The following is a 66,299-nucleotide window of genomic DNA, read 5'->3' as shown; positions in this document are numbered from 1 at the left end:
TGTCTGCCTCTTGAAGCCACCTTCCACGCTCTCGTTGCCGGCCACTACAAGGTAGCCTATATCTCCTTTATAAGCGTCGCCTCCCTCGCTCTGCCCATCCTTGCCGGCGGTGTCTTCATGGCGCGCTTCTACGCCGAGCTTGAGCAGGTGCGCATCTCCTCTTACTTCCCGGCTTATTATACCCTCATTGGGTTTGCCATCCTATATGCCTTTTCCTTCTTAGCTATCTGGCCCAGGCGCAAACGCTACCTCCCTCATCCTCTGTACACCTACGCCGACACTGTCAGCTTCCTTTATCAAAGCCCCTTGCTCGTTGATAAGATCTTCCGCACCCCCCAAACAAAGACGGATCTTATCACTCGAACTATCGTCGCGCCGCCTGGTGAGAGCCACAAGGCACTGTATGCCTTCGGTCTCTTCTATGGCCAAGACGGTAAAAGCCATCTTGGCATTGACCGCCTGAGAAGACTTGAGGGAGACGTTTAGAAACCGACTTTTTCCTGCTCTTCCATTTCCCAGTTTAGACTTTTCCCCCATTTCGGATGGACAACAGCACGGAGTTACTGGTGTATAATGGTTTATAATGTTTTAATGAGCGTTCTCGCTATGAGACTATTCTAATGATTTTAAAGACAAAAGTGAACGAGAAAATGACGAGATATGTATTTTAGACAAACTTGATACCAAAATTATGAACCCTTTTTTCTGACGAGACAGGCGCCTGCATCAGTTTCATCTAAGTAGATATTTTCCTCCCGGTTTCAAACTCATGACTCCGTATTTAAATCATAATTAAATCCAACATTCATCCATATAACAAAAGGTAAGGAGGTAACGATAGGAAGGGTAATTGAATGATCAATGATCTTCGCCAGGCATAAGCGGCTGCTTGTGAACAGCAGTATAGGATGTGTCGGCGGAAGACAAGGGGAGCGAGTCAACAAATTTAGTAGCCACAAAATCGCTTCTCATCTGGGGAAAGCAGTCCCCTGCATGAAAGACGGTCATGAGCAGAGCAGCGATTAGACATAGGCTATTTACCGGATTAGACATGCCACAACCAGTACGTGGTATTTATAAAGGGGGCACAACTTACAAGGACTCAAGGACAACGAAGGAGACTTCGTCTTGCATAATCTCGTTTCTCCACCCACCAACCATTTCGGCAATTCTAGTAAAATCAGAGTCAGCCGTCATCTACATAGGTGCTTAAACCAGTCTGACGTTAGAAAGAAACATACCTGTAAACACATCGGATGAATATAAATAGGAAGGCAACGGTTGTACTTCCAAGAAATAGCTTGAACTTCCTGCTACCCCAGAGCTGTTTGGCCGTTGGATTGGCACCGTGCCTCCTCTCACTCCTGAGTCTCCAGAAGAAATGTGCGACAAGGAAACCAAAGAAAGTTAGCGTAAAGACCTGCCAGACAATACCGGCAATCATAACATTAGTACCGGCATCCTGCTGAGCCTTGTTCTGCTTTGCAGTAGCCGCCAGACCACCGCCGATACCTTGGAGCGTGAGCGAGAGCAGATCGACACCGATGAAGATCCAGGTATAAAAACGGGGTTTGAGGAGAGACAAGTTCGGTCCCAGCGCCAGACAGAGATGTTTAAGAGTAAGGTAGATGGCTGCACTAAAGAATGCGGGAGCCATGATGAGGGTGGTGATTTGCATCTGGAAGCCGGTCGCTGAGAATGGGTTGTCATGCAGTATTATTCGACCGACGTAACCTGCCAGTATCTGGTTAACGCGAAGATTTTGACTGATGAATAGAACCTAGACAAACCAATTGCTTCACCCAGACAGCCAACAGTCATGGCAAAGCTGTAGGTGTAGGTCTTGTACTTGAAAGTCTGCCATCCTTGGACGAGCATGAGAATGCCAAAGACAATGACCAGAGCAGCGTTGATCGGCCGGTTAGGATAGTATCCGTAGATCGAGGCCTCGACGGGACACTGGGCCGTCACCTCAGTGCAAGTTAGGGGGCTTCCGCCTTCCATCGTAATATTGACTAGCTATCAGTAACTGATAAATTTTCTGGTACGGAGTATGGGACACGATTCTATGTGCAAGGGTATCAAAGTATAGCCCTAGATATGAAAGAGAGTCGGGCTGCGAGAAGGGATAGTATTTAAATATCTCTAGGCCAAACTGATCCTTCAGGTTAGTAAGTCAAAAAGGCCGTAACCAGTTTATGTCAACTTCCAGGCTGAGCTGCACTGGTGGCAGCCAGGTAATACAACGGGACCCCTGGCTGAACCCTGCGGCTTGGAAGGGGGAGCATGGCAGCCATGCATTGGAAATCCAGTGTCATGCCGCTCGCACGGGTAACGGAATGCATTTAAATATCAGTTGGACACGGGCTGATCAGGCTTGACAGCCGATTCCCCAGGGATATATACGCACAGAGGTCACGCAAGACCACCCACCATATGCCTGAGAAGTGACCAACACACGGCAGAGACTCTCCGTTTCATCCTCCTGAGCAATCTAATGTCTAACATTCCTTCAGGCTAGGGTTAATCGTTAACTCGTCACTCAGGCTGGCGGCCAAGCTGCAGGGTGATTAACTCATGGGGCGGGATGACGCAAAGCGTTCGTTTACGTCCGTACAAAACGGAGATATATTTGAAGCCGCCCGTAAGGCGTCAGACACGGCGGCCATTTATTGAAATATGGTATAACAATACGGAGTGAGCTTTATCCAACGTTTCATCGCAAGAATATTGGTTGTTAGCTAGCCAAGCCATGCAGTCAAGCTACTTATGTTAAGAATGAGCTTGGGTATTTGGCGGTCGGCGATTTGGATTTAGCCATGGCACTTCTTTCTGCTTTTCGTAGCGGACGCTTTGTACCGGTAGTTCCTCTACTCTGTACTCCGTACTCCCTACTCATCCGAAGACAAATGAATCCTGGTACCGGTTCATAACGCCAGTTGAGAGCGCGTCTTGAATCGTTTTCCCTCCCCGATATGGCCGTCGCGTCAAGCGATTAGTTACCATCTTTCTCTCGGCAGGTGAGCTTACATCGACCGGCCCGTCGTTGTCACTCCCGTAGAAGCCATGCTCTTTGAAGCGAGCCCCGAGGCCTTGCTGCCTTGCCTCGCGGCCCTTGCTTGGTGAGGGTGGCTGTCGTTGTTCTGCTCCCATAGGTTGGCATTCGGGTGCAAACTAGGTTTATCCGCGTGCGGGAGCTCCCTGCCGCCAGCTAATCCTCTTTAGGTTAGTCAGCTCACGAGATGGGTCTTGGCAAAATTCTCGTGATGACTTCAGCCTCAACTTCGACCTCAACGCGTCAAACACCACAACTTCGTCCTTTTCGAGCAGTCAAATCGCCGGCTTAACATGGAGCTCTGCTGTTTAAAGGAGTTACACAACATTAACGATACCATCTTATTCCTTTGTCCGTGGGCTAAGCAGAGGCTTGCTGCGGTTCGGTAGATCTGGCCACCGCTATGTTTTGCTCGATCCGCTCATTCCATGCCCTGGGCAGCTGCAACAGATATATGGCCTTGGGCTACGGGGGTACTCCGTAAGTTTTTCTGTTGCTGGCTAACTAGTTACTATAATAGGCCATGTCAATAAAAGTTATCCAGTACCTCCACCTCCACGTTTCAATCACCCTGGAATGTTTGACTCTTTTAAGGTCGATGGGCCTTAACTGAAAAGAAGGATACGATCTAGGCGGCTATAGCGCAAGAGTTTTGGCCTCCACACGTTGAGAATTATAACGCATACCTAAGCTCTTGGCAAATACTGCTAGAGAAGATGAAACAAGGACCAAGCTTGATTATTAAGTAATAAAACTGATCGAAAAGAATATACCCAAAAAGGATATAGAGGCCGTCTATACCACACTCGGTCCTGTTCCAGAGATATACCTAGTGCACTTGAGCTTCTGGAATATGGCTATATCTAGGCTACTGCTAGCTTAGGATGTCATTAACCATGCAATAAACGGACAGTAATTACAAATGATATCTCCAAAATGATACCTGTCATCCCGGAAATCTAAACCCAGTCGGCCATAGTGTATAGTTAGTTACAAAAATACTTTTTACCGACAGACTTTCTAGCTACAAAGCGAACGCCAAACCACACGCAATCAAACAAAAACCTGGAATGCCTCCGCTGTTTCCGTGCCACTCTTATCACAACTTCATTCTGCAATGTGGGGAATACATCATCTTTTCGACTATCTGCTGTACTTAACCGGCTTATCTCTCTAAATGCATGGAGAAAGTAAGTTCCTCAGTTCTTCGGCTAGTTACAATGGTATTTCCGTTGCACCCTCAAACTGTCAACTATCCAATATCCTTTGAGAGATCTCTCTGACACGACCTCCGACCTCCAACAAATGCCTTCTGCTGGTCCTCGAGTACAATAGGAAATACCCTATAAACCCTGTTCCCCCTACTGGTGATACGACTTTTGTCCAAGTAATGCGCTCCGCCCGAGACATGTGCGGAGTAATTTCTGGAAGATGTTCAATTACTCTTTCGCAAAGGTCATCCGGTACTATGATGTTTGGGCGGTGGATAGGAATCATTACTATTGCGCACCAGTACTGAGCGTGGCAGGAGAAAGGTTTGGACAAAGCCCTAAAACGCTCACGATCCTCGAGTGCCCGAAGAAACTGAAGCCCATAGAAGTCCACACCATATGTATAGGTGGTAGCGAACACACATTGCAGCCCGGGTGGCCGAGCATTGACTTCAATCAGAAACACATCTGGCTGGTCTTTCGCTGCTGCTGAATGAACGACGTCAGCAAGGTCCAAGATACCATCAGTTTGGATATAGCCCATGGAAGAATTTCGCACCCGGGCCTCAACATGGAAGACTCCAGAGCGGAACTCTAGCTTGAGAAGACTCTGATGAAGGGACGATTGAATAAGCTGTGTTTCTGTGGGATCCAGCCTGCTTGGTAGCAACATGATGGTTTCCGCGAAATTGTCCGAAATAGTCGCATCCATTGCATCTGCCTGACAGGGCAATTCATCAGATATCTCACAGAAAAGGACCTCGCCCTCCCAAAGCACAAAGTTGGCATCTACCTCTGGACCATCGATATACGTCTCGAGGAGAATTCCGTACTTCGAGAGGCCACTTTCTTCTAGTTGCTGCACTGCTTGGCGCATGCCCGCATAGTTGTTGACTTTCCTGACGCCACGGGATGCGCCATCCCGACATGGCTTGACAATCAACGGATATTGCATATATGCCACCTTCATAGCTACAGGAGGGTCGTCCAGCTGCGCCGCATTATCTAGTCGCAATGTTTGTGTCTGGGTATTATCAGAGTCTAGCACTTTGCGTGTCTCATATTTGTTGTGGGCACGTAAAATCGCTTGTGCGGACTCGGTTGGAAGGCCCAATATCTCTGCTGCTTTCGCCGTGGCGACCACAACTTCATCCGAGAATGTAACGATAGCATCGATTCCCCTTCCTTTGAGTGCTTCAGCAATCCTCGAGGGAAGCTCCGCGTCGTTGGTCATATCAACGGCCACGAATTCATTTCTTAGATGTGAATACGTTTCTCCTTCAAGCCAATGCCCCGGTCGATCGACGACGTCTACCAATATACCTAGGGCTAAAGCTGCCTCGAATGTTCCTTGATGGCCATATGATCCTTTATGTATGTCGAACATGGGACGCCCTCCGATCAGGGCTACTTTGCGTACGGTCGGTTTAGTCGGAAGCACCCAGTTGAAAGACAACCGAACTCTCAACTCTTCTTCTAATACCGCGAATGCTTCAGAATGAGATGTTAAGGACTGCTTCGCAAGTAACGCCCCAGGAGCCGAAGATAACAGAGTTAGGAAGCTGCATTTGCCGTAATCGGCTACTGCAATCGATGACAAATGGCCATCAGGAGAAGGTGGAAACCGAATAACTGAGCCAACAAATGCAGAATTTCGCATTCTCAATTCAAGGACATCAGTCCTGCAGAGATATCCATTGTTGGGGACAAGTATCACCTTTACTGCCTGTTCAACCTTGATGCCTGACGCTTCATGAACCTTGTAGCACTCATGGACGAGATTCTCAAGGACGGTGCCAGTGGCATACGGAATAACGCTCCCATTTTCGTTGTTTTCGCAAGCAACAATCTCTATCTGCAGGAGCAGATCAAGGGAGTAGAAATATCTCTGTGCATTCACGTCTCCAGCGGGCTCAGGAAGCCTCCAATGGCACGAAATCTTTGCCCCAGCTATCCGCAGTATCCAAATTAATTCAACTAGGACACCTCATAAGGTATATCAAAATAAGCTTACCTTTGTTACCGGGCATGTTGACCAAGAAGGCTTCATACGAAAATGACGTATCACCAATGCTATTCTTACTCATGGTCTCTGGTTTCACAAAATTAATCTTCAAACGATAAATCTGAGTATAAATTCCGTTGGCAGTTTAGTGTTCTTCTGGAGTCTGAGAAATTGCTACTGCTTTGTTAAGGAGCTTAGCAGTCCGTGCTTATTTATATATGAGATATGGAACGCTGACCCAGGCTATTATATCCTCAAACGTGGAGTATCCATATAGCATCCTTGCGCTCTCCACGGAAAAGCATTCCACTTTACGAACATAGTGTATATACGTAAGTATACGCATACGTGTGTGTGTGGTCAGCATCTAACCCACTTGTTAGCTACATGCATCATGTTACGGCGTACACTAAGTTAACCCTTGGATGTTACACATTCGTTCTCGTCAGCTCAACCTTAAACGACCCGCCAGACCGGTTGACTTTTGCCCAGCTTTAAATGGCGAAACCAATTGGCCATAACCCGAACAGGGGGTAGCGAACGTATCCCGCGAGCACAAAGAGTCATCTAAGACATTGTCTTTACCGGGATAAACGTTGCCTACCCGAGAGCACATGGCCTCGAATATACCCGAATTGTGTCAGATCCCCAGTGTCTTTTCCTTACCAGCTTTCCCAAGTCAAATGCAGGCCGGAGGTGAATTTCAAAGAAATATGATAATGGGCTTCCAGCCGGGCATACCCCGCAAAGCGATCTTGAGCTCAGACTGACTTTTCGGATAACCAAGTTATGCGACTACTTAGGAACCCGGAGTATTTCGAGTCATCTACGGAGTAATAAGGTTAACAACACAGTAGAGGCACCTCTTTGTCTGTACATGACTTGTGCTATGTTGTTAAAGTTGGACAGGGTAAACCAACAGGCTGGGCAACAGTGGTACGTAACCTACCCGGAGTAGGCTTAATGCGGGTCTATGCAGATCGTTTTACTCTAGTTGTTGAGCGCAGGCTTGCGTTCTCTGGATATTTCTTTGGGGCCTGGCCACGTCTCTTAGTATGCGTCGTGGAAAGAGGGGTGGTGTACGGAGGACCAAGTAGCTAAGTCTTTTATAGTTTGACTACTCCGCGTGGTTCAGGGTAGTTAACTAGGGCTGTAGACAAATGTACATGAGCGTATGGAGTAAGTTTGCCAATTGCAGCCTTCTATCATGGGCGGACACTATGTACTGTGTCCCCTGTATGGCCGTTGTTAGCAGGCTGAGCTGACTCTATACAGTTGAGCTCCTCGTCAATTTTGTCATAGCCCCGGAATATCAGCCAGAATACGGGGGCAGTAACTATCATCACCACCGCTAAACCCGTATATAGGTACAATATTCTTGGGTTTACCGCGAGTGGTGAGGTAGCTATTCCCAGCGCAGATCCAATTCCTGCTGTAACCTGTCGCAATGCCTGGACTAGACTGCGCATATCCTGTGGTGACTTGGAGTAACTATACTCGGATAATGTTGCAAACCCTAGTATCTCTGCGCCTGCCAGCAAGAAATAAACAGGTGTTTGCGTCCAGACGCTGATGTCATTGGGTATGCGGCCGTCCTTCGAGTCTGGACAAGAGAGCGGTTGATCGTAGCATGGCCCTCTCGTATAAATCAATTTCTGCAGCCCGGCGGTAAAAGCCATCGCGGTGCTCATAATGACAAACGCGGAGGTCATCCGTGCAATTGGTTTGAATGCGATTCCATACCTTTGAAGCGCCGGATAAAGTATCTTTTGTATAAGCGGGCCTAACAGAACGCAAGCGATGGAATTGAGTGCCTGAATCGTGTCATTTGGAATCCCGCCCAGCCTCGTCTGACCAGCTTGAGAGATCAAGTTGTTCGTGAGCTGACTAGTACACAAGTAAAATGGTACAAAGCAAGCCCTGCCACAAGATCTTAGCAAGTAACCAGCTGAATAGATAAGGTCTGTGAAATAACGCACATTACTTTACAGGCTATGAGGCCCTTTTTCATCTCAGAGACGAACTGATCGGTCCACTCAACTTCCCTACCATACGTTGCCGCCTGGTATGCTGGTTTTGCTGCATCTAATCGAAAGCGTCCCCGAATTGCACACGCAATGACTTTTGCCGCCTGCGGTAAAACATTCCCCTGCGGCGAGAGCTTGACTTTCCATTATCAACGGGATGCTAGGCAGGGGGTAACTATACTCACAACGTACCGAATTCTTTCTGCCAAAATAGCATCAGTGGAATTAACATCCAAACCGTACTCAATGGAAGGAGGTAAGCAGCCCAGAAGCCAACTTCTTTCTCCAAATAGGTAGAAGCAATCAGTGAGAGGCTAGCAATATTGGTGAACCTTATAATAATAATCATTAGCAAGATATATGTTCCTGCAGCCTAGATTGTCTCTCACCAGTAGAAAACATTGTATATATACTGAAGAGTCAATGTTCTATCCGTGACAAAACTTTTACCCAGTTTTGTGACTACCAGTTGCGGAGTCAAAACAGTGTATTGATCACCTGTTTGAAGAGAGGTTAGCTTTCATGAACTCTCAAGAAGACATATCAAATTATATACCTATAAATGGAGACACCGTGGCTCTCACACCGCCTGTCCCAAGTCCCAGAAAAACCATGGATATTACTAATCCGGCAATTTTGATGGAATCTTTTGTCACATATGGAAGAGAAGTAACAAAAAGCGCTAAGCACCCGCAAATATTAAGGCTATACAACCAGTTAGCCTTAATCAGTATATGGGGTATAAGGGGCACCGACGAGAAGCTTAGACATAACGTCTTGTAACGCCCTAGCCATACATCTGAGAGAATGGCAAATGGCAAAGGCGACAAAAACGAGAAGAAAAAAAATGCATTGGAAATATTTGTCGCGGTTGCTTGACCAAGTCCTAAAGAACCCGGGACAGCAAGATTGCCGCGGCCATTTTGTATATAGTTTTCTACATAGGGTTAGGTTAGGAACTAGCTGAATTTACAGCTTGACAGCTATCTTGACACTTACGCCATGGAGTTGTTGCAGCGTAGAATGTAAATCGTTCTGCTGCACCCGCTACGAGGGCTACCCAAACAGCAGCTGGTACCGAGTCAGCCACATGCTGTAGATTAGCAACTTCGTCCTGAGTTGCTTCACGCTTTTCGTGTTGTGCTTGCGGAGTATCCATCTTTCAACCAAAGAGGCTTATGTATAATTAGACACTCAAGTGGTGTCACAGTTGGGCAAATGGTCAATAGTTACGGAGTACTGTTGCAATTATAGAGGAATATGAGCGCATTTAGTATGGATGCTTTTTGAAATTAGTCAATAGAGGGGGTGCCTGGCTCATACTTAGAGGAGATAACATTGATGATCCTTGTAATACTTTCACCTTGGGCCACGTAAGAACATAGATCCGTGTAGAGTGGCTTTTGCAAGGGTTACAAGAAATATGCAATTCAAAGTACATTCTGGGGCCGGGCTTCCTGTGGAGACAAACATGCATAGCACAAAGAACTGAGGACACAGCGTAGAGCACATGAGCTCGCGTTGTCAATACGAGGCAACAGAGCGGACAGTTTATCTGATTGGCACGCCAAGCCTCATCCCGGGAGCTAACGGCGAAACTCGTGCTATTATTGGATAATTTGATATTAAACTCTCAGACACGGGAAGCCAAAGTCTCTAGCCGCTAGAGTTCAGCAAATCACAGTTAACACTTGGATGCCCGAAAACGAGACATCTGCTCCCGCAACATGGCGATTTCATTCTGATCCTCCCCAGCTTAGCCAAAAAATCTGTCAGAAGTTTGTGGGATATGGAGCCGATCTTCCCTCTCGCAGATACTTGAAATACGGCGGACGCTTCTCGTCGCTATCGAAATACGGATCAATATTAACAGCATCTAAATTTGGTATGACTAAAAAAGAACTCGCACAAATTTATCTGCTTGTATATTTTTGAAGATATCATAGTTAATGTGTATGTGCAATATCTGAAACGGGAGGGATTCGAACTCCGGTTGAGGAGGCTGCCCAGAAAGCTCGTGGTCTGCTGCTTTCTAGACATCAGTTCTGGAAATTTTAGTGTTAGTGAAGACGGGCGTCTCGCCGTAATCGACTTGTATGGAGCCGTCTATCTTGGGTGGAGTATCGGCTATTAGCAACGTGTATAGCCCCGAGTACAAAATTGCATCGTGGATAAATCTACCTGGGGTGATCGACTTGACAACACCTATGCACTCTCTATTGGTCATGGGTGGGAGCCACTTTTCGTGATATGGTGACCAGCCGCCCCTTCGACCAACCAGTTCTGGCTAGGCAGCATACTCAGGTATCCCTGTCCTTATTCCTAGTATTCAGCAAAAGTGAAAATTGAACTAACTGAATAGCAATCTGCACCCCAAGTTCTCTTCGGTTGAGTAGACAAACAAGGTGTTATGTAGGTGACGTTGGTGCTGGATAAGGCTGGAGAAATGCCTATCTCCATACTGTCTCTTATCCTAGACATCTCGATCCCTTAGTTGCGATACCAAGTCTAAGAGGTTCAGCTTCCTCTCCACCTTATTCTCATCTGTGTCATTGACAAACTCTGCGAGGGGGCGTGCGCTGCCAGGGGGTAATCCATAAGCAACTGGGGTCTGGCCGGCTGATATTGGATAAGGTTCTTCGGGTCTTTCAGCAGTCCCAGGATTATCGTGACGAGTGGCACTTGTACTGGATATCTGTGTGTTGTCTCGGTTGTGTTGCTTTCCAAAGGCTAATAACGTAAGAAATATTAGTATCTTGTTTCCTAAGCCACCCAGGGTAAAAAAGGACTCAATTTTACTTACGGTGACTTCGCGATCGTTCGATGCTGAACGTTCTAGAACCTTCGAATGTCCGTAGCCCATCTTCGTCCCTAGTTATTGCCTCCTTTTGTCTCCATTTGGAGTCGTTTCGCACTGAGCCTACCTGGGCCTGGGAAAGCCAGTCTTGGCGCGGATGACGGTACTCGAGAGAAGATCTGCCTTTGAAATCATACCTGGCACTCCTTTGACTCGCATCTTTTGAGCTTTCTGGTTGGGCCATTCCACTGGTATATCTATCGCTGGAGGAAATCGAGGGCAATGGGCTTGACCGCGCCTTGTGGATACATAGGGGATCAGGGCGGAGAGAAGAGTGGAAAGATTCTCCTTCACCCGACCGTGGTGGACTCCGTGACTCTCTTCGCTCATAACTAGGGTGGGTATATTTTGACCGCTCTGGAGAGCTACGCATATGTTCCTCCCTTAACTGGCGGGTGCTACCGGTATAGCTAAAATCCCGAGAGCTACTCTCAGTTTCACGTACCGTATCTGACCCCACCGTTCCAAAAGGGCCCGTCGGTGTAGAGTTGTTTCGATAAAATTCATCTTGACGGCAGGCATACCTTCCATAGGGATTATTTTGTTGATAGGACTCCCCTTTGTGGCCGTAGTATGGATGTGGATTGTTCAATTCTAGAGGGACGCGGTGATTCAGTACTTTTGTTTACGATTATTCGAAAAAGATCGTTTCTTTGTCTCAACAGGCTAAATAAAGGAGATAAAGAACTTACTATGAGTCTGGTCTCTAGTCAGCTCCCGTAAGGGTATTGATTGCTGTGTCCTATAGTCATTGCCACTACGACCACCAGAGCTTGACGGAAACAACGTTGAAGTGCCAGATGGAACGGAATTTGAAGCTCCAAAATCTTGTAGTTCATCTTGAGACACTACAGGCGAATCAGGAAACTTATGCATAGTTTCACAGCTCTGCCTACGATATCCTATGTCCTGGCTAAAACTGGTCGAGGACGGTGCTAAGCTTGACCCTGGTTTGTTTTTTCGGATCAAACGCTGTATTCGCAATTCTGTAGTTGATGTACCAGCAGTATTACCCGGAGATGATGGGATTGGTTCTTGTTGGGGGGTTTGCGGCTGGGGATTGAAGGGGGATTCTTCCTCAGTATTAATAAGAGGGCCACGACTCGCAGATATCTTATATAAATGCTTGAACCAGAGGAGAGCGATAAGGATAATCACAATAACCAGAGAAGATATAAGAAAGGGAGGCAGGAGTTCGGACTTGTTGTTCGCCTCTCTCATGTTCAGAGACTCGCAAGAGGGCCAGAACCTTGCCTCCTAGTAGATGGGGTCTCTGGCAGGCAAACTAACGCTCAATAAGACTAGAATAGATCAATCTAGTATAAAAGAAATAGGACAGTATAGCCAAAGCTGTGATGCACTGGTATACTCTCTGTGCTATGATGCTGACAAGGTATACTCCCTTATTGATGCTGTGAGCGCCGGGCTTTAAAACATAAAATGGCCAAATAGAGTGATTAGGCTTGTCAGATTGTTGTAATGTGGGAGATCCGGGTCTATCCAGGTATATTAAGGTGTCTAGAAAGGATTCATTGTGAAGATAGGTGGTTCAAGAAGGCCTCCCCATTCACTGTTTTTAGACCATAGTCGCACATCCCTGCAATGAATGCTCACTTGTACTAGAAAGTATCAAGTATTTGATTTTTCATAGGAAGAGTTGCATTGGGATTTTACCTCCTCCTCTAAGGTAAATAGTAGAGCTTCAAATAGCCACCTAGCTTCGTTTCGGTCCCCTGTAAGAGGGCTTTTAGCGCCGACCCAACTCCATTTTTCTCTGAAGCCAAGGGCCGGCGGCTTCTCTAATAGACGGCGAGCCCTTTCCGCATTGGATAATTCCGCATCTGTGGGAGGTATCTGGGAAAAAGGGCAGCATCCCTCAGCGCGCCCTATAAGACCGAGGAAATAGCACCATTCGTCATGAGAGTAATGTTTTGGCGGATCACATGAGAGATCATTGTAAATCTTCCCAAGTTCATGTACTATTGCACACCATCTTTGAGAAGACAGACCTACATCCTGATATTCCGGGTGTTGTGGAGTCAGGTTCTCCATCGAAGCTGAGTGGTATGTGTGAGGATGATCACTGATAGGCTGCCCGCTAATATACTCTGTGTGACGTCCACGATGGCGCAGCGATTCAACCATGCCATGTATGAAGGAGAACAGCCTATTTTTGATACCAGTCTCGTGAGGGAACAGAGTTAAATCTCCTGCAAAAATTGTGGCATCGTGGAATAGTTTTGCAACAGTATCACCCATACTTGAGATTAAGATGGTGGTGGTCGGGACAGCGAGAAGTGACCATAGAACAAAGAATGGCTTTCCCCATGACTGGCCAAGGACAACATCACCATAACCAATTGTAAGGAGATTCACGTAGGCGAAGTATAGAGAGGTGAAATACGTCCAGCCAGCATCTCGTTCTGCCAGCCAGAATGCAACCGACCCAACCAGCCAAAGAATTGCCCATGCGAAAGCTGAAATTAGGAGAGAAAGCCACCGCAGCTGCCAGGCACAGGTCTTGTGTATACGGTGCATCAACTGGAACTCTTCTTGTTGCAGTTCTTTGTCTGACAATGAGTTATCTTGATTCGCCAGCGGCTGAAGCATTCGCTTCTTTATATCTCCAGATTGCAGTTGCTCGGTAACCAGTTTCCTCGTCTTTTCTGTTGTTCTTGCAGTAAGCTGTGTCCTCGCTCTTTCGATCATCATCGACCGGATAGACATAACAACAAGACCAAGAGTTAGAATTCCTCCAACGGCAAATGGGAACAGAAGGCTTCGACCAAGGTGTGTGGCTGGAGCGAGATCTCCAATTCCATTGGTAAGAAGGGTAAAATCGGCCCAGTATAGAGCATCCAGGTAGCTCCAGTTCTCAACGCGAGAAAATATGGCCGCCCCGATCAGGAGGTACATCATGTAGAGAATAGTCTGCAACATCAGCGACCGCTGGCTGGTGGTGAGGTGGAAGTGTTTGCTGTAGCGTCCAGTGTTCGCGCCATAGACGGTAACCAGTAGGAGAGAGGAGACAAAGAAGTAGATGGCAGCTGCCATGATGGCATAGTAGTAGGCCTGGGTCAGCTGTCTACCGTGCAAGTCCGTCACCCGAGGCACCGCGACGGTGAGGCCCACTAAAAGGGCCGAGGCAATATACCAGCCGCCAATAGTTATGGGCTGGCTGACGGAGAACCGGACTCTTCGAGCCATATTCAGCAGAAGAGACAGATTTGATATCAAGGCAAAACCGAGGGAGACGGAGTTAATCGTGATCGCCCTAGAGCAGGAGCTTTAGCATGAGAACAACTCTCTGTTCAAGGATCCTGACTCAGATTAAGCGAGTGATGAACAACCATGACGGGTCTTTGACGGTCTTTGGAAGGTTTCCGGTTCCAACGGTTCCCAGCTCTGCCCTCCAGTCCTGGGAGAGTGAGCAGATGCTGAATGCATTTGCCATAGGGCCCAGAGTTCCCTAGCCACAGTCATCTTCAGCTAAGCGAGAGCCATCAAGGCAACGGAAATGATACGGACTCACGGCTAGCAGGGGAAATGCCGTGCTGGCAAACCACCATCTCGTCGGCAGAAGACAGGGCACGTCGTCGACGCTGGGGTTGGGCGCCTTGCCCTTACCGCGCTCATCCATGTCTTCAGCCGCAGCCGCAGGTTCGTTCGTTGCACAGCAGGGCACTCTGCATACGCAGGACTTCCTCTGGCTAACTTAGTTACGAATAGTGGACAGGCTAGGGGCCTCCAGCTGTCCCGAGCAAAGCGTGAACGGCGGATGTCTGCGTGTTTATATGAAGTGAGGTGCAATTTAACATATCCTTAGCGGTGGAGCAAACACGGGATCTTTTAAGCTTGTTTAGCCTTTCTGGGAAACTCACTAACGAGTTAACTAAGCGATTGACGAGTCGGCTAACTTAAGACAGCAGGTAACAAAATAACTAGCAAGTTAAACGCCGTGACGACGTCAGGCGAAAGGAAAAAGACAGCATCAGGTTCATCCGCAATTTCATCCTCCACTCCATCGTCTATCGAACTATACCTAGATGTGTGTATACAGAGCCTAGCACTTCAGGCGGAAAAAGAGCTTCTCGTTGTCGACAATCTCCTCCTCGTTCGACATGAGCTCTGGCATGTCCCAGATCATGTTCACGTATCGACCACCGAGCCACTCGCGCTTCTCTGACGTTATGTAGGTGAGGGCATCGCCGCTGAGCTCGGGGGTTTCGGTGAATACTACGCGATGACAGCCGAGTCAGCTAGTTGTCTAATTATGCATAGGCCTCAGGGTGGACGAGGGGCTTACCGTGCTTAAGCTCAGGCGGCATTTTGTCGAATATCCCACGGACCAGCTTGGTGAAGACGTTTCCAGGGTGGATGCCGATACAAGTGATGCCCTCCTCTGCGTATTCAGCATTGATGCACTCCGCCAACCGAATGACGCCCAGCTTCGAAATATGGTAGGAACTGACGCCGGGGATGGCAAAGTGGGCGCAGAAGCTGCCAACCAAGATGAGATATCGAGAATCGCCGCCTTTTGCCAGCAGCGGAAGAAACGACCGAGCGACGAGATAGGACCCATAAAGGTTTATCTGGAACATGTCCCACCACTCAGCCGTATCTGTGTCTGCTACCTTGCCGAGGATGCCAGCTACTCCAGCGTAGTTGATGACCACATCACAGAATTTGAATTCCTCCTCTACTCGGGCGGCTGCTGCTGCCACGCTCTTTTCATCCTTCACGTCTATGTACAGGGTCAGGACCGTTGGTTTGTTTCGACCGGCAGATTCTGCTGCAGCTTCAACGTCCTTGCATACCTGGGTCAGGTCGGCACGGGCGGCAAGGGCAATTTTAGATGCACCGGCTTTGGCAAAAGACAAGGCTGCGGCTCGGCCAAGAGCCCCCGAAGCGCCAGTAATGAAAATTACTCTGCCTGTAAAATCTTGCTTTTTCGGGTCGATTTCGGGGTATGTGTCGCTATGTACGTCGCTGGTTATGGTATAGTCCCCTGCGCATTATTATTATTATTATTAGGAGACAAGAGCCAACACGGAACTGAGGGCGCTAGCGCTAGTTATGTGGGATGCTAGAGCTTACCGGGATCCTCAGCAGGGTTCGGGATATCCTTTGGAGGCGGCATGATGGTATATATATATATTCCTGAAGCAAGTATGCTCTATATAATTAATGAGTATAGAGTATAGGGCATACGGAGTATATAGCTTTCCGATTGTGAATTTCATTCCTTCCCCCTGGCACCAGGGCGAAGAAGGACTGGCTATTTATGTCGTTCCAGTCCAGCTAACTCTTCTCTATAGAGTTCCCCGGCAGGCTTTATAAGGCCCTTTTTTCTTGTTTACCAAGCCACAAGGACACAGCGGAGATGAGGACCCTTGTATATTTTACTAACTGGTTACAGTTAGAATGAATAGCGAACAACTGTTTATATCTTGTTTACATCAACTGGATTGGGGCTTCCGGTGTATTTTCCTATTTGACCATCGCAGTAACTAAGGCACAAGGAGGCCCACAGTTTGACATCGAGGGGGCTCTTCAAAGAGAAGTCCTTAAAGGAGGGTATAGCAGTTGCAGTAATTAAGTAGAGCGAACAATGATGGATTGTCACTCCATTAGTTAACTAACTAGTTAATTAGTTAGACAAAAGCTCGCATATTGTGGCGCTTTCGTCTTGAGATTGATCATGATATGGAGTAACAAAGTCCGACGTTACAAGTCCGACCCCCTGTACCTATTCTGTATGGAGTATTCCGTACGGTATCAATCAAATATCATTTTTTTTTTTTTGTCCCCAGCTAAGGACGGCGGATATGGCCTGTTTCCACCGCTACCGAGGCTTGATAGTGGGTTGCCATGGCGTTCATGGGCGCATCACTAATTAGTTCGGTTATACGGAGAAAGCGAAAACCAGTTAACTACTCCGTAATATGGGAGAAATAACCCCAAGGACGTACAATCTGCCATCGAACAGTTATCCGAGGAGATTCGATAGAAGTTAATACGTCAAGGTATAATAAAAGGGTGTGACCTGGGTAGAAAGATAGTATATACAACAAAGGAACTAGTTAACGACAGCAAGGTAATAATAGTTACCCAGATGGATTTGACGGAAAAATGGACAATGAAAAAACAAATATACAATGCTGACAGCTTGAAGCGAGGAGAAAGAAAAAGAAAGAAACACATCCGAAGCCAATGACATACATGCCCTCCGTACTCGTGCTCATTCAGCGCGAGGGGTCCTCTTGGATCCGCTTACTCCGTACGGGTCCGTCCGCTGACCCAATCCGTCGCGATGTTAGCTCAAATATGCCTGGGTTCATTTCAGTATCCGGAATGATAACCGGCGTATGACATGCGAACAACGCGGGAGTTCCCTGCACTCAAAGCGCCCTTTACTGCCGAAGTGAAGTTGCCATTGGCCCAAGCCTGGCTGGCGTCCCACATCATGACTCCGCCAAAGCTGGAGAAGGTTTTACTCCAGTTGATGACGCTGACGAGGGTTTGAGCATCGATATATCCGGAGCTCGCGGCCCCCTTGTTTGCAGGAGCGCCAACCATGATTTTGACATCTGGGTTTGCAGACACCTTTTTAGCAAAGTTGTCCCATTCCGCGAAGTTAAACTTGTCTTGTGACTGGGAGCCGAGGACGAAGTTATTGAGGCCACAGAAATTGTTGTAGAACTGTATGAAGAGCGCATCGAATTTGACGCCTCCTTCTAGCATCTCCTTATTATAGAGATCTGGGTAAGGGCATTGAGGAGCAGCAGTCAGGTAGAAGGTCTTGGATTTCTCAGCATCATACAAAGTGCGAAGCTGCTTGGCAAAAGGGACCATGTTCAACACGGTGGCTTCAAAGTCGAGATCAAATCCATCGATCACTGCATCGTCAAACGGGCGAAGAACTGAAGAGTTCGACGACTTTACCGGTCCAAACGTATCCCACAACAGGTTGGCGCCAGCGACGGCATCCTCGGCAGAACGGAAGCCGCCTTCACTGTATGTCGCTCCGCCAATAGATAGAAGAATGGTCTTTCCCTTCTTCTGGCAGGTCTTGATATCCTCGCTATTTTTCTTATTAGCCTGCATACCCCTTAATGATATTTGTCAAATGTATAGAGGTGGTCCTATACCCAATTTGTGGACAGTGCAGGAGGTCTGTTCCTGGGAATGGCTTGCAGGGGTCACCCTGGTTGGAGAAGTTGATTTGTGGGACTCCTCCCGGACCTTTGATCGATACGGCAAAGGCAAGCGGAATTACCTTTAGTTCATTATTAGTTAGCAAAACAAGCACAAAGTATGGAGTCGTTGGTCGCAGCCGCATCAATAGGGTACGGCCGGCAAACATACGTCAACATCCGCGCCTGTTATTGTCTGTTAGCGAGTGTTTAACTTTAATAAAAATGACAGTAACTAAAAGTAAGAGGATAACTTGCTTTCGCAGTAGTAGCTCAATCGCTGCTGTGCTTGTGTTCCATTTCCTTGATTTAAGGAATTCTGTCCTAACCATGAACACTCGCATCAGTATGTTGCTGTGCAAATGAAATGGAGGCCTGGAAAAAAGTAACTCTATGTTTCCGGCGATAGAAGGTACAAACCCCAGTATATAGCGACATTGTTATGGCCTGGAGAATTCAGACCGGCATATGCCGTCTTGACACCTGCGAACAGGGCCACGAAGGAGAGGATATTCTTCACGGAAGACATTGAAAAAGGAGTGTTAATAAAGAAAACCTAACCAGCAGGTAGGACGATGAGTGTCAAGACGATGTAGTAAGAAAAGCAGTTGGATTTATAGTACGAAATTGAGAACGCTGAGATGAAGATGTGTTATATATTTCAATCATATCCATAATGGCTACGGCAAACGCAAGGCCATGTGCCATGGGAACAAACCAGAGTTTTGTCCATCGAGTTGGGGGTGTATGAACGGCGAACCATGCACTAAAGATGACCCCTGAGGATGATATTATTTTTACTCAGGTCATCGAAGCCAGAGTAACTCTATTGGCGGTAAGGTGACGTGGGAGGAAAGAGGACGGCTTTTGCCATGAGCTGGGACAAGAATAGGTAAACAGCCATTAGAAACAAGTCCACTGACCGTCAAACGGTGAAGTGGTTGGAGGGGTATCACATTTCGGAAATTTCTGTGGAGACGAGGAATGCTCTTTGAGCGGGAAACAAACGACGATGGCATATGTGGATGGTATGTCTGATGAGACCTTCAACATCCATTCCTTCAACTACCCAAGAGGTGAAGACGTCTGGTCATCTAGGGGAGTTATACACCCTCATGGATCGGTGTATGCCTTGCAAAGGGCAGAAGAAGACGGGGGGGGATCTCATCGATCTGCCATCACGAAGAAGCCAGGGTCTACGGATGACACCATTCTCGGACTTAAGAGGCAACTTCTTATACCAGAAAGGGGCCTCATGGAGGACGCTTGATATAGCGTGAGCGGGAGTAACATGATAGCGAAAGCATCAGCCCTCGATATGTCGTATCATGCGAATAGGCCGGGTATACGTGGGAGGGCTGTTGCTGGGCCAATTCGAAGCCGAGGAAACATCTGCCTCCAAAACGGTGTAACCACAGCCACCATCAGATGTGCACACGGCAGCCGCAGTGACATACTAGAAGCACACCCGGACCTGGTGTCAGGTTCTGCGGCGCTGCTGGATCCCGGTGTGGCGTGCGGACAGGCGGGATCCCACCCTGCGTCAACCCCAGAATCTCACGTTTCATCTCTCCTCGTCATCCAGAAGTTCATCTTTCTCTGCTCCTGGCGTGTTATTGGTTCATCCTCCACGGCTTGATCTTTTTCTCCTGTTGTTGGTGTCACTTTTTTCTTGATGTTTTTTTTTTTTTTTTTTTTTTCCTTTCGCTGCTTTTTAAGGTTTTGCTTTTTAGTCTTTTGACCGAGTCATGTGTTGATGACTAATATAACATCACGTGTTCACTCTTTTTCCAACGTCATTTTTACTTCTTGATAGAAACAACAGTCGAAGACGAAGTGAAAGAAGAAGAAGAAGAAGAAGAAGAAGAAGAAGAAAAAGAGGATAACAAAGAGGTCATTGATCCGTCTCTGGTTGTCTCTACTCTACAGAATGACTTGTCATAGGATGGCAAACGGATAGCCAAGAAAGGAAAAGGAGAATGAAAGAAACTGTGGGGTGATGGATGATGGCTAGCAGCAGATGTCCCTTTACTGAGCAAGAATACTACGTCCACCATCTGCCGTTATCCGTTTGCGCACCTTCATCTTGAAGTACGATGAGCCCTGCTCGGCCATGATAGACTGGGCAGCTTGATGGGTTGAGGGATCGCCCCCCAGCTCTGCGTTGTTGGCGTGGCTGACGTCCAATATGGCATTGGGACAGAACACCAAAGCTTCTCCTGTTCCCAGGCCGACAATACGGGAAAAGAGGCTCCCGGTACTGTACTTAGAGGCACGAGATGCGCTGACGTCCATAATGGCTCCTGCAAGATGCCCTTCTAATGCCTTGAACCAGGCCGGGGAGCTGAATCGGTGTACAACAGTAAGATTGCAGAGATCCAGGAGGTTTGGGGACAGCGTTGGCTCCTGAGTTGCAATGATAACTCTTGTGGCAAGATGGCGCTGTTGTCTAATTAGAGATAACATAGTTTCTGTCAAAGTCACTGCCTCGCGGCTCTTGGTTGTCAGATACTATTCGTCCATGTCAGCCAGCGTCCCATGTATGGTCTGAAAGGTAGTGCAGAAATATGTGGGTTGGCGTACTTTATGAGCCTCGTCAAGGGCAATCACACGGCCTCCTTTTCCACGGCCCTCAAGGAATATACCTATGCAGATATTAAACAATGCACACGCGTCGTTCTCGTCCACAAATGGGCAGCTCAAGTCGATGATGGTTAGGCTACCCTTCTCAAAGCTCCAGATATCACTTTTCCGAGATATGGGTTTGCCTTTCCTAGAGAGTCTAACTTCAAGAAAAGAGCGGAGAAGGTCCAGACGCATGTTCAGCGCCGTACATTGGCCTCTTAGCGTTGATTTCTCTCGGATTCTTGTTTCAAAGTCCTGAAAATCGATGCCTCGCTGGCCATTGGACTCCTTTGCCATATCTCGAAGAATCTTGGTCACCATCTTAGGTAGGTAGGTTAGCAGGTATCCCTAATCCAGGGTTCTAAGAAACGATGGCCCTACCTCCATGTATAATGGTGTGCCTTCTGAATCGCTAATAGCCATTAACGATTTCATCATTCCAATACTAAGGTGGTCTTCGTTGAAGAGCATCGGCTCCACTTTTGGCCTGGGACAGCCACTGGGCAAACCCGGCAGGTTTGAGTACAGTTGGGTCATGCGTTGCAGATTGCTCGGTGATACCAAAACTCGTACTGGTATACCTACAGAACACAGATATGCTGCTTCGCAAAGCTGGCCCGTGTCCAAACTGGTGAACTTGTCATAATGGAGCACTAGACCAGTTAACTGATTCGAGACCTTGCCGGTCTGTGATGGTAGCAACAACGAATTTTCCAGCATACAGGGAAGTGTATGACTTTTGCCGCTGCCCTGACTTCCGCAAATGAATGTTGACCAGGGAGCGTTGATGTTGGCGTATACCAGATTTTTCTTTGCTCCTCCAATGCCAGCAATTTCTTCGTCACTACCGGGTGTGTAACTGGCGAGCCGGAGCCCGAGCAAACCGTACTGAGGAAATAATGAATCCATCGTGCTGGCACCTAAGAGAGCAGGGTGAACGACACCCTTGATTTGAGAAGAAAACAGTGGAGTTGTCTTCATTTGCTCGATCAAAGGGTTGACAGATGGGGTTTCCTTAGCTTGGCCAGGTTCGACAAGCTTCAGGTGCTCTGTCAGCTCTCCCTGAATGTGCATATCCTCAAGGTCGGAAGTGGTGGGCTCTGTTTTGGATTCCAGCTCGTCCTTGGGATCAGGTTTTGGTTCAGTCGCCGATTGTGTTTTTGGCCTAGATTCTGGCCTGGTTCCGGCTTCCATGATGTCTATTCCACATTCCACTCGCTGTTTGGTGTCTGTTTCGGCTTCTTGGCCGATGTCTGATCTGGCTATAGCTTCTGATCTGGCCTCTGAGAGATATTAGCTGTGTCCTTCAAATATCGCTTCTTCTAAAGATGGTCTGCTTTTTTCTTCGCTCTTACCATGTATCTGAATCGCCTTTTTAATCATCCTTCTGCGAAGCTGTTAGAAATTTCCAGTTAGCATGGCACATCTGCCAATATATATAATATACAGCCCTTAAAACATAAGCTGCAATCTTACCATTTTGCTCCCAGCTGCCACTATCTGTGGACTGCAACATCAATTGGACTATCTGGGGATGGGTGATGATCGGAGGTAAAAGAAAGAAGGATATGTTTTTGACAGAAGCAACATTCAAATTTATAGATAAAGGAGGAAAAAGTTCCCTAATTCGCGTCACACCCAATTTGCATATTTGATTCTACAAAGGACACTTACCACAATATTTGAAAGGATCATATTTAAAATAAGAATATATACATAGTGTAGATACAAGATGCCAAAATCGATGACTTAACAAGGTTATTTCATATCCGTTATACCCTCTTATGGCCAGTGTACAGATCCTGCCAACCCTTATTAACCTAGAAACTCCAAACACCTAGTCCCAGCCCTGTTCAAAGAAGCCATCAAGACAATGGCTGTTAAAAATAAAGATGAAGAAAGAGAAGAAAGAGAGGAAGAAAGAGAAGAAGAAATAGAAGGAGAAATAGAAAAAGAGAAAAGGAGCATACCCATAAGGTGTCAACATACATACACAGCAAGAAGAATGTACAGGTGAAAGCAATGGTTCAAAGGAGAAAGAAAGGGATGTTGTCAATAAAAGATACTTTGTGGCCCTGGAACGCATGACATATGGATAACAAGAGAATAGAGAGAAGCAAAAAATATTGAAACCCAGACCAGCTGTTTGTTTAGCTGCGCGTGTAGACTGGTGGTATAGCAGGCATCGGTGGCATTGCCGGGACCTGGGGCATCCTGCCACCGCGTCTTGCAGAGTTGGACCGGCCTACATCAGTGGAAAGCTGGAAGTCAGGGTTATTGACCAGAAGCGCCTCACGCTGCTTCTGCACCTTTTCTCGGGGGTTGTCCCACTCCGGCGGCTGCCACTTGGGGTTGATTCCGCGCTGGGAGATGGAGGTGAAGTGGCTAATGTCGCTGACAGGAGAGCGCATGCCATGCACGGCATCGACAGAAGTCCTCTGGTCAGGTTCCGGGGCAATGCTGCCTGGGGTTAGGGCAGACGGTATAAAGGCGGGATCAGGATTCGAGGTGTTGGTGAAGCGAGTCTCTACGTCTTCGTAGTAGGTGTTGGTAGGGTGAGGAGCAGCCCGGGGAGGGGATCGGGTCATATCTCTGGGTTGTGCATTGGTAGCACCAAGGGGGCTTGGGGAGCCGCGAGCGTCGATGGGGGAGAGAGGCTGATCATTCTTGGTCCAGCCACTTCTCGCTGGGATGAATGCGCTGGGGATGATCGACGAAGTCAGCGAAAGAAAAAGGGAGATCTCATGTTTATTTTTTTGTGTGTTTTGTTTTTGTGTTGGTTTCGCTGGAGGAAGAAAGAATGTCAAAAAGGGCGAGTTTCGTCTTTTATACATACGAGAGGTTGGATGGAGGAGCACTTTTTATCGGGGTGGGAGGAGAGGGCTGGCTGAGTCAGCAGCGGGAGTGCCAGGGAGAGCCCCGTTATACTGAGGGATGAGGTTGAAACATGCTCGCTTACTAAGACATAGATGAGACGCTTTACGGGCAAAAAAGGGACTAAAAAGGGACTAAAAAGGGACGACGAGGTGGAAGAAAAGTGGACGAAGATGCAGAAGACATGATTAAGACGGTGGCTAGAAGGTAATATACATGAGGGAACAAGCGCCAGCTCGGTTACCCAGAGATAAGGACCCAGAGAAGGAAGAATATCTGTTGCAGTCAGCATCATCTATATATATAGGTATATGTATATGTATATAGGGATAGATAGTGGAAGATAGGGACATACCATGAGGACGCCGAACATTTTGGCGATCAGCCAGCGGTTGCCCGAGACACGCGACCAGTACTTCATCAGCTCGCGCTGGGCGCCCTGGACGTTGTCGACGACGTCTTCGGTGTTGGCGTCGATGCGCTGGATCATCTCGGACTGCTCGCTGACCATGGTCGCCAGCTGGCCGAAGATGCCGCCCAGCTCGTTAATGGTGCGCTCGATGGCCTCGATGGCCTCGCCGCGCGCGTGGATGTAGGTGTTGGAAGGTTGGGCTTCCTCCATCATCAGCAGCTGCTGGTCGGAGTGCATTGGGCCCAGCCCGGACGAGGCGGCCGTCCCGTTCGACGACGTGTCCAGGGTGAGCACGTCCGCCGAGCCCGGGCGGTAGCCTGGCTGCGGGCTCCGGCTGCGAGACAGGCCGCCGCCGCCGCCTTTGGCGTTGTTGAGGTTGCTGTTACTACCGCTGTTATACAGCGGGGAGTCGGAGCGCTGGGGGTCGAGGGCGTGCGATCTCGATGAAATAGTGGAGACAAAGTTCTCTGTCCGTGACCGGGAGGCCTGGATGTTCTTCGTCCGCACTTCCAGCACGTCTTTGAAGTTGGCTCCCACGTCCGCCAGTCTCCCTTGCAGCAGCACAACGACCTGACAAATAGAAGTTAGCCTAGAGTGCCATATTGACAGTCGAAAAAAAGTCCCCCAGATGTACAAGCACATACATTGTCATTGTGTTCTCCCTCGTGGTCTGTCTTGCTCCGTGACGACTTCGGGTGCTGGGCCAGCGTAAGGGACTGTAGGGAGGCGATCTGGGAGTTCAGCGAGGAGAGATCCTGCTTGATCACATATGTCAACTCGGATATCTCGACCGGTCTGTCGTCGAACAGCGATTTCCGCTTGGCCACTGCGCCCTGTCAGCTACCTGTATATACCGTCTCGGTCTTCTTGGTCTCTAGATTAGAAAGTAATAAAGAGGAGACCTACACTGGGCCAGCCGCTGGAGCTTCCCCGTCGTCGACGCTATCCCACGCCCGATCTCTGCCGCCCGTCTCGCAAACTCAGAGCGCGCCGGCCGACCACCCGCTGCCGGCACGTCTGCAGAGGTCGTCCTGGCCGTCGAGTTGGCCTGGAGGCTCTGCCGTCCGCTGGCCTTGGACGAGGCGAGTCTCTTCTGCGCCTGGCTCAGGATCGAGCGGAACTCCGTCGTCCGGTCCTGGATGGGCGCGGGCGCTGCCATCGTGCCGTCTGCCTGTCTATCGTCTCCAAGGTGCGTCTCTCCCGTCTGTGTCTGTGTCTGTATCTGTATCTGTCTCTGCGATGGTATGTCTCTCTCTCTGTGTGAGCGTCTTCGTGGCTATGTGTATTATGTCGAGGTCGAGGACAGCGGTGTTGGATGCTGGACGGGCCCTGGCGACATGGGATGGGGGCCCCGGGGGGGTTGTGTTCCTGGCTGGGCGTCTCTTGCCGGCTGTTCCCTGTCCTCGCCTTCGCCTGTGACTTCTATCGATGTCCTTCCTCGTCGTCGTTCTTCTTTTAATGTCTTGTCCGTGAATGTTTTCTCTTCTTCTTCTTCTTCTTCTTCGGCTTCAACTTCACGTCGTCATCTCGCTCACGTGATCCTCTAACGACTCCTCTAGCTCATCCTTCGCGAAATCCCCTGAAAAGCCGCCGTTTTTCTGCTCTCCCGCTTCTTCTTCCCTCGAGCAAACTGTTTTCTTCCTCTCTGTCTGGTGTGCCCGAGGGACGAGATGCGATAGAGCGGTTCGGGCTCTGCTGGTGAACTGGTGTCTTAGCCGCTGCGTGGTGCTGAAGCCCCTGCAGGGAGTCCCTCTTCTCGAAACTACTTATAGATCGTCCCTGGGGGGAGTACCTTAACCATAATAATAACCACGACAGGCCACAACTACCACTGCACGCCCTCTGCAGCATGTCTGGCTACCAGCCGACCTACGTCCCCGGTGACAGGTAAGTAGTCCTCCAGGTTGGTTGTTTGGTGGACAGGTCGAGAGGCTGACATCTTTCTGTGTCTCTAGATCGCCCGCGGGAGGCCAGAACCCAGAGTCCCCTTGGTCAACGGCGCAAACCCTCGATCTGAAGACTAATGTAAATCGCCAAAAGACCAAGCGATGGGTGAATGCAAAACAATACTCGTACGCCGGTGACGAGTGGGGAGAAAGCGAGGACGAGGATGAGGAAGACCAGCCAGACAACTCTACTACTACTACTACCGGACACCCTCAGTCGCCAAACATCGTCAGGCCGGCGGATATATACAAACGGCTGGCTGAAGAGCGGGGAAGTACTCGCTCGGGGAGCTCTGTGGGAGCTGCTGGCACGCCGTCAGCTTCGACAGTTGCTGTTCAAGACACAGCTGCAGCGACCACAGGAACTGAAGCGTCTGCTCCAGCTGGCCCTGATGGCGGCAAGACGGCCTCGATACCGCTGCCAAACGACACCGCAGAGCCTCCCATAGGCCAGCTGCCCGAGTTACGACGACTCTCTGGGTTTGAAGGGTTCATGGACAGTGGTGACAAGTCTGGAACGACAGCAAGCCCACATGCACTGGCTGGAGAACCCGCAGAGAAGGTCCCTACTATCAGAGAAGAACACGTAGGTGGTGACGAGCCATCCTCAAATCATTCTGCTCATACAGCACCCACAGACCCTAAAAAATCTATATCCTCTGAAGGTGAACAGAGCCGAGACGGTCACTCACCATCTTCTGCCTTGGACTGTCCAGACGCAGCAGGTCACAGTGACATCGAGACTCACACTCCGTCGCGTAACACGGTCTCAGAAGACGACTCTTCAGGACCACACATCGCTGGTCTGGATGTCTCGCCTCTTAGCATGAGTAAACGAAGCTCGATAGACCCAAACACGCTCCCAAACACTGCCACAGAGACGACAGAACAACAGACTGAACCTCCACCTCTAGCCCAAGAACACGATGAGAGCTCTCCGGTACAGAAATCTGCACAGAAAGCTGACATTCCTTCCGCTGCTTCAGGTGAGGAGCCAACGCAGTATGCGTATACACAACTCCAGGATAACTACCCATCTCCCCATGGCCTGGATCATCCCCACACTACCATCTCCATCCCTACTTACGAGCAGCAGCAGCAGCAGCAGCCTCAGAGACAGCTAAAAAAGAAGTTTTCCTGGGAGGTTGACTCAGAGGAGAGTGACAGAGAACAGGCCCTATCCCCGCTGTCACCTGTTTCAGCCACCCTGACCCCAGGAGCATTGGTCATTAATAAACAGCCCACAGGTGGCAGTGGAAATGAAGCCACAACTAGTGCACCAGTCCCAGGATCTCTCGCTGCTGAGAGCCCACAGGACACCACTCCAGTCGAGACTCAAGACAAAGAAGCAGAGCTGCTGCCAAAGACTCAGAGCCAGAGCCCCCTTCCCCCTAACACTGTCCAACCAGGCGCATCATCCATGTCAAATCAGAAAGCCCCTGAATTCCGTGAAATAACTAGCATCCCCCAGCCCGCCCAAAGAATAGCCGCTTTCAACAATGCCAGAGATGTCTATGCAAACACAGACTCTGGTCTCGACGGATGGATCAAGAACGTAGCGGAAACCGGCAATCCTGACAACGCAGAAACAATCCAACGAAACGGTATAGCTCCAACCGATCCAAATGCCGCTCACCGGCCCATACCATCTCAAGGAAAATTCCCCAAGCTACCCTCACTCAGCAACATATCTCTGCCTTCTAGACATCATGACGGCTCTGGTCCTGGCCATGGCCACATCCGCCAGAGCTCAGGCGTCCAGCTCGGCGGAATGATGAACACGCAGCACGTCCAAGCAAAGGGCAAGGATCTCCTTCACTCCGCCGGCGTCCTAGGTGGTAAGGCTGGTGATGCAGCAAAGGGCCTCTTCGCCAAGGGCAGGAGTAAATTCCGACACAGTGGAAGTGCCGACAAGGTAGATACCTAAGTCTCTTCTTTTCTTCCTCCATCCTTCTTTCAGAATGACATATCTTCATTCTGGCCAATGTGACGATCCTCATGGCCACCCCCCACTATCCCTCCATTTTCCTTCTTCTATACATCTTGACTTTTCTTCGACATACATTGGCAACTCATATCCTATCAAATTGGCTTTTGGTTAAAGATCGAACCGGCTGATATCTTTGGGCTTTGTCATGCCGGGGGGGGAATTCTGGCTTACCCCCCTCTTTTTGTATCGGTCATATCTTACGAAGTCACATAGCGAGTCTAATATACGGCTATTTTGTAGGGTCAAATTGTTCCTCCTGCTTCTCCTCCGATGCCACATAATTCTGTGCAGTCGGAGTTTGAAGGTTCTCGACTTAGTATTGGTAGTCAATATCAGCATCAACAACAACCTCAGCAGCAACAACAGCATGAACAGCAACAACAACAACACTCACTGACAATTCCAGAGACAATCCCTCGTGTCAAATCGCTAAAATTCGATAGCCAGCCATTCTCGGTCTCCTTTATGGGCGAAGTTGCTCATATTATGTCTAACGGTGACGAGAAGAGACCACGAGATTCTAAACGATATAGTGGTCGTGGTCTGGCATTAATTACGGAGGAGCGCCCCGTTTCTCATACTCTTGAAACTTCAGAACCTCATGTGCAAACTGATGTGCCCAACAATCAGCCTATGCCACTGCCTGACCAGCCAATGCAGAGCCCTGGTATACCAGAGATCAACCTTCCAACTTCTACCCCAAATATTGAACCCGTTTCTGCCACAGCCAGTGACCGAGGCAGTGGGGAGTCAGGCGTTGTCTCAGTGCTCGCAGACGAAAAGGATATTGAAAAGGGCAGACTATCGTTTGCCGTGTCTGAAGTGGACGTCAAGCCCACGCGGGAGTCCTCTGTCATTTCTTCGGCAGATACACTCGATGACTCCAAGCAGATTGAAGCAGAGATAATTGTAACCAATGGTAATCAGAAGCAAAATCTGCCGGCAGATGCTACAGAACAGCAACAGGGATTGGGCCTCCGCAAATTCTCGTTTGAACTAGAACCGGAAATCAGTCCGCCCATAGACAGCCCTCCACTAGTAGACCACCAGCAAGGAAGCTCTACTCCTCAGACTACAAATTGGCAATCTGAGTACAAGTTTCCTCCTCCCGGAACTGTTCCTCCACCTCCCGTTACAGATGTGTCGAACAGCTTGCCCAGCAACCCAGTCCATCCAGCCCATGCACGAACCTGGGCTCAGACAGACCAGCGCAGCGTGTCCCCGTTGCCATCTACCCATGCACGCACAGACACAAATGGCTCTGGAATATCCATCCAGGCTCCGGGAGCGGCTACTCCCCGTACGCACAACCAGCAGACTAACGACAGAAATGCCAACTACTACTATTCCCAAGTGGGTGCGGGTTGCCCTGATCCCGGTGTCTACCATCCTCCAGATGAGCAGAAAAAGCGCCGGTCCAGCCTTGGGTTTACTGGCATCATGTCGAAGGTTAACCTGGGACGCAGCAAGGGGCAACCAGCAGACCGACCCTCATCCCCTGCGCTAAAGAAAGGCAGCAAGATGTTCAAAACATTGAAGTTTGATCTACTGCATGGCAAAAATAAGAATAACAACGGTCCTACGAGCGAAGAGCCTGCCATACCAACAGTTCACACTGCTACTGCTTCCCATGCCAGGCAATTTCAGTCAGTAGAAAACCGGGATGCCCTACAACGAAACACCCCAAGTGCTCTTTCAAATCATAATACAGTGAACGGCTCCGTTCCTCACTTGAACTCAGGAGTATATGATGAACCGTCTCCCCCAATGAGCAACCGGCCTTTCTCTCCTGAAACAGTGCTTTCACCAGCCAGAGCTTTTTCGGATGATAGAGCATTATCCCCCAGCAGGGCCCAATCTCCAGCTCCAAGTGTAAATGTGAACCAGCGAACCCCCAATACATCAACGGCAGAAGAGGGGCCCAAACAAACTTCAGGAAACCGGCCAACGCGGTTCTACAAGTCCGTTAACTCCGTTACCTCACGGATCCCTGGGCCGTCAAACACACCTCCAATGAGCAGGCAGCCTTCTCCCACGAAGGAATTCTCAGAAGGCCCCGGGGGTAGAGTGGCTGGAGAACATACTGGCCTTTTTAGCCCGACAGCAGTACCTTCAGGATCGAACTTTGTTTCCAACAACCAGGTCATCATAACTCCACCCCTATCACAAGCCATGTATTCTCCTACTGGCTCCGAGCAGACAACCAAATCACCAACACACTCTCCTCACGCCAAAGATTTACACTTCCGTTCTCGCAGTCCTCTTTCCAGACCTCCAGATACCGCCGATAGCCCTTCACTTGCTCCTGATACTCAGGACCCTGCACAGAGGCTTGGAGCGTTCCATGCCTCTGTTCCGCACACCCCGCGTGTAGGCGACCAGGAGACTCCATGGACCATCACATTACCCCAGGATGAGAAGCATCAGAATCCTCAGATACCATCCAGTACATCTCAATATGCTATGTCTACGACTACTTCTCCAGGGTTACGTCATGTCAGCTCTCCGCAGCCAATATCACCACCTAAGGGATCCCTTAATGGCTCATACTCATACTTTGAAACACGTCCAACACCCGCCAGCAATGCCAATTTCACCGTTCCGTCCGGTGATGCGTCAAACGGCAGCCGTATCCCCGAGCAAACCCGTCTTGTACACGTAGCTTCTATGGAACCCGTCGAACTCCCAACAAACGATGACTCGAGTGAAGAGATAGTGATGTCCAGCACCTCCTATCCTGGCCAGGAATGGCAGCCTGCCTACCTTGGCCAGTGGGATTAGCCCTTTTCTTCTATCTTCTTCTTTTCTCTTTTTACTTCTTCTCCTACCATCTTACGCCGACCTCCGTGACAGCGATTTTCCTATGTCGATACTTCAATTCTTCTTTTTATTTTGGACATACATAATCATATACCTTCTACAGCTCTTTTGTTTAATATCTATCGGATGCTTCCATTATAAGATACCCCTAATATGTTGGAAGCATCTTTTATACTTTCTTGTATTCCATCTTTCACTGATTTGTTTCCTTACTTTCATTATTATTTCTATTTTTATATATAATTTTTGAATAACACATTATACATATCCATCTCCATTCGGTTGCTGTCTAATAATTCCAAAACCCTAGTGACTCAAGGCTGAGTCTCATCACTTGTGTCTGTGGATTTTACTTGTTGTATCGCGATATATTTGATAGACGTGGATACAGGGTCCATAATATCCCCTGACTCAAACCATTAGTTCGGGCACTTTAAATACGAGGCATCCCACTTGATGTCATCAACATCATTGTTTTCCTATCAGCCTCATATCATGACTCTTCAATGGGTGTAACATCTGTATGGTTAATTCTGCTGCCTGGCTGTCTTGTATATAAATAATCGATAATTACCTATTCATCTAGTGCTTCGGCATTCTGTTCGTTTCTATTCAACCACAGCAACCATCATGGACCGAACATTCATAGTTGAGCCGCAGCTTGCTGAGTTCGACGTGCCTATTCGTGACTTCTTTCAGTCAAAATCCGAATATAATGCCTTTATAATCGGTGCATTTATATTTTCCCCAGCAAGAGACCCGAATACAACCGTCAGTGACGATGAAGTCAGGCGCTCCACACGCGCCTTGCTGCTCCGGAGAGCTATAACCGACTCCCTAGGCGGCCTGTGGGAAGGCCCAGGAGGCTCCTGCGACGACACCGACGCAACAGTACTCGACAGCGTGGCGCGAGAAGTCTATGAGGAGACCGGGCTTCATGTCTCCCACATACGGGATCTCGTTGCCGTCGACCGGTGGGACAGAGTCAAGGACGGAGAGCACATCAAGGCCATCAAATTCTCATTCTGGGTCGACGTCCACGAAGCCCACCAAGCGCCAGAGAACAGTCACTTCGCCCCGGACTGGGAGCATCAGATCAAGCTGGCCCCCGGCGAGCATGAGCAGTACCGATGGGTGACGGAGGCAGAGGTTCGCAGATATCTCGCCGGCCAGGATGAGGCCGTCAAGTTCACGTTCCCAGCCACGGCAAAGAACTACCTGGAGGCCTTTGCTGTTTATAACGGTGTATGAGGGTGTATCGAGCGCCCGACTCCTAGTAGACCGTGTCCTAGACTCCTGTTAATAAGATGATGATTGAAGGGTACAACTGGCTCAGGCGTAGCTGCGGTTTCGCCGTCACCCTGTCACCGGCATCAACGGCCATTAGAATAGAACTCCTCCTAGTAGTTAATCAACTAGTTAAACCAGGGATACACGCAGAAAACAGCGCGTATGACCCCCGAAATGCAGGATCTTTGTCTTTAGTTACGCCTTGAGGCTCGAAACAGGGGCATCTCAGCACTTCGGCCTTACAAAGGGTGGCATCCGAGCAATCTAACGAGATTTCCCCAACACGCGACGCGCGCAACAAAAGTCAATCAGCGCAACGAAGTAACTAGCTAGATGAATATGAAAAAGCGACCACCACTTCAGCAACATCGCCGGAACGACAGAAGAGAAGAGACTTGAAAGTGTTGATACCTGCGGCTCCGGGCGTTTACGGACAGCCATGAAACGAGGGCAGAGCATTGTTGAGCCCGGCTCCAGCAGCGAGGGCGGCGCCAGCACAGTTAAGAGAGGACCATCCATCACCGTACAGGAGCACGGCTAACTTGGGAATCTGATAGAATAAACGGCCGCGGATATCAGACGTGCTCGAAGAAGAAGACGCTGCCTCGTCCGGCTCGGATAGCTCTAGCAGCTCCGGCAGCTCCAGCAGCTCGTCGTCAGAGGCAGGAGAAGAGGACGCGGAGGAGGAAGAGATCGGTCTTCGCTCGACCCAGGCCATACACGAGAAGAACTCCCGGAGACAGGAGAATGTGGCGGCAGAGCATGGGATCATAGAGCGTGTCGACTGCTACAATTTCATGTGCCATGAGCACTTCTCGGTCGAGCTGGGCCCGTTGATCAACTTCATCGTAGGCAAAAACGGGAGCGGGAAGAGCGCCATCTTGACCGCACTCACACTCTGTCTGGGAGGAAAAGCGTCTGCTACAAACCGTGGCCAGAGCCTTAAAAGCTTCGTCAAGGAGGGCAAGGAGTAGGTGATGCACTTTTAGCTCTCTTGGGGGTGCTACATTTTGCTAATGTACTATGTCAGGTCCGCAACCATCATCGTGCGCATAAAGAACAGAGGAGACGGTGCCTATCTACCAGACACGTATGGAGAGTCAATAATCGTCGAACGTCACTTCACACGCTCTGGCTCAAGCGGTTTTCGTTTGAAAAGTAAGTCGGGGGCCATCATCTCAACAAGGAGAGCGGATCTAGATTGTATCACGGACTACTTTGCGCTGCAGATGGACAACCCTATGAACGTACTCTCTCAGGACATGGCCCGGCAGTTTCTGAGTACCTCAAGCCCTGCTGAAAAGTATAAATTTTTCATGAAGGGGGTGCAGCTAGAACAATTAGACCACGACTACCACATGATGGAGGAATCCATAGACCAGCTTCAAGCCAAACTCCTCGACCATCAGGAACAATTGAAGGTTCTGGAATCTAACAGGAACAACGCAAGGGCACGGCTGGCACAGTCTGACAGGCATGAGAGCCTAAGAGCCCGGATTCGACACTTACGATCACAGACAGCCTGGATACAGGTAGAGGAACAAGAACGGGTCTGCCATTTCCCCCCTTTGTATCCCAGTCTTTTTTTCTTTCAGCAAGCTAACTAGCCACAGATTCGCGATTCTCTCGTTGCTGAAATAGCAGAAACAAGAGCACGTATTGAGCAGCTGGAATCCGAAGCTGAAAATCGTGATGCAGAATTCCAGGCAGCTGATCAAGAAGTCAACGAGGCAAGAGAGGCCGTTCGTGTAGCTAAGGAAGCCCAAGCTGCTATTGATGATAGTAAAGCAGAAATCAAGCAACGGTATGATGAAGCCGTTAAAGAGCGGACAGGTCTCCAGGTGTGTCTCCTACCTAACGCTACCAGGTATTAATACAAGTACAATGGCTAATATAAGAGGAAGGCCCAACAAGCGATGATCAGGGAGCATATAATGGATAATAAAAGGACAATTGCTGATACTGAAAAGCAAATCGAAGAGGAAAACGCGAGGATTGAGGCATTGAATGGTGGTGCTACAGCAGCAAAACTCAAGGAACTTGAAGAAACGAGGGCTGCTGCGTCGACCGCCAAAGAAAGATACAATGAGCATAAACAAGGTGCTGAAGATTTACAGAAAGCCGTCTCTGAAGCAGAAGAAGCTGCCGGCAAGAAAAGAGGGCCGATAGGGATGAAGAAGACCGAGATCACTGATGCGGAAAACCAGCTACGAACATTGATGAGAGATAGTAGAGACCAACAGGACGGGTTTAATGAGAGAATGCCCTTGCTTCTGCGGGCGATTGCCGCTGAACAGGGATTTGACCAAGCACCAGTTGGGCCTCTGGGCCAACATGTACGCCTTTTGCAGCCCAAATGGTCTTCCATCCTGGAGAATGCATTCGGCACAACACTCACGAGTTTTGTGGTTACTTCAAAACGAGATATGAATGTCTTGTCTGGAATAATGCAACGGGTAAATTGGTGGGTTGAGGAACGCTATGCAAACTACTGAGCTTTTCGCTAACGTGTATTTTGTAGCGTCTGTCCAATATTTATTGGAAATTCACAAGGAAGGATTGATACCACGAACCATGAACCTGATTCTAAGTTCGATACCGCACTGAGAGTACTAGAGGTTAGCTTTTTCTTATCACTATAAAGATCCCTTTTACTAACTACCTCCGCCCGGCTCAATATAGATTGATAATGATATGGTTCGCCGTCAATTGGTGATCAATCACGGCATTGAACAGATGCTACTGATTGAAAATCTTGAAGAGGCATCAACAACCATGTTTGATGGCGCAAGGCCAAGAAATGTCAAACGATGCTACTGTATAGATTCTGGGGATAGACGGCGAGGTATCCATCTTGCCTTTAATCGAACCGGAGACCCAAGCCAGTCTCCTATTCCTGCATTTACTGGAAGACCTCGAATGAAAACGGATATCGACATCCAGATAAGGTAAGTCTAGTCCTGACCCGGTTAATGCAACCCACCTGGTTACTGACTCATCTCTAGAATGCAGCGAGAAGTCATTGATACCCTCAAACGTGACCTTGGACGGCTTGAACAAGAATACCGTGCTGCGATCCAGCACCTTCAGCGGCAAAAACAGTTGCTCTCTATTCATAAAAACCAAGAGCATGAATTATTCGTCGAGAGTCAGAGGGCTGAAGATAGGGCGGATGATCTTAAAGACGCAATTGACAAGGACAGAAACCAGGATGGACGGCTCGAGGCCCTAAGTTCGGCCTTGAAAGAAGCTGAGGAAGAGCTGAAGCTACATGAACGTTCATTTGAAGATTGCGTCAACGCAAGGGACGTAGCAACAACCAAGGTAAAGGAGATAAAGAGGGAATTGGCTGCCAAAGACACTGAAATCTCTCGAGTTTCTGAGGATACCCGTAAAGCAGAAAATGAGCTGTCAGTCAAGGCAAATAAAAGGCATACGGCGCTCGTTGGCAAAAATGATGCAATTGCCAAAACAGACACTGCTAAAGCACAGGTTACTCAGATTGAGCGAAAGCAGGAAGATACTGCCACTCGAATTGCTGACTTCATCCAGAAGGCTAGTATGGTTTCTCCCAGGGTCCCGATTGATGCTGGGGAAACGGAGACCAGTCTTGCAGAGAAACTGGAGAGGCTGGATAGAGACCTCAGAAGATATGACTCGCAGTACGTAGGGCCAATCCCACGGTCATATAACCTTTTTTTTACTTACAGTTGTATTAGGATGGGGGCGTCAAGGGAGGAAATTGCCGCCGCGGCGGCGGAGGCGGATGCGAAATATGAGCGGTCACAGAACGAGATCGTCGGTTTTAGAACACTGGCACAGGTATGGAGTTATTATATATTTTTATCGGCCTCACCTAATTTTCTTCGCGTGGCTGCTCACCCGTGGTAGATGCTCAAAAACTCTCTGGTTCACCGGCAAGAAAGATGGCAGAAGTTCCGAGCTCATATTACGTCACGAGCGAAGATCCAGTTCATCTACCTTCTCAGCGAGCGAGGCTTCAGAGGAAGGCTGCTTGCAAATCACAAGAAGAAACTATTAGATGTTCAGGTAAGCAACGTACACTGAAGCAACTTCCCGCGTTCACTCTGCTAATTTGCTTCTAGGTTGAGCCAGACAGCACCAAGGATAGCATCAGTCGAGGAGCGAAGACTCTGTCGGGAGGAGAAAAGTCGTTCTCGCAGATATGCCTTTTACTAGCCCTATGGGAAGCTATGGGTTCCCCTATCCGTTGCCTGGACGAATTGTAAGCTGCCTTTTGCGCCTCATTCGCACCATCTGGTCTTCCGCTAATGTACTCTAGTGACGTCTATATGGACTCGGTTAACCGAAAGATGGCAATTGACATCCTGGTAAGTTTCTTAAGACGTGTTATCATAATACTTTTACGCTTAACCACCTAACTTTTTATCTCTGCCACTAGATGTATGCTGCTCGATGCTCAGTCGGGCGCCAGTATATCCTCATCACCCCCGGGTCTAGGTCTGAAATCACCGCCGCCCCAGACGTGCGCGTAAAAGAGTACGTTCATTTTGCCACTTTACTTTGCTCTGCCTATGCGATCCCTGATACTTACAGCCATTGCTTTCTATCTAGGCTTGCTGAGCCCGAACGAGGCCAGCGTACACTCTCCTTTGCGCAATAGCTCCTGACCTAACTCGGTAACCTGCCTCAGTCATGCAACCCAGAGAGGACCCCCTCAATCTTGTATATATAGCATCATCTAACCACCCCTTCCCGCCGTGTACATAGCCTATTCTATTCTCCCTCTTATCTCAGCTGCATCACTGCTCGTAGTCCGCTGCCACCAGGTCCTCTTTCACTCTCCCAGTAACGAACTACTTTAACTACTTGAAATCTTGGCGCACGGGCCAAGCCCTTTTCCCTCCTCCGTGAGTTTAACCTCAAAAAAGCCAAAAAAAGCTTTCTCATTTTCTTTCGACCTCCAAAAAACCGACAAAACAACAGAAACAACTTCGCCCTCACGCACACACAACACAACACCCTTGCAGCCCGACTATCTCCGCTGAATTTTCACCCTCAAAAGGCCATATCTCAGCCTCCTGGAACCTCCGTGTCCTCCCAGATCACACCCGTGTTTACCGAACAGCAGTTACGGTCAGGAAAAACTCTCAAACACACCACCCCCTCTCCGCACTCCAACAAGCCGCGCAACTCCTTCGTCGGCTGAGCACACGAGAAACGACTCCAACGCCGCTTTCAAGACCCTCACACTAACGATACCAGTAAGGCTTCGGCCTTCCTTACGCGTTGTTACCTGCTTTTGTTCGTTGCTTACAATCCCCGCTATAGTTACTTTTGAAGCCGTTTTGACCCTGGAGCTACGTCCACCTTGTTCGAAGACGTAGAACACGCAAATACCCATACGCACCCTTAGAAATACACAATCTCGACGTTACCTGACGCCTGTTGCCTTTTTCTTAACCCCCCCCGCCTTTACAAAATCGCCTACCATGACCGACGCTCTTGCTGCTCAGCTGAACAACACAAAGCTAGGGTTCGTATGGCGCCATCATTACACAATCGCAGAACTTTCACTTACTTTACCCCCAACAGTGACAGTAGCACGGATAACAAGTGGAAAGAACAATTGAAAATCCCGGCTAAGGATACGAGAGTACAGACCGAAGTAAGTCTTAAGCTGTCCCTGGGCTGATTGCCACCATGCTAGTTACGGATATTCTCTTCTAACCCTGTTATTTTTGTCCGCAACTAGGATGTTACCGCTACTAAGGGTCTGGAATTCGAAGACTTCTATATTAAGAGAGACCTAATGATGGGAATTTTTGAAGCTGGATTTGAAAAGCCGTCTCCTATCCAAGAGGAAACTATCCCCGTCGCTCTCACAGGTCGTGACATTCTTGCCAGAGCGAAGAACGGAACCGGAAAGACGGCTGCCTTTGTTATTCCAACCCTAGAACGCACCAACCCGAAAATAGCCAAAACCCAGGCCCTTATACTAGTGCCTACCCGAGAGCTTGCGCTACAGACATCACAGGTTTGCAAGACGCTTGGAAAGCATCTTGGCATAAATGTCATGGTCACAACTGGAGGAACCGGTCTACAGGACGATATTATCCGACTTAACGACACGGTTCACATCATTGTTGGAACACCTGGCAGAATTCTTGACCTTGCTAGCAAAGGCGTTGCTGATCTATCGGAATGTACTACTTTTGTTATGGACGAGGCGGACAAACTTCTTTCTCCCGAGTTCACTCCAGTTATTGAACAACTCTTGACCTTTCACCCTAAAGACCGCCAAGTTATGCTGTTTAGCGCCACTTTCCCGATTATCGTAAAGACTTTCAAGGTACGATACACGTCCATTTTCTTTATCACTTGTGGCAATCAACTAATACTAATACACATATTTCAGGACAAACACATGCGAAATCCTTATGAAATTAACCTCATGGACGAGCTCACCCTCCGAGGCATAACACAATATTATGCATTCGTCGAAGAGAGGCAAAAAGTCCATTGCTTGAACACTCTTTTCTCGAAACTCCAAATAAATCAGTCCATCATATTCTGCAATTCGACAAACCGCGTTGAGCTTCTCGCTAAGAAAATTACCGAACTTGGATACTCCTGCTTCTACTCTCATGCGCGCATGCTGCAACATAACCGAAACCGCGTGTTCCACGACTTCAGAAACGGCGTCTGTAGGAACCTCGTCTGTTCGGACCTGTTGACTCGTGGTATCGATATCCAGGCTGTGAACGTGGTTATCAACTTTGACTTCCCCAAGAATGCCGAAACATATTTGCACAGAATTGGTCGTTCCGGACGTTTTGGGCATCTTGGCTTGGCGATCAACCTGATTAACTGGGACGATCGATACAACTTGTACAAGATCGAACAGGAATTGGGAACTGAGATCCAGCCCATCCCTCCGTCCATCGATAAGAAATTATATGTTTACGAAACGCCAAATACCATTCCTCGCCCCATCTCCAACAACCCCTCAGAGGATCAAAAAGCAGCTGGCCAGGAAAACCAGCCTCGTCGACAAACCACCAACCCATCCAATGGCCATGGACAGTACAGCTCCGGCCGCGGGCATTACGGCCGCGGCTCGTATCGTGGCAGTCGTGGCTCCGGCCAGCGCTCAAACAACCCTGACAGCTCTAGAGCAGCCGGAAACCCACAAGCCAACGCTGCCAATTCAGGAACCCCTGGGTCCTAATCGAACGTGTTTGCTATGCATCTATTCGTTTATCTGCTTTCTTCTTGTTTTTCTTTTGTTTGTTATCACTCACGATCCTTTTAACGCTTACTCTCTCCCATCCTCCACAAACCCACCTCACTATACCCACCTTCCCCTCTTTTTTCAAGCAGTGCATCTTTTGTATTACACTGCTATCACCACCAGCACTACCAGCATCCAGAAAAAGAACCCCAGCCCTTTCTAATTTTTCATGCACCTTGCAGGATCTTCAATCCATGTTGATGCTGCAGGCATTGTATCATATTTTCCTCCTATCCCGGGCCACTCCAGTCTTCATGCTATTTCGGCATACAACAAGGCCCTTTGACATTGTTCTCGTCTTATCGGCGCTTACGTCACTTCCAGAGCCGATCTGCCTCCCTAATACACCTGTGACCCTTCTTGAGACACTACTTACCGGAATGTCGACCGTCGACCGCGTCTCTGACAAACCTTTTGAGAAATCAACATTTGAGGCTCCGTCAATGCTATACTTATACGATTCATCCCAGACTCAACATGCCTCTACCTAGGCACCATCTATTCCACCTTTCGCTTATCAAGGGTTCGTGCAGACCTACTTTCGCTATCATTCCGACCCTTGTGCGGACCATTTGATATCGAAGGCCAGTGGAAGGACAGCTCGCACACAGCGATAACGAACCAAAGCAAACCAAAAATTAAAATAAAAAAAGAAAAAAAAAAAGAAAAAGGAAACGCAATGAAAAAAGAAAAGACAGAAAAAAAGACCAAAAAAATATTCAGGGGTCACTACTTGATGTTAGCAGGGTTGCTCAACTTCATGGTGAATCCATGCTCTACTGTGTTCATCCCACTTGTACCCTAGATCACTGACATCTAGTCAATGCCATGTTTAGTTTCCTCTGAGTACTTCTTCTCCTAGCTGATCATCGCCCTGTAGATTCCATCACTGATTACAGATAAAAGTGCGGAGTATAAGGCAGCGTACCGTACTCTGTTGTGTAGATCCTGATACAGGCGACAACACACCTGCCGGTGCGAGGGCATTGTACCGCCCAATAGTTAGATATAGCTTATGGCCTCGCATCTATGCGGGCATGCAATTAGGTATTACCTATATACTACACGCTACATCAGTGTGTATAACTAATCAGCTACACTCCGGAGTTTGCTTTTTGGTTGGTTACGGCAAGCCAACTAGTTAGCGCGAGTCAAATTCGTCCATCACATCGAAAAGCTGGCAGCAGGCAAAAGCCGAAGAACATCCCACCAGACGCACCGGTCAATTGAGCAGCGATGGCGACCAAAGAGAACGACCAGAAGCCAAAGGTACGCCGTTTGTCTCTGTCCATAAGTGTCGACGTTATCAGCTAACTTCCAACGCACAGCCGAGCAGTCTGCGGTCCATCATCGCTGGCTCGACAGCTGGAGCTGTTGAGATCTGTACGTACCCTCCCCTTCTCCCTCTACCATCAACGCAATAGCTGCCTGAAGATGGCCTTGAAATACACTGCTAATACTTGCGATAGCAATCACTTATCCTGCCGAATGTATGCTATCACACCCTTCCCGAGTATAGATGCTGCTGCCCATGCATGATTGCTGACCGGACGCAACCCTTACGTATCACCGCAGTCGCGAAGACCAGAACCCAGCTCAACCGCCGATTAGCGGACGGCAAGAAATTACCATGGCCTCCGTTCGGACGGGCGTGGTATGCGGGATGCACGACGTTGATTATTGGTAACTCGATAAAGGCCGGCGTTCGTACGTTTAGCTCTCCGCGATGACACGGTTTCGGCTGGTTCACCACTTACCCTGACAACCTGATAGGTTTCGTCGCGTTCGATGCTTTCAAGTCCCTCTTACAAGATGAGAACGGAAAGATATCAGGCCCAAAGACTGTGATAGCCGGGTTCGGTGCTGGATTTACCGAGTCCCTCCTAGCAGTCACTCCGTTTGAGAGCATCAAGACACAGCTGTACGTCATACAACCACTTGGCCATCCTCCTGGGAATTAAATTTAAGGCTGTATGAATATGCTGACAATAAACAGCATTGATGATAGGAAATCTGCTAAACCACGAATGCGAGGCTTTTTGCATGGAAGTGCAGTTATATTCCGCGAGCGAGGCATCCGAGGCTTCTTCCAAGGATTTATACCCACAACTGCGCGACAAGCAGCTAATTCTGCGACGAGATTTGGAAGTTATACGACCATAAAACAGTTTGCGCAGGGTTACATAGCTCCCGGTGAGAAGCTTGGGACCCTGAGTACCTTTGCCATTGGTGGAATGGCTGGTCTTATCACAGTGTATGTGAATCGATATTTTTAAAAGGCAGTTCCAGAGCTAGAAAACTAACAATAATATTTAGCTACGTTACGCAGCCCCTAGATACTGTGAAGACACGGTAAGTCTATTCATATCCCCAGAGGCATTTGGAACCAATATATGCTAACATGGCGTAGAATGCAATCGCTGGAAGCAAGAAGTAGCTACAAGAACAGCTTTGACTGTGTGGCAAAGATATTGAAAAACGAGGGAATATTTACCTTTTGGTCTGGAGCCGTTCCACGTCTTGCTAGACTGGTGCTAAGCGGTGGCATCGTTTTCACTATGTAAGAACATCCATCAACCCCTCAACCCCTCTATGACCGTTACCATGAGACTAACATGTGGTTGAAAAGGTATGAGAAAACCATGGAGGGTCTTGATTTGCTGGATCCTGAAAGAAAGTACATCTAAATTTTTTATATTATGTTCCATGGCTGCGGTCCTGAATTGAGGAGGCTAGCTTGTTATACTGAAACAAATCTAGAGCTTCCGCTCGTGTATATTCTACGTATGAATAGAAAGACAAAGATAGACTGTTTATGTTTCCCTGTACGTACTCTACCTTAAAAATAAAGCCCAAATAGTGTAGGTTTGAAATCAAGATGCTGTATATGGGTATTATATATTTATTATACAGTGTCTATATCATTGTCTCGTTCTATACCATCAAGCAGTAGCTTTGCGAGACGATTTACCTTCAGCAGTGGCAGCTTGCTGCTCTAGACAAAGGGCCTCAACTTCCTGATCTACAAGCCAGCTCTGAACGCTCTCTATGATCTTCTCAAGGTTCTCACCTCCATCCATGACCTTGCCAATATTATGGACTGTCATGCCGCTCCGGTGGTCTGTACATCGACTCTGTGTGAAGTTGTATGTACGGATCTTATCTCCTCTGCCAGTCTTGTTGACGCCGCCCATGGCACCACGACGTAGTTCCATCATTTCCTGTTCTCTCGCCTCTCGTCTGGCTTGGGCTAACTTGGCTCTGAGCAACAGCCAGGCCTTCCTGCGATTCTCGTGCTGGGAACGGGAGTCCTGCATCGAGATGACTGTCCCGGTAGGAATATGTGTGAGCCGCACTGCGGACTCAGTCTTGTTGACATGCTGGCCACCAGCACCACTGGCTCGGAATTTCTCAGATTGCACATCTTGGGGGTTGACGTAGTAATCTGAATTCGGATCATCAAAGTTCAGGGGGCTGTCTTCTTGGTTGTTCTCGGGAAAACTGGGCAGTATCATAACGCTAACAGCACTCGTATGGGTTCGCCCCTTTGCCTCTGTGGCCGGCACTCGCTGAACACGATGCACTCCTGCCTCGGTCCGTAGTATATTATAGCTGCCAGGGGTTTCGACTTCCATCACCACTTCAGACAGACGCTCCTCTGCGCCCGCGCCGACTCCGTCCTCCGCCTCCATTTTTATGATTGTAGTTCTCAGGCCTCGGCTAGAGCAGAACGATGTATACATGCGGAGCATCTCCGCAGCAAATAGCCCTGCCTCGTCACCTCCCGCCCCCGGACGAATCTCAATCAGACACGGCATATCGGCAAAAGGATGTCGAGGGATCAAAGCCCGTTTTAATGTAGCGGATAAGGATGATAATGTCCCAATCGTTGTTGTTATATCATCTTCGGCGAGGGATTTAAGTTCCGTATCGGTAGACGGTTCATCTATCAGGCCTTGCAGCTCCGTTATGGACTGGAAAAGGGCAGTAAATTATATTAGATACCGGGTAGATTTTTCACATTTTAGTCGCATAGACCGGAGCATACCTCATGGGCTGTATCCCAGTCTTTTAATGCATTGGCAACTGGCGCAATCTCTCCTATCCGTTTTGCAGCAGCCCTCTCGAAGGACTCGGCCTGTTTTGCCGTGAGGGTAGCATGTTCCGCAGCTAAGGCTCTCGCTCTGTTTAGCAGGATAGGAGACAATTCAGCTTCTTTTGGGGTTACTATAGGTGCATGAGCTTCTAGTCGCTGTTATGGCACGGATATAAGAACGAGGCTTCGACGTACCTGCAGAGCTATATCGCCTAGACACTGGAACAATTCTGCTAGACTGCGCTAGCCGTACACTTCGTGAGAAACACCGCAGGCATGTCCATGTTGAGCTTCCTAGCATCACTCCAGGGGGCTATTATATCTTCCCTATATTGTGTTGCTCTGCCGTAAAAAATATCCCCAGCAATTGCTTCGTCCTTTTTTTTTTTTTTTTTAATTGCTTCTACTTCTTTCCGTTTTGGGACTTCCAGGAATTCGATATCACATGATCTCGGATAATTACATAACCCTTGCTCCCAAAGAGGACTAGCTCCGGGCGTCCGGCAATAAGTTCGGGTTAACTAAATGTCCGAAATGCCGATGAAGCCACCTTTTCCATTCTTACCCTTTTGGGACGCCTCTTGAAGATAATATGAAAGTTGCCACGAAAGCGTCGTCGTCTTTTTTCCTTCAAACTGTTTAACTTGTCAGTCGTTTGGGTTATTGAGTCTTGCTTGTGGCGTATTGCGCTGGTATATTTTGCTTGTCCCGGCCGCTTGGTGGGAGTTCTCGTTTGGTCTGCTTTGTTCTCTTATCACGCACCGCTATCATGATCGTTCGATTCCGGACGGTCGCCTTCCTGCTGGCCGTTATTTCATCTGCAAACGGCCTGAAGCCTTCAGATATCCCACCTGATACGCCGGTCTCCTCGCTGCTATCCTCTGCAAAGACCCATCTCGCCAGTGGCTCCCCCGAAGATGCGCTCCTCTACTTCAACGCCGCCATCGACAAGGACCCCTCGAACTACCTATCCATCTTCCAGCGCGGAGCTGCCTATCTATCCCTTGGAAGACACTCTCGCGCCGCAGATGATTTTAACAAGGTTCTCAAGCTTAAGCCAGGCTTCGAGGGGGCACTCTTGCAGCGTGGAAAGCTACGGATGAGATCTGGCAACTGGACCGGGGCTAAGGAAGACCTCCAGGCTGCAGGCAAGCCAGGTGAGGGCGACCTCGTTCAGCTCCATGAGGCTCACGTTGCTGCGGTCGCTGCAGAGGAGGCAGAAAAGAAACAGGACTGGGAAACATGCGTGGCTCAATCAAATATCGCCATTACGAAGGCCATGGGCTCCCCCGAGCTTCGACGGACGCGAGGAAAGTGCCATTTCGAGAGAGGAGACATTCAGGAGGGGATCAATGACCTGACCAGGCTTACGCAGCTTTCTCCGAACAATGTTGACCCTCATCTCCAGGTTTCGGCGATGCTCTTTTACTCTCTAGCGGACACCGAACGCGGAATGGACCAGATTCGAAAGTGTCTTCACTCCGACCCTGACTCTAAGATTTGCAGCCGTTTGTTCAGAGGCGAAAAGAGGAATTCCAAGCAACTTAAGAACCTCGACAAGTTGCTGGAAACACGGAAATTCCACAAGGCCGCTGAGCTCCTGGTAGGGACCAAGGGCGAAACTGGATTGCTGGAGGACATTCAGCAAGACGTCAAGTCTGCCCAGGAAGATGGATATATTCATCCCAAGGCTCCCAACAATCTCTATCATTCCTTGGTGGAGAAAACGTGCGAGACATATAGAGCTGTATGTAGTTCTTTGCCCTTGTGTCATTTTCTGAAAGAACAACCTACTAACCGTTGACTAGATGAACTCCAAGCGAAAAGCGCGGCCATACTGTAGCCAGTGTCTTGAATTCAACCCTTCATCACTCCATGGTCTCCTGTCCAAGGCGGAAGAACAAATAGATGCCGAGCAATACGAAGCTGCCACCCAGACGCTGAAAACTGCGGATGAGCACCACTCCGGCTCTCAGGAGATTCATACGCTCATGCAAAAGGCACAAACACTACTGAAACGATCGAAACAAAAGGATTATTACAAGGTTCTGGGGGTTGACCGTGATGCAGATGAGGCCACAATTAAACGGGCTTACCGCAAGCTCACAAAGAAATTCCATCCCGACAAGGCGCGCAGCCAGGGCATACCCAAGGAGGAAGCCGAGAAGAAAATGGCGAGCATCAATGAAGCCTACGAAGTTCTCTCTGACCCCGAGTTAAGGCGGCGATTTGGCCATGGTGATGACCCTAATGACCCCCATGGAGGCCAGCCACACTTCAACCCCTTTGCTGGCGGACACGGAGGATCTCCGTTCTTCTTCCAACAGGGTGCTGGAAACCATCACTTCAAGTTCACACAAGGAGGCTTCGACTTCCAAGGGGGCTTCCCCTTCTAGGCTTTGTTTCCCCTTGCTAATGATTTATTTTAACCGCATATTTACTTCTAAAACTCTTCGCTTGTTTTTTTTACTGGCCCTTTTCCTCTGGTTAAACGACATGCATCCTATTCATTTTGAGCCGGACTTACTATCACTTGACCGTCCTGTATTCTTTTTCTTCTTCTTTAGATTATTACTAGATTTTTCTAATGGAAAAGTGAAGTCTGATTGATACATAATCTTTCATTTGCCTAATGGGTATTTTGGCTGACAGATTCATTCTCATTGGGAGAACCACTTTACAGCTGATTGAATACAGATAAATAGGCTTAATCAGGGATAAATGTGAAGGAATAATGCAAGTCGAACCCCTACGTGTCCTAGTCCTGCAATTAAATTACCGTGTGATCCAGCTATTCCTCGGGTGCATCCGTTAGAGGAACATAGCTGACGCCGAAAACTTTTTTCTTGTTCACAGAGCCATCTTCCGCCTTATCCACAATCCACACATGTTGTCCTTGATATCCCAACATACCAGTGGTAGGTTCAGCATCGACTGGGATGAACATCCGGCCCGGCGCTCGCAGTTGATCTATCAGGTCTGAATGCATCGTTGCTGCTGCTGCACCAACGTGGATGGCATCGTAGGGTCCGCCTTCAGCCCAGCCTTTGCGCCCATCACCCTTCACGATTTTGATCTTTCCGGAGTCGAGCAATTTGCGACCTTCTTCCGACTTGGCTAAGTTCTTTAGGGACAAGTCAACGAGGCCCTGGATGTGGTCGATGCCAACAACACAGCCATCTGAAGCAGGGGCATCCGTGATCAGCTCGGCGAAGACATGGCTGAGGTATCCCGAGCCGCAGCCAATGTCAAGAACCCGAGCACCGGGACGGAGGAAAGGTAGCAGATATTCGCAGGCATGCGCGTGCATGTGCGGGGCAGAGATGGTCGCTGCGTATCCAATTGACTGGGGAGAATCACTGTAGGGATTGGAGGGGGAATAATGACCACGGTCAACCTGGCGCCGGGAATAATGTTAGTTTGCTGTACCGACAACAACAAGCAAATTGCTTGACAGATCTTCTTTACTTACCTTCAACATTGCATTTTTCACTCTTTCACTCCTAATGAGGTCGGCAGTGAAGAGGCTTTCGATCAACTGAATGTTGGACCTACCAGTACACTGCCACGCCATGGTTGCAGGTTTCCTATCGAAGAAACAGTCTGTTATGTATTGTGAGATTGCGTGATAGCTCTCACAAACGAATGCTGAAGGCAAATGAAGATGCTGGCTTGAGAGACCGAGGAAGCTAATGGCGATAGCGACGGTAGCAACCAAGACACCGATCAAACAAATACCGCGATCACCCAAATGGCGCTGCACCTTACCGTCGCCTTTAAAGAAATGGATTTCGAGAGAAAGAGCAACGAACGGCTTTGCTCCACCAGGGATAGACAAGCTAGCAGTGCGAGTGGGGACCCCTCGGGTGATTTAGATCAACCCAGCTTATCCGGATGTAATAGTAGTAGTTTGTTTGGGCACAGCCGACTGTAGGAAGTAAGGTCTGCCGATGGTTTTGTATGAACATCAGTATCCCAGGCTGCCAAAGGTCAAATGGTGTGTGTTGTGGGAAGAGGAGTTGCAGAGAAGCTGGTGGGAAGGGAACACAGATATGGTGAGCAAGGCGACCCGTGACGTCATTCGCGGCCCGGTTGGGCGCCGAAGCTGAAGCTATCGATAAGGTATAAAAAAATAAGGGCAACTCGAATAGAACGAGCAGTTAGATAAGTTTCACCTCGTCGCCGGCATCGCATGCAGTGTCGTCGTTATCGTCGCCCTGGGCCGAGTGATGTTCCAGGTTCTCGGGGTCTTCTCCGCCCCAGGGGAGGTCAGCGCCCTGAGGGTTGTTGAAGAAGTCGTGATATAACGCTCCCTCTGCACTCCACCTCATTATCGCGCTCGGCTCGAGTATCTTCTCCAAGAGATTTACTGCTTGAAGCTCTCTGCCGGTCAGTTCGACGACAGAGCTCGACCACCGTATGATTCGTTCCAAAGAGTGGCCCTTTGGTAATATTGTAGGGATGGTGGTATCAAACACCAAGCCGTGTTCTGCTGCTGTCAGTTGCATCTTATTCTTTCCGAAGATGCTTGCGATCTCAATGAGAGCATCGGCATCATCCATTGAGTGAAAGAATGGGAAGCGTCTGGCTAGGAATGTCAGGAGAATCACGCCGACCGACCACACATCAAGCTTGGTGGTTTGGCTAGTACATTTGAAGAGGACTTCCGGAGCGCGGAATCCGCGAGTTCCCGCTCGATTGGCTCGCCGAGAAGGCCTGGTATCATTTCTTGGATATCCGACAGGAGCTTGTTTGGAGTAGCGGATGGAGTCCATTATCTGATCATGTTTAGGTGCGAAAGCGCGTGTGCGGGCAGTACTGCACATGCAGGTCCCACCCTCATTTTCATACTGTGCAGTGGATGCGTCAGTACCACGGCGGCTATTTGTAAAAACACTAGCGTTGTGTACTCACCTCTGCAAGGCCAAAATCCACCAAGACTCCACGGCGAAGCTTTGGATTATACAAGAAGTTCCTATAGGGGCAACTGTCAGCTCGGGAATTGAAAAGGGCTGACATGGAAGAACAAGAGGTACAAACGTAGGTTTGATGTCTCTGTGAATGACCCCCAGTTTATGCACAAAAGCAAGGCCTTCCAGGAGAGACTTGAAGTAGTGCCGCATATCCTCAACGAGAAAAGTACGGAACATCAAGCGAAAGTCTGTGTGGGGGAAATATGGCAGGACAGCAATGACCTGATCATCAAGCCGGAATGCGGCTTTGATATGGCACACAGCGGGGTGCCCACGCAGGTCATGGAGAATCTCCAACTCGTTCAAAATCCGGGCAGGGCTGCTGATGACATATATCTTTTTGAGGGCAACGTATTGCTTCTTCATTCCACGGAGAGTCTTGCTCGGGTCCAGCAGATCGGCCTGGAATGCACCTTCGTTCCAGGTCAGATCCTGTGCCTTGTATACTGTAGAGAATGTACCTAATTGTGATGTGTGAGCCTCCATTAGCATCTGCATATCTCCCTACATGGCCATATAGGGGCGAGCTACTCACCCTCTCCGACGCGGTTAATGAGTCTGAATTTTCCACGCAGTATTGCCTCGTCCTGCAGCTTCCTCATGTCTTCCAGGACAGCCTCGTCCTGCTCTTCATGCTCGCTCTCGGTGTCGGCTTCGTCCGTTGGTATGTAGTCATCCTCCTGCGCAGTATCGTCCTCCTCATAGTCGAGCGAACGCGTCTCGTCGTCCCAGCAGTCGCTCATCTCATCTTTCCCGGTCTCCTGCGCGAGGGGCGAGTGATTGCTCGCCGCGTAGTCCGACATGGTTCCACCGGGTATCAGAGCAGTTTCAAAGTGGTGGTTGACGGCCTCGCAGTTGTCAGCGTCAAAAAGATTTGAACTTCGGCGTCAACACGACGATGTTTTTTTTCTTTCTTTTTGATAGACCGAAGTAGTGTATTGATAGCGTACCAGATAGTGTATTTTATGTTAATCTGCGGGCCGCTTTTATTAATTACCGTCACGCGTTACACCACCGCAGTTTGTCCCGAAACGGCAAAAAGCAAACAAAACATCAGCTTCGTCGACTTCTTCAAGTCCTTTTGCGCTTTTCGCAATTCGCAATTATTTTATACAGCACGAGCTGAGTGTCTGCGGCGTCTGGATACGCCAGATAGATGTCGACGAGCCGGCCACGATGAACGAACGGATAGATTTCGACCTCAACGAGGCGCTGAAATACTACCTGAGCGACCCCGCCTCAGTCCCGACACCAGAGGCGGATTCACAGTTGCTAGACTGCGAATTGGATCCGGATTCCTTGAGCCTGCCGCTGATCGATGAGATACTGAATCCTATTGTAGACGCTGTGGCCGAAGATCCCTCAAATCTCGCAAGAAACTCGTTCTTTGATTCCCTGCAGCTTCTCTTGAAGTGAGTGACGGGTTGTAGACACATACACCATTTGACCGGGTTCTAACTGCTGGACTCCTAGGCTTACACCTGTCCTTCCTCCAAAGGCGCTTAGCAAGATCCTAGATCTTGTTGTTTCCGGCCTCGCCTCGCTTGCCGATATTGCGCATAATGACCTCGAAGCCGATGAGCCCGAGGCGCTGTCTGAGCATAAGGACCTCTTGGAGCTGTACGCTTTTCTACTACAATGGGCGTTATCTTCCGTGGAAGCAAAGGCAGCCGAAAAACCTCCTACAACGGGACCGGGAAGACGAGGAGGTGGGAAGGCTGGACGAAAGCCCGCTAGGGATGAGTCGTGGGATTCGTCTGCACAGATACAGATTGCTATGGAGGTTATGTGCAAGGTGCTGAAGCTGAAGCTATCAAAGCTCTTTGTTACAACCTCGGACCGGGATACCTTTGTGAATCTGTTTACTCGATCCATATACCTGATCCTGGAGAGCGAGCAGAGAGTCAAGAGCATGTCAATACGGATGCACGCATTCAAGGTGCTCTGTATTGCAGTGAAGCATCATGGGCATGCTTTTGGTAGGTTCTACTACGAATGTGCCTTTGTGGTAAAGTGGCTAACACTGTATCAGGTGCCCAGACATCTATTGTACAGAGCCTTACATATTTTGAGCATCTTTCGGACCCGATGGCCGAATTTTTGCATATCCTGGCGGAGCAGTATGACTATCCTCAGCTCGCTGACGAGATTCTAAGGTATACTTTCCTGATGTCTCTACGAACGGGTCTTAGCTCTAACTCCATTATAGGGAGGTTGGAAATAAGGAGTTCAATCCAAACGATACTAAGGGCCCGAGATCAGTGTCCGCTTTTATTATTAAGTTGTCTGAGCTTGCTCCTCGGCTTGTCATCAAGCAAATGACCCTCCTAGCCAAGCAGCTAGATAGTGAAGTACGTCTCGTGTATTCATAGCAACGTACATTTACTGACAATTGCCAGGCTTATACCCTCCGCTGCGCCGTCATCGAAGTATGCGGAAATCTGATATCTGACCTGAGTAAGCAGGAAGAACGAAGTGAAAACTTCCAAACACAGATAAATTCCTTCTTTGATGTGCTGGAGGAACGCTTCCTTGACATGAACCCCTACTGCCGCAGCCGTGTGATACAGGTGTACATGAAGATTTGCGACCTCGACCAGAAGTTTCCCAAAAGACGGCAGACAGCAGCCAAGCTTGCAGCTCGAAGCTTGGAAGATAAGAGCAGCAATGTCCGAAGGAATGCTATAAAACTTCTGGGCAAGCTGGTGTCAACACACCCTTTCAGTGTTATGCATGGAGGCCAGCTGTCGTACAAAGATTGGGATGCTCGTTTACAGGCAGTAGAGGAGGAACTCAACGCCTTGAAGCCACCACCAGAGACACCTGGATTGGCAGAGATGGGGATTGAGAGCGCCCAGATCGACAGCGAGCTTCTGGACGATGCAACCCAGGTCCCAGACGACTCCCCTTCGAAGGCTCCAAAAATGACTGAAGAAGAAAAAGCGGCAGCGGTTCAGAAAGCAGCAGAGGAAGCAGCAACATCAGAGATGCTGGCACGGCTGCAGCTAACCCGGAAATACTACCTCGAGGCCATTCAGTTTATCGAGGTGTTGCACAGTGCGTCCGAGACCGTCCTGCAACTGCTGTCGTCTCGGAATAAGAGCGAGGTGATTGAGGCTATGGACTTTTTTGTGATGCTAGATGCGTACAAAGTGGAAACCTCGCGAGCTGGGATACGCAGGATGCTACGGCTGATTTGGATGAAGGGTAACAGCGACGAAGGCAAGGGCGTTCAGAACCATCTAATCGATTGCTACAAGGGACTGTTCTTTGATGCGCCGGATGCATTCAGTCCGAATGACACGGCCAACTACATCGCCCGAAACATGATAAGTCTGACGTTTGGGGCGACGCCGGCAGAGCTCACCTCGCTCGAGCAGCTGCTCAGCACAATGGTGAAGGCAGGGCACATCTCAGAGCTGGTGATCGGCAAGCTATGGCAGGTGTATGGGGTACAGAAGAAGGAAATATCAAGAACACAGCGAAGGGGGGCCATTATCGTGCTGGGGATGCTTGCGCTTGCCGACCCGGAGATTGCAGTCAAGGAGATCGAGATTATGCTCCGGATAGGGCTGGGCAGCCTGGGACGGGCTGATCTTGTCCTTGCCAAATACACATGTATTGCCCTAAAGCGGATCAAGCCTGGACGGCAAGCCATTGCAAAGGATGGGGCACACCCAAAACTGGCAAACGACCACCCGGTGTTGATCAAGCTGGCTGCGATGATGGAGATTGTGTCTGACAGCAAGGAGTGGTATGGGGTGGCAGAGCAAGCCATAAGCGCGATATACACGCTAGCAAAACATCCTGATGTGCTGTGCTCGGATATACTACGGCGCAAGACCCGGGCCGTCTTCCGGGCGAACAATAATGCCCAGCAAAGGATGATGCTGGACAGCGATGGAGACCGTCCGTCATCATCATCGGCATCCTCGGCATCGGCAGAGACTGCAGTGACTGCAGCCACGACTCTGGCGGAAGACAACAACGCGGCTAGACAAAAGGCTAGTGTTAACGGGCTTTCGCAGCTGCTGATTATTGTTGGCCACATCGCGATCAAGCAGATTGTGCATCTGGAGCTATGCGAGCTTGACTTTAAGCGCAGGAAGGCCGAACAAGAAAAGGAGAAGGCGGCCAACACAGCTCAGGAGAAAGATGACGCAGCCGGAGCAGGAGCAGCAGCAGGGGGCCCAGCAGGAGGAGCAGCAGCCGAGGACAACGAGCTGGACCTGATCGGGGGTACGACAGAGGACGACTTCACTGAGGCGATGGCACATATCCGGGAGCGAGAGCTGCTGTACGGGGAGAACTCGCTGCTGACGCACTTTGGCCCGCTGGTGACGGAGATATGTTCAAACAACACGGCGTACCCGGACCAGAACCTGCAGGCGACGGCGACGCTGTGCATGGCGAAGCTGATGTGCGTGTCAGCAGAGTACTGCGAGAGCAACCTGCCGCTGCTGATCACGATAATGGAGCGGTCTGACGACCCGATCGTGCGGAGCAACGCGGTGATTGCGCTGGGCGACATGGCCGTGTGCTTCAACCATTTGATCGATGAGAATACAGACTTTTTGTACCGACGACTGAACGACGACGATGTTTCGGTGAAGCGGACGTGTCTGATGACGCTTACCTTTTTGATACTGGCGGGCCAGATCAAGGTGAAGGGCCAGCTGGGAGAGATGGCGAAGTGCCTGGAGGACGAGGACAAGAAGATAGCGGATCTGGCGCGGATGTTCTTTACGGAGCTGTCGACGAAGGACAATGCGGTGTACAACCACTTTGTGGACATGTTTAGTCTGCTGAGCACGGAGAAGTCGCTGGAGGAGGAGTCTTTGCGGCGGATCATCAAGTTCCTCGCCGGTTTCGTCGAGAAGGTATTTTTCTATTCTTATTCTTTTGTCTGGAAATATAAAATATATACTAATAAGGTCTAGGACAAACATGCGAGACAGCTGGCGGACAAGCTGGCGGCGAGACTGGCGCGGTGCGAGACGGAGAAGCAGTGGAACGACGTGGCGTATGCGCTGAGCCTGCTACCGCATAAGAACGAGGAGATCAGCAAGACGGTGGCCGCGGGGTTCAAAGTCGTGCAAGCAGCTTCATAGTACTAGTAGACGAGATAATCGTATATAGTTTGTTTTTCTGTATAGTACGTAGTAAGTGGTAGTAGTAAGCAGTGAGAGAGCCTGGAGGATGAAGGTTTGATGGACGGGCCGGGCCAGGCGGCTCTTCAGCCTCAACGACACTGAACTATAACTATAACTTAACTCATTGAACGAACGACCAAAAGAACGACTTTTATAACTGGAGTAACTGTGTAACTGCAGATGGTAATGCGACCTGTACAATGCACCGACGACAACGACGACGACAACGACAACAACGACAACTATATAAGTAGATGAACGAAGCGAACCTGCGCCCGAGCCCGGATTAAAGGGAGTATACAAGAAGTACGTCGAAAGTCAAGAAAAAAGTAGTAGTTAGTTTTTTATCGAGCAAACTCGCCCGAGGGAGTCAGCTTCTCGTCCAGGTCAAAGAGATCACGATGTAAGTTGTCCAGTGCCTTGCGACCGTCGTCCGTCAGATGCGGTCTGCCAGGCTGGATATGCTGTTCTGCGACGGTAAAGAACCTGGGGGTCCACTCGTGGTTGTTCTCCTTGCGCAAGGCGGCCTTGGAGCGCTGGGACTCTTCGAGCTCGTGTTTCAGCCTGGTGGCAAGGGAGTACTGCTTGGCGTTGATGGCGGCGGTGATGTCTGCCCAGAGCCGACGGGATTCGTAGGCGAGCTGCTTTTCGGGGGGAGGGGTGATTTTGGCCGCGGGGAAGAGCGGCGTGACGTCGATGAGCAGCTGTTTATCCTTTGGGTTGGAGGGCAGGTTGAAGTATATGCGTTCGTGCCAGGAGCCGGAGATCTCAGCTAGGAGGTGTGTCGCGGGGATGTCCTTGATACGAGTGATGCAGTCGTTGTCAGGATCGTATCTGAACACGGCTCCGGTGACACGATGCTGGGCTTTACTGAGCCATCCGTCCTCGAGGTACTGCAGGATGGCCTTTATCCTGGTGCGTGGACAGGTGATGTAGCAGGTATCAGCGACGGAGACCGAGAGGGCACCACGCAGGAGACCGCCTAGATGGGCGTCTGGGTGGGTGAGCCGGTACTCTTCGTTGTCGCGGCGGGCGAGGGTGATGAAGATGCCGAGGTTATGCTGTCCCGGGGTGATGCGGACTGAGGTGCCTGTGAACTTGGCGCTGATCTGGTCGAACCCGCGGGCGGTGATGCCACGTTGGGGGCAGTCTACCCAGAAAGCGGAGACGGGGGGGTGGTGGGAAGTCTGTTCGGTGATGTAGGATATCTTGACTGTCTCGGCAGAAGGAGAAGAAGAAGAAGTGGTGGTGGTAGTAGTAGTGGCAGAGGTGGATGCGATGGACGGGGCGGCGGAGTTGGACTTGGAGTTGGAGCTGGACTCTGGCTTGGCCGGGGGAAGCGAGACTGCAGCTTCGGTATCTTTGACCTCCCAGTTGCACTACATAGTTACTTGTCAGTAGCAGTAATTTGTATGAAAGTGATAGATGGATGCTCACCCTGAAGAACTCTCCGAGGACCGAGTTGTAAGGCTTGCAGGGCTTCCCTTTGACGTATTTCTTCTCAATTGGCAGACAAGTAAGTAAATAAGTAGAAAACAGGAGAAGACCTACCAGGTCCTTGGTGAACCAGAAGCGCAGGACCTCGAGCATGCGCCCCAGCTCGTCATCCGACTTTCCTATGCTACTCATCTTAGCATCTAATAAAGTAAAACGACTAAAAGATCTCACCTGGCAAAGCTCTCTGGCCTGTCGAGGTAGTTCCAGTACTCTATCCATAAGTAAGTATGTATATATATATATATATATATATAAGTATAAAAGTGAGGAGACTGACCGAGATTTGGAATGGGCTCGAGGAGCTGTGCCGGCAAGGAAAAGCGCACCGAGGCGATGTCCGAGACCCCGATGAAGCTATCACTGTCAGTATCTTTATCTTTATCTCTTTATATCTGTTGTGGGAATGCCTACTTGCGGAGGATGGAGAGAAAGGCGCGCAGCTTGGAGGAGTCGTCGACCGGCTTATCTGGGAGGTCGGTCGTCGGGGGAGTCGAAGTCGAAGTCGTTGAAGTCGTTGAAGTCGCAGCATCACCACCACCACCACTGCCACCACCACCACCGACCAGAGAGTCGTCCTTGGGCATCTTCGAGTCTGCAGAGGAAGAGACACTCGACATGAGTAGAAGAAGAAGAAGTAAAAGAAGTAGAAGAAGAAGAGAAGTCTAGGAGGCCGACTGGGAAGAGGCGGTGACGTCGGTCTCCATCTAGTAGAAGTAAAGATGGAAGATGGAAGATAGACGGTAGTAATAAGATAGTCACAGAGATAAAAAGATAAAAAGATGAAACAGAAGAAGATGAAGATGAAGATGAAGATCTCTTGTCTCCTGTCTCTTGTCTCTTGTCTTCCAACTGTCTATCCTTGATGTCTCCTTGACTAGTTAAGTAGATGTGCCTATCGATAAGGTCATCACCAACAGTAACCAAAAGAGAAGAAGAAGACAGAAGAAAAGAAGAAGACAAGACTCTCCTGATCTCTTACTCTTTTACTCTCTTACTCTACTTCTATCTCTCTTCTACCACTTCTATCTCTTCTATCTTTCTGTCCTTCTGACTCTCTTCTTCTTCTCTTCCTGTCCAATCAGAAGTGCACGAGGAAGTCAACCTTACTTAAGCAGAGATAATAGTTAACTAGAGAAGAAGAGGAAGAGAGATAGATGGAGAGAGAGAGAGAGAGAGAGAGAGATAACTAAAGATGACAGTCGTGGAGATACCCCAAAAGAAGGACAGTAAGAAGAAGAAGATGATGATGATGATGACGATGACTGGTTAACTGGCTCTCGTCGACGACAAGACAGCCAGCAGACAGTCTATAAAAGGGGGGGGGCTTCTCCCCTCCCCCTCCTTCTCTTCCTCTCTTCTTCTTCTTCTTCTTTTCTCTTCTTTTCTTTCTCTTCTCTTCTCTCCACCAACTATCCTCACCACCTGGCCGAGCCCCGGCGGTGGTGGTGAGGATAGCATTCTTCGGGGTGGTGGACGATGGAGAGAGTCGAAGAGGGTTGATATGATGGTTGACCCTTTCTCGTGTCTATCTATATATCTATATATTAGATATATATATATACATATATATATAAAGGTCAGTTTGATACTGGATACTGGATGCTGGATACCCTGAGGAACCCTTGACTGACTGAAGATAGAAGATGGACAGAGATTCAAGACAGTTCTCGACAGGTCAGTCTCTTCTTCTTCTTCTCTTCTTCTTCTTCTCTTCTCTTCTTCTTCTTACTGGGACTTGCCGAGTCTGGTCTTCAGTCAGTGAATGATGTCCTGCTCTGATGGCTTCCACTCACTTCTCTCTCCTGTCTGTCTGTCTGTGTTGCTGCTTGCTGCTTGCTGTCCTCCCGTCTTCACTTCTGGACTTGCTCTCTCTCTCTCTCTCTTCAACATATAAATACCCCTTTCTTCGTCTTCCTCTTCCTCTTCCTCTCTCTTCTTCTTTTCTTCGTCTGCCTACGCCTCTTCATCTCGACTTGACTCGTCTTGACTTGCTCACCACTACCATCTACTACCACTTCTACTTCCACTACTTCATCTAATGGACAGACAGTGCCAGTTCGACGAGTCCTGCTCGACAGGCTCCTCCCACTACCGCAAGGTCATCTCCCACATCTTCGGGAGGAACAAGAAGTGCACCGTCAACATCCCCGACGCCGTCTGGATCTACTACTGCCGCAAGCACTACCAGCGGGCCAGATACCGCAACGACGAGTGGCCCTTCACCCAGTGTCGTCTCGCCCTCGACACCATCGCCAACATGCAGGCCTGGGGTGGGGTCGAGTCCTTTGATCTCACTCTCAGACGCAGAGAGAGACTCCCTCCAACTACCACTACTACTACTACTACTTCTCCTGCTGCAACTTCTACTTCTTCCAAAAAGTCACCAAAGAACATCCCTCGGCCGGTCCCGGACTGGCTCCACGACTGCGTGGGGCCCAACAAGTCCTTTGACGAGATCAGACAGCTCATCAACGACCTCCGACTACATTTTCTCTCTTTGGTCCAGAACAACCAGGAACCCTTCTTCCCTGACATCGAGATACTTCCAAACTTACGACGGTCATCCAAAAAGCCAGCCAAACAAGACAATTAATCACCTTTACTTCTTCTTTTCTTTTCTTCTTCTTTTCTACTCTGCTTGATACCCGTTTGATATCGTTTGATACTGTTCCGTTTGTCACTCCCAATCTGTTTGTCCTTTGTCTCTCTTACTTTAAGACTGAATGATAATCATTGCATTCTCTCTCTACTATACATAATATATCCTACAAGTAAAGTATTACCAAGAATAGTACTGGCTCTGCCCTGTAACCCGCCGGTCAGGCATCTGCACCCACAACTTCTCCCTTCTCTCCCTCAGTGCCTTCTCCGTCCGATCCCGCCACTCCCTCACCCGCGTCTTCTCCTCCTTCAACACCACCGCCAACGCAGTGTACGGTGGGCGCAGCCTATTAATCTGTCCCCTCGCCCGGTGGTCAAAGTCCACTCCATAAGGGCCCCGGTTCACCCACGCCTGGTCAACATATATCTCCCTCTCATCCCGGACAGTATACCTCTTGCCATCCTTCAACTTGATCTCCACCTCTTGACCCCTATCTCCATCAGCCTCCGACTTAATCCCCATCCCTCGACTAACAATAGCCTCATTCCTCGCCTGCTCAAGAAACGCCAACACATCCCTCGCCGCCTTCTTCTTACTATATCTCATCTGCATAATCGCATCCTCGACTTTCTTGCCTGCAATCTGTCTTGCAAGCGGACCCAACTTCTTCACCGACGTCTTGAACCAGTGCGATCGACTCTGCAGCTCTCGCTCACTCTGCTGAATCACTTCTTCCCGCGTAAGTTGGCCGCGGTTCTTGACGGCTCGGATGACCATCTTCCTCTCCCATCGGGCTCGTCGTTCAGGATGCGGTATCAGAGTACGTGATATCGTGTCTCGGTTCCGGTCGACGAGAGCAGTAGAGTGCTCTGCATCTTGGGTAGCAGCAGCATCTTCTTTCTTCGGGGGCCGTTTAGGCGTGGGACCGGATGTCGATACCTCGCCGTCGGAAAAGATAGAGCCGGTTCCAAGGGATCCCTTTTTCACGGCTGGAGGACGGTGAGAGATTCTGGCTGATGATAGATCTGCTGACGAGAAGCGCTCGACTTTATCATCGTTGTTGTTGCTATTGCTGTTGCTGCCCATTAGAGACTCCCGGAGGAAGTGCAGATGGGCTGTTGAGCTCATGCTCCGACGGGACATGCCTGGCCAGTTAGTACTACATCTAACATCTAACATAATATTAAGATGAAGACTCACTCGAGAAGAGCTGCCGCGAGGCAAAGGCTGTGCTGACGGCCACCATCGTGCTTCGTCGTGGCTCAATGGCTTTCTTCTCTCTCTTTCTTCTCTCTCTTCTTCTCGTCGTCGTTTCTTTCTATCAAAAATCGAGATGATTTTTGATGCTTTGACGCTTTACTCTTTTAAGGTTGCACGTGATATAGCTGACTAAGAAAGATAAAGACTAAAGTTTATTTTTATCAAACGCTGACATCAACATCACGTCTATACAGTGAGAGGTAGCAGTAATAGTAGCAACAATAATTACTCCGTAATAGTGGGAATGGTTCAATCGTCGTGCTTCCGCTTAAATCTCGCGCCCTTCGGCTGGCTGCCATACGTCCGTCGTGCCTGCACCTTCTTGTCCCGGCTCATGCTCGCTCCCAGCGTAATGTCCACCCGCGGCGGCGTAGTAAAGCCGTAGCTCTTGGCCACCTTGACCAGGTCCAGCTTGTTCACGTCAAACACAGACCGCAGAGAGTGCGATGCATACGCATGCAGATACGACCTGTACCCTTCTTTCGCAGACTACACAATTAGCATCACCCCATATAAACAGAGATACAGAGATAAGAGGATTACCTGGTTGAGGTAGTAGTTCTGGCTGATCAGCTTCTCCAGCTGCGACTGGATGTTGATAATGTGCTTGGTAGGAAACTCAAACTCTACCACAGGCACCCGAGCCTCTCTCAGATGGTTGATGAAGCCTACCTCCGATGGCTGCAGAAACATCAAGCTTCGCCCAACCTTGCCCTTGCCTCGGGCCGTTCGGCCGACTCTGTGGATATAGTCTCGCGGCTGACCGGTTAGTCATATACAAACATATAAATATATATAAAAGACGCAAAAAGACTTACGTCGTCAGGCGGATCAAGTTGCACAATGTAGTCCACTGCCGGAATATCTAGGCCTCTGGCAGCAACGTCGGTACAGATAAGTGTGCCCTGTGCCGAGTTGCAGAACTCAAAAAACGTGTTCGTTCGCTTCTGCTGCTTCAGCTTCCCGTGCAGACTGAGCACCGGCAAATCGATATAATTCAGCAGCTCAGAGTAGTACTTGACGGAGTTGCAGCTGGAAAAGAAGACAATAATCTTCTTCTTCGCGTTTTTCTTCAGGAACGAGAACAGCAGCAGGAACCGCTTGTGGGCTTCGCAGATTATAAATCCCTGCTCCACCCCGTCGACCGTGCTGTGCTCCTTCTTGTGGTCGACGTTGATGTACAGCGGGCCAGGCTTCAGGGATATGCGTGCGAGATCCTCCACTTTGGTCGTCTGGGTTGCGGAGAACAGCATCGTCTGTCTGTCCTCCTTGGGCAGGATCGATATGATCTGTCGTAGCTCGTCTTCGAATCCGACTTCGAGAATTCTATAACATATTAGCATCCACTCACAGCATATACTTTGAACTTGTCTTGTGCCTACCGGTCCGCCTCGTCAATGACAAGAGTCTTCAGGTTCTTAAAGACAAACCCCTCCGTCGACCGCAGATGGTCCAGCAGCCGCCCGGGAGTCCCAATCAGCACATTAACGCCCTTGTTCAGCTTCTCCGCCTCAGCACGCCTGTTTGCACCGCCAATCACCACCCCATACGTCTGCGAATGGTGCTCCATCAGCTCCCTCGCAACGCCAAAGATCTGTAGCGCCAGCTCTCGCGTCGGTGTAATAATAAGCGCACCAGTCCCTACACACCGTTCCGTTAGCCAAGCATGCCCCCAATCACCCTATATATTTTATGAGCCGAAAGATTTTATGATCTCACCATTTCTAGGCTTAAACTTCAACGACCGCAATATCTCCACGGCAGGTATCAAAAACGCCAACGTCTTTCCCGACCCCGTCTTCGCTGCGCCCAGTATATCCCGGCCCGCCAACGAAGGCGGAATACCTCGCTGCTGTATCTCGGTCATGGTCGTAAAGCCCATGCCGGCAATCGCCTTGACCGTTGGCTCTGACAGCGAAAGGTCGCTGAATTTATTCGACACGGCCTCCTGTGTAGGAAGCGCCATTGTATCCGCGGACGGCAGGGCAGGTACATCCTTTCCGGCCTCAACGCCATTCTCAATGTGTTCGCCATCAAGCTGCTCGCCATCGTCGTCGTGCTGGTCGACTTTTTGCTTCTTGGTAGGCGTTTGTGATTCTGCTTCTACCGCCTCTGGCTCTTGCTGGTGCGGCTTTGCGCTCTTCCCTTCAGAGCTTTTGTGCTTTCGCTTCCGCTTCTTCGCGTGGTCCTGTGCTGTTTCCATTTTTCCTCTTCTTCCCTGCTTCTTCTCCTTCTTCTTATATTCCGAATCACTTTCAGCCGTCGACCTGTAAAGCTCCTCCTCCTCAAGGTCGTCGTTTTTTTTTTTAAATCTGCTTTCAATAATATTTCTTTTAGATTTGCTATTTTTTTTTTTCTAATCTGATAAACTTTAAAAGTTCGAAAACCTAATATTTCTTACGTAAGTCGGCCAAACGATATTCCCTCCGACTCGGTTTCGGTCACGTGTAATGACATTAGCTAAGGACTGACTCAGCTTATGCGTTACTAATCTCTTAGTAATAAGGAAACACGTGCTCGGTCCTTTGACCCGATTTTCCGGAAACTTCTCCGGCAATCATACTATTTTAGGCAATATCCCTGTCGATCAGCGGGACCGTGAAAACTCTTTTAGCTCCAACATTTTTTTGATATCGAGAAAAGAGACTTTTCCGCCTCGTGAACGTCAAACGCTCGGGGGCTGCTGGCTCTCCGCTGCTGCTAGACCACTGCACTGCCTGGCGATCGTCGTCCGATGGGCTGGTGGTTCTTCGTTTTCACAGGCTTTTGCGCTTCGGGCGGTCACGGAGCTCGATAGACTGACTTTGTACAGCCGCGATTGCTCTTATCACGCCCGTTTGGTGATCGTCTCCCGGCGCTTATCTCCCTTCAGTTGTTATTATCTCTTGATCCGGGCTCTGAACACGGAGAGAGGATTGTTTCGGAGGGCGTAGTGTGTGTCGGCCGGGAAACCATGTACTTAGTCCCTTATCTGATCTTTTTGCACTATAGTTCTATAGACGAGGCTATTTGTCCTACTTATACCATTATAGCTTAAGTAATTTTTTCCCCTGAACTCTGGGCAGCTGCACGGATTTACTTCATTGCCGAGCTATGGCGAACAAAACTGCAGTCTGTCACCTGCTTTGAGCTATGGAGTTGCTCCCCTCATCCTTCGCGAGATAACTCTGGAGCTTGTTTCGTCAGGGGGAAAACCCGCATCTGAGACCAGAAGACCCCATACTTACGCCATGATGTCTATGAAATGGACGTGCTGATTCGACCCGTTGAGTGTCCCTGCCAAGGGTTCGACCCTCCCTAGCGCTGCATAAGTTCGCTACGTTTAGCGCTCCCTTTTCCCCGAACCAGTCCATGAGGTCCGCTCAGCCGTGAAACTAGCAGGTCAACGTGCCTGAGTTCCTCCACCTTGCGTTGATGCATGGCTATACTCTTCAACTACTATAGGTGTCATGTATGAGATTTTCCATCGAGTACTCCGTACAGGATAGCAAGTTTCTTGCTGGATGATAATTATATAAAGAAACAATCCTCCTTACAACACAGTTCCCTGCGTTATTCCTGGTGTTTATCATCAAGAATATTGGCCTCGGCTGTTGAGTAGGGAGGTTTCCACGACCACGAGCATTTTCGCGCGGCGGATCCATGCAAACGATCAATGATCGACGACGTGGCGGCCATGCCATGTGAACTCAAAGCGAAGGAACGGCCTTTTTTTTTTCACAGTTACTAGTGTAGTAGCCTCTGTACTACTTAGTGTGGACGGAGCAGAGCCGTTCCATGGAAACCGTAGGAAAGGGAACAGCATGTTTCCTCATAGGCGGCCAGGATAGGCTCAAATAGTGGTATATATTGCTCCGTAGGGCAAGGCACAAAATTCCGCGTGGAGAAAAAGACCCTCGGGCAGCTCGGATGAGATGGTTGATGTCAGATGTCAGGGGCAAGTTGGAAGTGGACTGTGTGGACTGTGTGTGGACTGTGGACTGTCGCGGGAGAGCAGATATCCCCCCTGACGGAAGGGTATATAAATGTCGACAAGGTCTTCAACCCGGTGCCTGTTTCTCTTCTCTCCTTTCCTTCTTTACACCCCATCAGTCGGCTGTCTCACTGCACATTCTCTCACTCTCTTTTCCAGTTCTTGTCTGTCATTCTTTAATACTCCCTTGTTGAGCTTGGGGTTTTAATCTTTCCTTCTTTAGCTGACATTCGTTAATACCACCTCACTCTCTCTTGACCCTGTGTGCATCCTTCAAAATGAAGGCCGCCTACTTTATCCTGCCGCTATTTGCGGCTCTTACTTCGGCACGTGCAGTTGACCATGTCGCCCGATCCGAGCATTCCGTCAGTGAATGTGCCGACTTGTTGGCGACCTGCCTTGCTTCGGTTGCCAGCTCCGGCCAGTCCAACCCACAATGTGCGGAGTATGAGAGTATGTCCAGAATCTGATACCAAATTAATAAATGTTTGAGTGCCAGGTCAAAAGTTAACCATCCGATAGAGCAATGTGGTGACCAGTCCCTCCGCCAATCCCCTGTCAAGGCCCGTGATGCTCCTGCTCCTTCTCCCGCTCAGCCTCCTAAGGATAACAACCCTCAGAAACCCCCTAAGGTCCCAGAGTTCGGGGTGTTCGCAGCCTCCGTTGAGGGTGCCGTGAAAGCCCATGCTAGTGGTAAAGTTGATGCCACTGGCCTGGCAAAGGAGCTCCATGACGCACTCTCAAAGGGAAACTGCAGCCTCACTGTCGTCCTCCAGATCATCATCAAGGCCTGCGGAAATGGCGGCGCCGGTATCAATCTTGGGGCCCTCATCAATGCCATCTTAAAGTGTGTCTGTGATCTTTTTGGCGTGTTTGACGGTATCCTCGTACATGGCGCTGCCAGTATTGGTGGCATTGCCCAAATCATCTGCAAAGTCCTCGGCGGCGTCGCCCATGTCGGTCTCGACATCGCAGGATTCATTGTAAAGATCTCTGGAATGTTCGCCCACGGTCACTTCGATCTTGCTGGACTACTGAACGCTGTCATTACCACCCTCAACGATGCTGGAGTCCACCCCCGCCATATCGGCGAGGTCAGCAATGAGCTCATGCTGCTGTCCGAGAGAACTAGCGTTGCCGCCCGTGACGAAATGGTCCATGCCCGCAGTCTGTTGGACATCCCCAAGCTGATTGCTGAAATTGTTCAATGTTTCCCGAAGGGTGGAAAGCCCGACTGGGGAAGGGCTTGTGCGCTTATTCTTCAAGTCGTCAAGGAGCTTGTCGTTGGTATCGGCAAATTCTTCATCCCCGGCCTCGGCGCCATCGCTGGCCGTGATGACGATGAAATTAAAGCAGCTGCCAGAGGCATCGCCATTGGCCGTGGTCTCAAACTTGGTCAAGGCGCCGACTGGCCCGCCTTCGCCCAGATGGTCATCGATCTAATTATGAACTTCAGCATCGGCAAGCTCATCAAAGTCATCATCGCCTTCTTCACCAACCTCTTCAAGCCAAAGAAGGCCTAAGCTAGGCACTTTGAAAGGCCAAAATTTGTGAATCTGGGAGCCTTGAGGGCGACTCTGCGGCAGTCAAAATGACCATATATATTTATTTATATATACACTCCACAGTTTTTAAGAGGCTGGAGGGAAATGGATAGTTCAATTTATCATGGATGATGCTGTATATATCTTTATTTAATTCCCCTTTCTTTTAATCGACTTATTTCTTTTCCTGTCTCTGTTTTCGTCCCTTAAATTATGTATGTATGTATCCTGTACCTGGGTATCTCTTGTCGTACAGAACCAGACCAGCTGTTGACGTGGGAAACTCGCCTGTCACACCCACGCTTAGCTGCATGAAGGGAAAAAGGGGGGGGAGGGGGGGGGGGAGCACAAGCCACTCACTGCTCTCGCTGTCTTCCCTCACTCTTATTATATTCATCTGCATTTCGTCCTCTCGTCGTCTCGTCCGTCGTCTCGTCGACCTGAGATCGTGACGTCAGTGGCGTATCAGGTGATAATGCAGCCACAGAGAGCCCTTGCTTTTTCGCCAGCCACGATATATATATGTAAGTACGTACTTACGGTACTCATATATAAGCGATCCCCAAAAGGGGAGGCGGACGGGAAAAAGGAAAGAAAGGGCAGCAAGAAGAAGAGAAGATGCCTGCAGCGCGGAGAGCAGAGCTGCATGCCGCTGCGAAGACAGGCCAACAGGATGCCACGAGCATGCGATCTGATCTTTAGTTAGGGGGGAGGGAGTGAGGTCGGTAGTTAGGGTAGAGACCAGCGCCCACGAGCTCGCACGTTCGAGCGCCAGCCTGTCAGTCTCATGCATGCATGCACTCCGTAATCTGTCTGTGACTAGTCTGCAGTCTGTAGCAGCCCTTCTCCGCGTCTTCGTCTGTACAGTTATTCTTATGATGTAACGCAGTCCGCCCGACTTCCTCTCGACGGGAGCCGGACCAAGGGCCACTTTTTCGCTGCGATAACTACGGAGTAGCTATCAGCCTCGCCTCAGGACGGGTTTCAGCACGAAGCGCGGTCTAGATCCCCAACCTCTTTGTCTCTTCTGCCATCGGTAGATCTAGCATCGACGTCTCTCGTCTCTCATCTCTCGTCTTTGTCGTCTCCCTGCTGTCTTCCTGTTGGCTGCTGGCGATGCCGGGGATGCTGGCTGCCGTCTCTGCCTAAACCCCCCGTCAGCGTCAGCCTGAGTCCAAACGCAGCGAGGCCACTCACCTGCCGCCTGCAAAAGCATCTCCAACACCGTAACCATCGACAATAAAATAATCAACATCAGGTTGACGCCGCCCAACCCATCGCCATCCCTCCGGCCAGCCGTCCAGCCCGTGGAAAGCCTTCAAAGCCGCAGCTCGTTCGCGGTTGTTGCTTAGTGAGCAGCCAGAGAAAAGCTAACTTTTTTTTTTTTCTTCCTTTCGCTTTTCGACCTTCAAAACCTCGAAAAACCTCCCAGACGTCAAGCAAAGCAAAGCGACGACGACAGCGACGACAGCGACATCGCCAGCTCGAAGCCAGCCCTCCCTTGCTGCCTCTTCGTTGCTCCTCCCAGGCGTCTGCTTTTGGCCCGACGATGCGACGCTCGCTCTGATCGCCAGCTCTTCTCTCGCTCTCTCTCTCGCCCCGTCGTGAGTCCCGAGT

General features: G+C 49.4%; 24 protein-coding genes across 24 annotated transcripts in view; 11 read left to right on the top strand and 13 right to left on the bottom strand.

The window, feature by feature from the left end:
* The window catches only part of TRV_07601 (uncharacterized protein), a gene marked incomplete at both ends in the record, with an annotated part of 2,496 nt that extends 2,010 nt beyond the window's left edge, over positions 1-486 (top strand). Inside the window, one exon of the mRNA XM_003018361.1 lies at positions 1-486. This exon is cut by the window's left edge and continues 1,904 nt beyond it. Coding sequence (XP_003018407.1) covers positions 1-486 — 486 coding nt within the window.
* Positions 487-858: 372 nt separating this feature from the next.
* Positions 859-2,004, bottom strand: TRV_07600 (uncharacterized protein; the record flags this gene model as incomplete). The annotated part of the gene is made up of 4 exons (XM_003018360.1): positions 859-1,033; positions 1,097-1,171; positions 1,242-1,692; positions 1,791-2,004. 4 exons carry the CDS (start codon positions 2,002-2,004, stop codon positions 859-861), a joined length of 915 nt encoding a protein of 304 aa, XP_003018406.1.
* A 2,303-nt stretch (positions 2,005-4,307) lies between these two features.
* TRV_07599 (uncharacterized protein) lies at positions 4,308-6,353 on the bottom strand (the record flags this gene model as incomplete). The annotated part of the gene is made up of 3 exons (XM_003018359.1): positions 4,308-4,398; positions 4,566-6,216; positions 6,281-6,353. The coding sequence occupies 3 exons, from the start codon at positions 6,351-6,353 to the stop codon at positions 4,308-4,310; spliced, it is 1,815 nt and encodes a 604-aa protein (XP_003018405.1).
* Positions 6,354-10,771: 4,418 nt separating this feature from the next.
* On the bottom strand, positions 10,772-12,376 carry TRV_07598 (uncharacterized protein; the record flags this gene model as incomplete). Its single annotated transcript, XM_003018358.1, has 3 exons — positions 10,772-11,028; positions 11,102-11,749; positions 11,848-12,376. The coding sequence occupies 3 exons, from the start codon at positions 12,374-12,376 to the stop codon at positions 10,772-10,774; spliced, it is 1,434 nt and encodes a 477-aa protein (XP_003018404.1).
* Positions 12,377-12,954: 578 nt separating this feature from the next.
* Positions 12,955-14,609, bottom strand: TRV_07597 (potassium channel, putative; the record flags this gene model as incomplete). The annotated part of the gene is made up of 3 exons (XM_003018357.1): positions 12,955-13,041; positions 13,169-14,429; positions 14,503-14,609. The coding sequence occupies 3 exons, from the start codon at positions 14,607-14,609 to the stop codon at positions 12,955-12,957; spliced, it is 1,455 nt and encodes a 484-aa protein (XP_003018403.1).
* Positions 14,610-15,218: 609 nt separating this feature from the next.
* Positions 15,219-16,295, bottom strand: TRV_07596 (short-chain dehydrogenase/reductase, putative; the record flags this gene model as incomplete). The annotated part of the gene is made up of 3 exons (XM_003018356.1): positions 15,219-15,391; positions 15,462-16,163; positions 16,253-16,295. The coding sequence occupies 3 exons, from the start codon at positions 16,293-16,295 to the stop codon at positions 15,219-15,221; spliced, it is 918 nt and encodes a 305-aa protein (XP_003018402.1).
* A 1,202-nt stretch (positions 16,296-17,497) lies between these two features.
* On the bottom strand, positions 17,498-18,497 carry TRV_07595 (class III chitinase ChiA2; the record flags this gene model as incomplete). The annotated part of the gene is made up of 2 exons (XM_003018355.1): positions 17,498-18,239; positions 18,265-18,497. The coding sequence occupies 2 exons, from the start codon at positions 18,495-18,497 to the stop codon at positions 17,498-17,500; spliced, it is 975 nt and encodes a 324-aa protein (XP_003018401.1).
* Positions 18,498-19,908: 1,411 nt separating this feature from the next.
* TRV_07594 (uncharacterized protein) lies at positions 19,909-22,359 on the bottom strand (the record flags this gene model as incomplete). Its single annotated transcript, XM_003018354.1, has 6 exons — positions 19,909-20,076; positions 20,158-20,274; positions 20,431-20,862; positions 20,935-21,324; positions 21,358-22,238; positions 22,332-22,359. 6 exons carry the CDS (start codon positions 22,357-22,359, stop codon positions 19,909-19,911), a joined length of 2,016 nt encoding a protein of 671 aa, XP_003018400.1.
* A 454-nt stretch (positions 22,360-22,813) lies between these two features.
* Positions 22,814-25,421, bottom strand: TRV_07593 (uncharacterized protein; the record flags this gene model as incomplete). The annotated part of the gene is made up of 6 exons (XM_003018353.1): positions 22,814-23,143; positions 23,226-23,761; positions 23,809-24,145; positions 24,206-24,832; positions 24,907-25,088; positions 25,169-25,421. 6 exons carry the CDS (start codon positions 25,419-25,421, stop codon positions 22,814-22,816), a joined length of 2,265 nt encoding a protein of 754 aa, XP_003018399.1.
* A 690-nt stretch (positions 25,422-26,111) lies between these two features.
* On the top strand, positions 26,112-28,135 carry TRV_07592 (uncharacterized protein; the record flags this gene model as incomplete). Its single annotated transcript, XM_003018352.1, has 2 exons — positions 26,112-26,149; positions 26,218-28,135. The coding sequence occupies 2 exons, from the start codon at positions 26,112-26,114 to the stop codon at positions 28,133-28,135; spliced, it is 1,956 nt and encodes a 651-aa protein (XP_003018398.1).
* A 333-nt stretch (positions 28,136-28,468) lies between these two features.
* Positions 28,469-30,979, top strand: TRV_07591 (uncharacterized protein; the record flags this gene model as incomplete). Its single annotated transcript, XM_003018351.1, has 1 exon — positions 28,469-30,979. One exon carries the CDS (start codon positions 28,469-28,471, stop codon positions 30,977-30,979), a length of 2,511 nt encoding a protein of 836 aa, XP_003018397.1.
* A 669-nt stretch (positions 30,980-31,648) lies between these two features.
* Positions 31,649-32,269, top strand: TRV_07590 (NUDIX domain protein; the record flags this gene model as incomplete). Its single annotated transcript, XM_003018350.1, has 1 exon — positions 31,649-32,269. The coding sequence occupies one exon, from the start codon at positions 31,649-31,651 to the stop codon at positions 32,267-32,269; it is 621 nt and encodes a 206-aa protein (XP_003018396.1).
* A 478-nt stretch (positions 32,270-32,747) lies between these two features.
* Positions 32,748-36,558, top strand: TRV_07589 (DNA repair protein Rad18, putative; the record flags this gene model as incomplete). Its single annotated transcript, XM_003018349.1, has 10 exons — positions 32,748-32,831; positions 32,866-33,278; positions 33,372-33,858; positions 33,916-34,149; positions 34,207-34,772; positions 34,830-34,926; positions 34,991-35,256; positions 35,314-36,130; positions 36,200-36,358; positions 36,415-36,558. 10 exons carry the CDS (start codon positions 32,748-32,750, stop codon positions 36,556-36,558), a joined length of 3,267 nt encoding a protein of 1,088 aa, XP_003018395.1.
* Positions 36,559-37,782: 1,224 nt separating this feature from the next.
* TRV_07588 (uncharacterized protein) lies at positions 37,783-39,521 on the top strand (the record flags this gene model as incomplete). The annotated part of the gene is made up of 3 exons (XM_003018348.1): positions 37,783-37,826; positions 37,886-37,958; positions 38,046-39,521. 3 exons carry the CDS (start codon positions 37,783-37,785, stop codon positions 39,519-39,521), a joined length of 1,593 nt encoding a protein of 530 aa, XP_003018394.1.
* Positions 39,522-40,820: 1,299 nt separating this feature from the next.
* TRV_07587 (uncharacterized protein) lies at positions 40,821-41,860 on the top strand (the record flags this gene model as incomplete). Its single annotated transcript, XM_003018347.1, has 6 exons — positions 40,821-40,853; positions 40,913-40,967; positions 41,054-41,074; positions 41,160-41,291; positions 41,358-41,505; positions 41,581-41,860. The coding sequence occupies 6 exons, from the start codon at positions 40,821-40,823 to the stop codon at positions 41,858-41,860; spliced, it is 669 nt and encodes a 222-aa protein (XP_003018393.1).
* A 666-nt stretch (positions 41,861-42,526) lies between these two features.
* TRV_07586 (uncharacterized protein) lies at positions 42,527-43,981 on the bottom strand (the record flags this gene model as incomplete). Its single annotated transcript, XM_003018346.1, has 3 exons — positions 42,527-43,558; positions 43,633-43,811; positions 43,876-43,981. 3 exons carry the CDS (start codon positions 43,979-43,981, stop codon positions 42,527-42,529), a joined length of 1,317 nt encoding a protein of 438 aa, XP_003018392.1.
* Positions 43,982-44,449: 468 nt separating this feature from the next.
* TRV_07585 (uncharacterized protein) lies at positions 44,450-46,076 on the top strand (the record flags this gene model as incomplete). Its single annotated transcript, XM_003018345.1, has 2 exons — positions 44,450-45,427; positions 45,489-46,076. The coding sequence occupies 2 exons, from the start codon at positions 44,450-44,452 to the stop codon at positions 46,074-46,076; spliced, it is 1,566 nt and encodes a 521-aa protein (XP_003018391.1).
* A 395-nt stretch (positions 46,077-46,471) lies between these two features.
* Positions 46,472-47,254, bottom strand: TRV_07584 (uncharacterized protein; the record flags this gene model as incomplete). Its single annotated transcript, XM_003018344.1, has 2 exons — positions 46,472-47,026; positions 47,153-47,254. The coding sequence occupies 2 exons, from the start codon at positions 47,252-47,254 to the stop codon at positions 46,472-46,474; spliced, it is 657 nt and encodes a 218-aa protein (XP_003018390.1).
* Positions 47,255-47,840: 586 nt separating this feature from the next.
* TRV_07583 (cell cycle protein kinase, putative) lies at positions 47,841-49,456 on the bottom strand (the record flags this gene model as incomplete). The annotated part of the gene is made up of 4 exons (XM_003018343.1): positions 47,841-48,458; positions 48,595-48,655; positions 48,721-49,099; positions 49,189-49,456. 4 exons carry the CDS (start codon positions 49,454-49,456, stop codon positions 47,841-47,843), a joined length of 1,326 nt encoding a protein of 441 aa, XP_003018389.1.
* Positions 49,457-49,829: 373 nt separating this feature from the next.
* On the top strand, positions 49,830-53,593 carry TRV_07582 (uncharacterized protein; the record flags this gene model as incomplete). Its single annotated transcript, XM_003018342.1, has 5 exons — positions 49,830-50,065; positions 50,127-50,632; positions 50,668-50,809; positions 50,863-51,004; positions 51,026-53,593. The coding sequence occupies 5 exons, from the start codon at positions 49,830-49,832 to the stop codon at positions 53,591-53,593; spliced, it is 3,594 nt and encodes a 1,197-aa protein (XP_003018388.1).
* A 557-nt stretch (positions 53,594-54,150) lies between these two features.
* On the bottom strand, positions 54,151-57,308 carry TRV_07581 (uncharacterized protein; the record flags this gene model as incomplete). The annotated part of the gene is made up of 10 exons (XM_003018341.1): positions 54,151-55,185; positions 55,244-55,427; positions 55,475-55,687; positions 55,715-55,965; positions 56,063-56,177; positions 56,299-56,373; positions 56,515-56,828; positions 56,900-57,024; positions 57,097-57,256; positions 57,300-57,308. 10 exons carry the CDS (start codon positions 57,306-57,308, stop codon positions 54,151-54,153), a joined length of 2,481 nt encoding a protein of 826 aa, XP_003018387.1.
* Positions 57,309-57,560: 252 nt separating this feature from the next.
* Positions 57,561-57,896, top strand: TRV_07580 (putative pathogenicity factor; the record flags this gene model as incomplete). Its single annotated transcript, XM_003018340.1, has 1 exon — positions 57,561-57,896. The coding sequence occupies one exon, from the start codon at positions 57,561-57,563 to the stop codon at positions 57,894-57,896; it is 336 nt and encodes a 111-aa protein (XP_003018386.1).
* A 186-nt stretch (positions 57,897-58,082) lies between these two features.
* TRV_07579 (uncharacterized protein) lies at positions 58,083-61,622 on the bottom strand (the record flags this gene model as incomplete). The annotated part of the gene is made up of 9 exons (XM_003018339.1): positions 58,083-59,020; positions 59,106-59,223; positions 59,333-59,351; positions 59,467-59,654; positions 59,709-59,846; positions 59,984-60,491; positions 60,548-60,806; positions 60,885-61,507; positions 61,567-61,622. 9 exons carry the CDS (start codon positions 61,620-61,622, stop codon positions 58,083-58,085), a joined length of 2,847 nt encoding a protein of 948 aa, XP_003018385.1.
* A 1,794-nt stretch (positions 61,623-63,416) lies between these two features.
* On the top strand, positions 63,417-64,661 carry TRV_07578 (uncharacterized protein; the record flags this gene model as incomplete). Its single annotated transcript, XM_003018338.1, has 2 exons — positions 63,417-63,591; positions 63,661-64,661. 2 exons carry the CDS (start codon positions 63,417-63,419, stop codon positions 64,659-64,661), a joined length of 1,176 nt encoding a protein of 391 aa, XP_003018384.1.
* Between the last annotated feature and the right edge of the window lie 1,638 nt (positions 64,662-66,299).

The sequence above is a fragment of the Trichophyton verrucosum genome, assembly GCF_000151505.1.
Source record: "Trichophyton verrucosum HKI 0517 chromosome Unknown contig01030_1.f1.exp, whole genome shotgun sequence".
In the NCBI taxonomy this organism is placed as follows: Eukaryota; Fungi; Ascomycota; class Eurotiomycetes; order Onygenales; family Arthrodermataceae; genus Trichophyton; species Trichophyton verrucosum.
Note: the sequence above shows the minus strand (reverse complement) of the source record. Positions and strands in the feature narration are given on the sequence as shown.